General features: G+C 35.9%; 5 protein-coding genes across 9 annotated transcripts; 3 read left to right on the plus strand and 2 right to left on the minus strand.

Annotated features, from left to right (window-relative positions):
* Window positions 1-922: 922 nt before the first annotated feature.
* Window positions 923-4870, minus strand: LOC133863507 (probable inactive receptor kinase At5g67200). Its single transcript, XM_062299468.1, has 2 exons — window positions 3322-4870; window positions 923-1724 (listed from the first exon to the last, which is right to left on the minus strand). Exons 1-2 carry the CDS (start codon window positions 4697-4699, stop codon window positions 1165-1167), a joined length of 1938 nt encoding a protein of 645 aa, XP_062155452.1. The 5' UTR covers window positions 4700-4870; the 3' UTR covers window positions 923-1164.
* A 6221-nt stretch (window positions 4871-11091) lies between these two features.
* On the plus strand, window positions 11092-12500 carry LOC133864869 (protein IRX15-LIKE). The gene has a single exon (XM_062301299.1). It carries the CDS (start codon window positions 11360-11362, stop codon window positions 12278-12280), a length of 921 nt encoding a protein of 306 aa, XP_062157283.1. The 5' UTR covers window positions 11092-11359; the 3' UTR covers window positions 12281-12500.
* An 8913-nt stretch (window positions 12501-21413) lies between these two features.
* Window positions 21414-27484, plus strand: LOC133862922 (polyadenylate-binding protein 4). The gene is made up of 9 exons (XM_062298841.1): window positions 21414-21920; window positions 22501-22619; window positions 22740-23396; window positions 23509-23586; window positions 23726-23815; window positions 25378-25515; window positions 26266-26427; window positions 26549-26752; window positions 26987-27484. Exons 1-9 carry the CDS (start codon window positions 21680-21682, stop codon window positions 27248-27250), a joined length of 1953 nt encoding a protein of 650 aa, XP_062154825.1. The 5' UTR covers window positions 21414-21679; the 3' UTR covers window positions 27251-27484.
* An 11740-nt stretch (window positions 27485-39224) lies between these two features.
* LOC133863819 (floral homeotic protein APETALA 2) lies at window positions 39225-42545 on the plus strand. The gene is made up of 10 exons (XM_062299927.1): window positions 39225-40281; window positions 40412-40437; window positions 40580-40610; window positions 40735-40822; window positions 40993-41138; window positions 41227-41271; window positions 41367-41458; window positions 41547-41716; window positions 41809-42009; window positions 42110-42545. The coding sequence occupies exons 1-10, from the start codon at window positions 39737-39739 to the stop codon at window positions 42308-42310; spliced, it is 1545 nt and encodes a 514-aa protein (XP_062155911.1). The 5' UTR covers window positions 39225-39736; the 3' UTR covers window positions 42311-42545.
* Window positions 42546-51796: 9251 nt separating this feature from the next.
* On the minus strand, window positions 51797-59789 carry LOC133862492 (OVARIAN TUMOR DOMAIN-containing deubiquitinating enzyme 7). Of its 5 annotated transcripts, none has more exons than XM_062298331.1 (12): window positions 59641-59789; window positions 58644-58750; window positions 58336-58411; window positions 57589-57738; window positions 56986-57047; window positions 55896-55980; window positions 55633-55782; window positions 55363-55483; window positions 54161-54288; window positions 53970-54067; window positions 53415-53617; window positions 51797-52002 (listed from the first exon to the last, which is right to left on the minus strand). In XM_062298331.1, exons 1-11 carry the CDS (start codon window positions 59686-59688, stop codon window positions 53491-53493), a joined length of 1152 nt encoding a protein of 383 aa, XP_062154315.1. In that variant the 5' UTR covers window positions 59689-59789; the 3' UTR covers window positions 51797-52002; window positions 53415-53490. The 5 variants fall into 5 exon arrangements, with proteins under 5 accessions (XP_062154315.1, XP_062154316.1, XP_062154314.1 ...); XM_062298332.1 differs by lacking the exon at window positions 51797-52002 and adding an exon at window positions 52049-52375 and having other exon boundaries at window positions 58644-58702; XM_062298330.1 differs by lacking the exon at window positions 51797-52002 and adding an exon at window positions 52049-52328.
* Window positions 59790-60619: the final 830 nt, after the last annotated feature.

Raw genomic sequence — 60619 nt, forward strand, 5'->3', positions numbered from 1 at the left:
GGGTTTTTGGCTCACCGGCCAAGTATAAGACCGCCTAAAAAGGCGATTTGTAGAGGCAGTCCAGAGATAAAACTGCCTAAAACAACACCTAATACGATAAAAAGCAAACGTGAGAACCACAACAAAGAGGAGCATTGTTGGTGGCTGGACAAAAACTGTCAAAGGAGAGCACCACCGCGGTGTCAAGAGGGTTATCTTGATCCTTCTGTTCTGCGTTATCTTGATCTACCTTATTTGCTGTCGCTCTTGCAGCCGCACATTATACACATCAAGAGGGTGAGATCTGAACAATACGACAAGCTAATGGAGTATGTTATAGGAGCCGGTAGCCTGGAAAGTGGAAAGGGTCTACGTCTCGTTCGCACCAGCCTGCCTCCTACTGCAACGTATCAATTTGGCTTTGGACAAAAACCCTTAAACCTATCAGGTCCGTACTCATTCCCTACCCTGTAGAAAAGCGTCCACGAGAAGAAGTTAGCTCATCTCCTCCAGCAGCAGATTGACACAGGCAATTTCTCTGCTGATGGAACTAGCATGTCTAGGCCTAATAAGCCCAGTAGCAGGAATTTGCTGATATTCGCCTTGCCCCACCATCCCCACCCACATCGGCTCCAGCATCGATCCAACCATTAGCATTTAGGACCACAAATGCTGGCCGCCACCCCCGTCACCTCTTCAGCCCCACCATCACCACCACTACTAAACTAATGCTGTTGTCAACATCCTGCTAGCAACCATGCTCAGACATCATGTGAGAGCCTGTTTTCTGGTTTCTAGCTTGTGGATCAAACACCATTCAACTTCATGCAGCAATTTTTCTAGCAGGGGGTTGTAGCCAAAAAACTGTCCAAGAGTAAACATATGCAAATATAATTACCTTCCCTATTATAAGAGGTGCATTTTGACCAGCATAATCAAACGGTGCCAAAAACAAAAATAGCTTCTATAAAATCATGATTTATCCACCATATAGAATTACAGCAGGGGGTTGTATAAAGGCCAAGTAAAATTCCTCAAGCTTAGCCCCATAGATAAGTTGATCAAACTAATTCCCTTTTATGATTCGTTTGGGGCTCTTAGCTACCCTTCCGAAATATACAGTTGGTTTTGCCTACTACCTTGATTATCTTCTTTGCACCCCAATCGTGTAAACCCAGAGAAAAACTACGAAAATCCGAGAGATGCATTGTCTTCTACCACCACGCTCTCCTTGATCTCCTGTATCATCTTCAAAACTTGCCACATTGCTGGTCTTTGTTCTGGGGATGTCAAACTACAAATACAAGCAACCTCAGTAAGCATTCCGAGTCTGTTGTCCTCACAACCATCATCTTCCCTCATTGCTCTGACCCAATTAGGCACATCCATGGGCACGAGGAATGGGTGTTTTGATGGATGTTTACCAGTCAAAAGCTCCAAAAGGAGGATGCCAAAGGCATAGACATCAGACTTGGGAGTGGCTTGGCTGCTGGACCTGCGGGTCTCAGGGGCTTTGTAGCCTGCAGAATCGGGATCTTCATTAGAAGAAGAGTCTGCAAGAACTGCAAGGCAATAGTCTGTGACACAGGCCTCAAACTCAGCTCCAAGGAGAACATTTGAGGACTTCAGGTTGCCGTGAATCAACCTTGACGCTTGGTGGATGTAAGCAATTCCCTGGGCCACATCTTCAGCTATCTTTAAGCATGATGTCCAGTGGAGAGGCTTTGCTCTGGCTGATTTCGAACCTATACAAAATTTGCAACTGTTAGTCCCAAACAATTGGTCAACAATACGATAAATTACCAGTTATCCCAAAACCTTAAGTTTTTTAGATAAGTGGATACAAGACAAAGGTGTTAATTTTTCGCCATCATTTACCTACCATTTCAATTAAATATTCCACGTGTTGGACCTTACCTATTTAAGAGGAGTTTGAACCCACACATGAAGAAAAGTGTTAGAATATTAATTAAAGAGTAATGTTATATACCACATTTTTATTCCACAACTATCCCATAATACTCTCTTTTTTTTATAAGTACAACTATCCCATAATACTGACGTATCGGTTCCACCCAACCCTTAAAATTTTATTTTTCTATAGAAAAATGCTAGAAACTACACTAATATCCCAAAACCATCCCGCTATTCTAACGTGGCAGTGCCAATTCAGCCTTAAATTTTCTTCTTTTTTTTTTCAAAAAGGATCGATCCAAAGGTAGATTCACACTATCATGTCAGAATAGTGAGATAATTGTGAAATAAAAGTGTGGTTCCTAGTATTACTCTTCTTTTTTTAATGAGGACTAATCCAATGGTGGTTGGGATTGCCACGTCAGCATTGTGGAATAAAAATATAGTTTCTAGAATTACTCTTAATTAAAAGATTAAATTCACCGTTTACTATAAATTTAAGCTTTTGGAACAAGTGTTGATCTAATAGACTAACACAATCTAGCTTAAAAACATGGAATCAATAAAATGATATTCTACTGTTTATTTCAATAAAACATGAATTCATCAAGCACCGGAACAAAAGGGCCAAAAATATGTATTCCAAAGGAGAAATATTCTATTCAATTATGAAATCCATATGGGAGACTCGGGGAGAGTTTGCACGAAAATTTATAGATCTCTCTGGCCTCGTATCTCTTGAAAGGCATCCCAGAAAGATGTAAAAGAAGCCAACTTTTATAACTTCAGAGAAGATTAAAATTGTGAAGAATGAAAGTGATGGGTTTTCATCAAAACAAAATCCCAAGATCAACACTGTGCAAACTGTAATCATGATTGGGGACAATTCACACAGAGCCACAAAAGAGAGCAAGATAGGATTGGGGTGGGGGAAAACTTAAGCAACTAAAGGTTGCCTTAATGCAAAGAGTTCTTTTTTCTTTCTTTTTTCTATGAAAAAAGAAAATCCTCTCCGTTCCTTTTCCAAGAAAAAAGGTGATTATACAAAAATGGATTCACATAGCAACATTATGTTGTAAAGATAAACACCTGAGGAAATCTCTCAAGTAAAGACTCATACGCTCAAATTCACACGCGTAGTCGCATGCAAAACATCCCTTATGCTGCCGGAACCTCATGGAGATCACAAAGGGTCCATTTATTTCTTCGCATTAATTAAGGAAATCTAACCTACGCCTAAGTTCTCTGATCCTCTTCCGTGATTGTCGGTAGTGGAACTGGAACATAACAAGGTTACGACTTAATGTTTGCCAGTAGGCCCCAGTCCACTGGGTGGTCCGAACAAACGAAACACTAACAAAAACATCCGAGTCAAACTATCGAGTGAACTCAGTGACTGAGAAACAAATGACACAGCTTTTTACTCACCGTGAATGAGATTCAAGAGACTGCCATTGGGTTGGTAGTCGTAGATCACTAGCCTCTCGCCCTTGGCCTGGAAGTAAGCTCTGATGGGGACCAAGTTCGGGTGGCGGAGCCCACTCACGGCGTCCATGTGGCGCTCGAAGACGTGACCGCTCGTGATCGCGGTCTTGTTCGCGTCCAGCCTCTTCACCGTTAAGATCAGACGGTTGTCCAGCACCGCCTTGTACGTGGTCCCCACCGTGCCCCTCCCGAGCAGTTCCGCCGAGGCTCTCATCAGTTGCTCCAACGTGTACAGCTCCGCCTCACCTCCACAGAACATCAAGTCCCTACTCTTCCGCACGCTTCGAACGACGTCGCTTTTGTATGTTAACTCGTGGCTGTTTGATTCCACTCGAGCTGGTTGAGTTTCTTCGGTTGTGGGGTTAAATGACGGCGTTGCGGGGGTTTTAGGGCTTTTTTCATGGCTGCTCTGTTTCTTGACCAGGCCGAGAACGCAGAGAAGAGAGGCGATGAGCACGGAGACTCCGATTGAAAACCCTAGAACGAGTCCGATGCTCTTGTGCTTCCTCGGAGACGGCGGAGGAAGAACCACAACCACGCCTTGGGACTCCACGCTTTGGCCGAGTGGCGAAGTGGCATTTCCAGGAGATCCGAAAAATGGAGAGCGCGAGTCATTGCAGGCTTTGTTGATGATCTCGCCGCAGAGGCTAGGGTTCCACTGGAACGACGATGTATCAAAGCGCGAAAGAGTGGGGGTCAATGGTATTGGCCCGGTAAGGTTGTTCCCCGACACGTTTAAGACTCGTAGGTAGGACTGGTTCAGCGGAGGGACCGTTCCGTTGAACCCGTTTGACTCGAGCCGCAGCGAGCTGAGCCGGTCCAAGTTCGTTAACCCGGCTGGAATCGGCCCGGTGACATTGTTGTGAGAGAGATCGATGATCAGAAGCCGGTGGAGGAGAAGAATCGACGTAGGGAAAGAGCCAGAGAAGGAGTTACGGTCTAAGAGAAGGGACTTGAGGTTAACGAGTCCGGAGAGGTCGGGAATCGGACCGAAGAGTGAGTTGTTGCGGAGGCTCAGGACTCGGAGCTGGTCGAGCCGTGTCAGAGTGTCGGGCGCGAGGGTGCCACGCAGGCCGAACCCTTGGACAGCGAACCGGACAACCCGGCCCTGCGCGCACTTCACGCCCTGCCACTGGCAGTAGTCGAAGCGCTCGTTGAGCAAGTAGAGGAGGCGGTTGTCGAGATCGGCTTTGGACTTGAAAGAGAGCAGCGAAACGGCGTCGGACGGCAGCAGGAGGGAATTCGCTGCCGAAGGTGGAGACTGCGCGGCCCAGCCGTGGACGGCCACGACGAGGATAGAGAGGTAAGCGAGCAGCTTCATTATGTTGTCAGCATTTTTTTTGAGCTGCGGGGCTTGTCAGTGTAGGAGTGAGAGAGAGTGGAGGAAAGAGTGAAGAGCCGAGTCTGCCGGGAGAGAGACAATCAGTGGTGCTGAGCAGCTGGCTTTCTCTACTGAGAGTGGAGAGTCACGTGATAAATGGGGAAGCCCTTGGCTATGTTTTTTAGGTGGGACTGACGGTATATATTTTATGGTCTATATTTAACTGGACATACAATTTTATATTATTTAATTTTTTTAAAAGACGTATTGATATTAATTTTATATACTCATAGGTACGAGCTTCGTTTAAAATGAAAAGGATATTTTTTTAAAAGAATTTACTTTTTATGTGTTTTTTTAATAACATTAATAATAAAAATTGTAACTATCGCATGCTCGAAAAAAACACAAGACACTTTTAAATGCTAGGTTGAATGAATTCTTAAAACTTAATTTATAGAAAAAGTAAAAGAAATTTAAATAATAGTAAAGAAATTATTAATATAATGTAAAAAATAAAAATAAGGAAAGGGTGTGTTAGTTACCGAACACACCCGTCATAAATTAATGATTTTTTTATTTAAAAAAAAAGAAGGTTGCATAGGGGGAATGTTGTTTTTGGTTGGTGGATCTAATTTTGGAGGCTGCTTTTGGAATTTTTTTAAATGGCACTGTTATATAGCACACTTCATTCAACTCTTGTTTTATTTGTTGTTGGGTAGGATATAAATAATACTAACGATTTCATCAATGTCTCCCGAAAAATATATATATATGGTGACCCACATGCTACAGCCATCGTGAGTTTTTTTTTTTATATTAATTTTTAAGTCTTTTTGAGAACTTTTACGAATATTTTTATCTTTTTCAAGATAAAAGAGATATATTGCAAATTTTTAATAATTTGGAAGACATTAATATAGCCATGTTGATTTTATGCTGAACTAGGCGTAAAAGAGAATAATATATATATGTGTGTGTGTGAGAGAGAGAGAGAGTGAGAGATATATTTGATTATGGGTGTATCTATTCATTAATTTAATACTATAAAGGTCTTAAATTTGATGTTTTAACCAACATCATATTATTGTAATAGTATTAATTTCAAAAAAAAAAAAAAAAAGGATTAAGGTGCGTACCTCTTTTCGAAGTTTGGTGCACAAAACACCACGTCGAAACTCGAGTACTCTTTGACCTTTCAGCCTCCTCGATGTCGTCAACTGGTCAAAAGGCCGGTCACCATAACGCTTTTCCACTCTGCTAATAGTTTTTTTTTTTTTTTTAATGTTTTTCTAGCCAGATGAATACGTAAACTTAAAGAAATTGTTAATTACAAATAATTTGATTTCTTCGAATTGTTCCTTTGAAAATTTTTATAGAAAAATCATGGGTTTGTTTGTTAAGCTAAGAGACGATACACAATAGTGTCGGTCACTATTTATAATTTTTTTTTATTTTAATTTTATATTTTTCAATAACAATTAACATCAAAATATTTTCACTTTTTTTATTTTTTATATCACATCAATAATTTTTTATTACTATTCAAATAAAAAAATTCACTACAATACAAATTTTTTTCACTTTTTTATACAAATTCTTTTTATTTTATATCACATCATCACTTTTTACTAATTCCAAAACTAACAACCCACTACTCTGTTTTATTCTGTTATTTGCCAAACAAGCCCCATAATTCTTCTCTCTGTCGGGATAATAAGACCGTTTTTTGTCGTTATTAGAGTTATATGTTACTTTAAAATATAGAAGATGATACGTCTGGGTAACACTTATTTTTTATTATTTTTTAAAAATATGTTTGGGTTGTTTTTTCAATTTAAATTATAAAAAAGTTTTATACATCTTTTTTTCAATTTTGTATCAGTTTTCTAAATCATTCAAATATAATTTTAAAAAATATTGTACAGTAGTCATCTAGTATGGTCAGTAATTTTTTGGTAAACATACATTATAAAGTATGGGTATGAATGCAGTTATTTGCAATAGCTATAATCGCATTTGCCAAATATTGATATTACTTTTAAATATTCGCATTTACATTGACGACATGCTTTTATTAACCGCATCCGTGCAGTTATTGTGGTTATTATCCGCTATATGCGTGTCAAGTGATAATCCTTTTAGACCTTCTTTTGGGTCTTTATTCGGGTCTATTTTAAACAATTTTAAAAATAATTTATGGCCAATTTTTGTGTTTTGAGATTGTTTTAATTTTTTTCAAGCCTTAAAACTTTTGAAAATATATTGATTTTACATTACTTTTGCCTTTTAGCCTAAATGTTACACGAGAAAAGCAACATCAATGTAAACATAACCTATACATAATCTAAAACAACGTCATTTTTGCGAAATTATTAAATATAATATAATATACATATGAAACATGTATTATATATGAAGGGCTTGTGAATGCGGTTAATAACTGCAACCACGTTCGCAATTTTTAAAATTATTATCCATACATGTAGATAATTATTTTTTATAACCGCATCCACATGTACGAATAGTGGATAACGATACGGACGATTAATATCCATTTGCATGTACACCCTATAAAGTAGCATTGCTTTGAGCATTACGAAGCAACTCAGATTTGGATTGGTGTTTTGAATGAATTACAACAATAATGGTTGAAAAAAAAAAATATATATATATATATATATATATTAAATTAAATTAAATTAAGATTATTTTTTAAGGGCATTTAAACGAAATCCGAGCCACTCATTGTGTTATAGAGGCATAGTGGCACATTAAGTAATGTTTACTCTTAGTTTTTCCATGTATGTAATAATAAGACACTATTACATGAGGACTTTTAAGTGCACGTCAAGTATAAATTCAATCGAATAGTTGAGGGTAATTACTGCTTCAATTCCTTTGAACAATCATGACTTCCGCTCATTATTTTCTCCACAAAAAAAAAGTATAGCGGAAGTAAAGGGAAAGAGATAGAAGAGATTTATGGTTTAGCTTTAGAGGTATACATCCATCATTTAAGGGCTACATTTTTATTATATTCTCTCTTTATAAGAAAATTGTGATAGGAGACTAGATCAAGAGTTAACATGAACGGTAACTAGACAATCCCGTCGCCCAACTCCGGCGCCGGCATGTTCGACTTGTATTTGTGGTTGATAACTTGATATCGATGATTTGGCCCCCATTAGATAGACTTCTCGCAGGGAACAGTATGAGTTCGTCTATTTCCGGGGAAAAAAAAAATAAAATAAAAAAAAATTATTTAACATGTTTTAGAAAAGTCATTGTAAGAGCATTTTTAATAGATTTTTTATAGCCTATTTCATTCCTATACGTAGGGAAAATGTTAAAAAAAAAAAAAAAAAATCATAAAAAATCATCCACAATAGATACTTTATTAATTCTTTAAGCATTGGGAATGTTACAATTCTACCCAATGTGTAGGGAACCAAAAGAGCTTTCCTATCTATTATTTTAATACAAAATATTTTTATTTCATCTCTCATCTTTCATTTTTTTGCCTTTTATTGAGGATTGTGTTGCAATTTTGTGAAAAATTTGAGGATAGGTATAAATTTATATTTGTAAAAAAAGAATATTTAATTGATATAATGAAAGATAAGGGAAGTTATTGTGAAAATACGGATGCGGTTATTAGCAATATCCACATCCGTGTAATGCAGTTATCACTTTTATGTATTCGCATCTGTATCATCCAATTACCATTCGCATCTGTGTGGTTGTTGCGGTTATTATCTGCTATCCGCATATGAGGTTAATTACAAATAGTGAACATAGTGGATAGGTCATAGGTGGGAATAGCGGACGAAAGCAGTTAAGGTTCGTTTGGGAACCGAAGAGAATTAGATTCTCTTCAGGTATTTTCCTTCGAACCAGGTGGTTGAATCCAACCCGGAAAACAACTTGAAAATCAGCCGTTCTTAAAAAATTGCCTTATTTCTCATGGGTCTCACACGTTATGTCTGCACAGTACACCCACTACACACAAATAATAATTATTTAAATTAAATTAAATAATAGTTTTAAATTTTTTTATAATAAATAATTATTATTTCAATCATTATTACACACTACTTTTCATAACACAAATCATTATACACAACTTTTAATACTTCAAATTATTTCCAATTATTTCCTCCAATTAAAAACACTACTTTTTAATCTAAAAAATTCAACATTCAAATACAATTTCAAAAATAATTTAAATTCTGCTTATCACCTAAACACATTTTATTTGCATCGAAATTTGTAAATGAAATAAAAATTCAATTCTAATTTAAAAAATTAAACATTCAAACGGACCATTAATATCTATGTGTGTATATATATATATATATATATATGAAAAAAAGACTCTTGCACGGTCTTATTACATGGGTCTCACCTCATGTGTCTACAAAAGTACATAATTGTTGTGCACCAATCAGCCTCCATGTGTATATATATATATATGCAAGAATGACCCGTGGCTTTAGACACCATCTTGTTATCTTTTGACTGGCCCTGTCTTTGTAGTTCACACATTTAAATAACGTGCCTTCTTTTTCAAAAAGAGCCCCCCTCCTCTGATTAATTCGTTCTTTGATTGCACAAATTCAATGGGCAAAGTCGATGCTTTCTTGACCAGAAAGATCACATGTCAGTGTGGATTTGCTTGGCAAATGATCGTGCTGAGATTGGGCCATCAAGCCTAAAAGCACAGACAATTGCCTGGTCATGTCTGTCTCTGCCTTTTTCATAGTCGACGCTTTATACCAAAATTACCGTTAATCTTGTCCTTGTCTATTCGCCGTAAAAGAAAAGGGTGGAAATTGCTTTTCCTTTCCTTCCCTTCCCTTCCCTTTCTTCTGTATCGTTTTCTTTTCGAGTAGGACTCAGAGCTAGGGCCCAACCAAGGCTAATATTATAAACCAATTGAATGAACAAATTTTGGGGACTCGGTCCACGCTAAGTTTAGTTGGGCTTTCGTATGACAAAAGTTCGGTGAACTCTCGAGGATCATCGGTTTGGGCTTGGATTGAATGAGAAGTAGGTGCTTTGTCAAAGTCCAACCACGTCACAATTCAAGTATATGGGTCGGGTTTATGTCATTATTGAGTCACAAGACTATATATATTCCATCAATCTAAACCCGACATGTTTAATTAAACAAGTCAAATTTCTTAACTCTAACACGATGCAACTTGCATAACCCGTTTAGAGGGGTGCTACACATGCACCCCTCATCCACCTTTCATCCTCCATTTATTATAAAAAAATTGATTTTAAGCAAAAGAGGTGGACAAAGGGAGGATGAAGGGAGGATTTTTAGCATTTCCCACCCGTTTAATACACATATCATATTGAGTTGATCCAAACACGACTCATTTCAATCTGATTGACACAAATATTTAGTATAACATAATTAATACAATTTTATATCTGATAAGCATAAATTATATCAATTATACACATTCACAACTAAATTCATGATAATCAATCTTATAATCATGATTAACAAACATAACCCAACTTCGTAGCACGATATCCAATCAAAATTATATTACAGTACTTCAATATAGCTCATCTATGTAAACAATATTATATTGAAAGTAGATGGAGTTGAGGTGTAATTTAAATTATACAAGTTATTTAGGGTCGATTGTTGGTTAATTAAGTGGTTTGACCTGTTTATTAATCGTGTTTAACTTGATTTGTCCGATTTAACTCAAATTTTAAATTCTAACCTGCTTATTTTAATCCATGTTTGTGTCAAGTCTTCATGTCATTTAAAAGAATTAATTACCAACACTATGATTGAGGTGGAATGTATTATAAAAACCACGTCACCCCTGGGCCTCCACTCGTGGCATTATCCTTTTAGATTTTGCTTGAGCTTCTGTAACAAAATTTGGGCAGACAAAATAAACTACCACCTCTCCCTGATTCGATCACATACTTGATTAGAACATGGAAAAATACTTATCCTAGTGTAAAGTAAGGTACACCAAAAGGACAATTTGACTAGGTTGCAGGTTGCTAGCTAGCTTCATCATGTCACAAATATTATTTATTTATTTATAAACAACCCCTGCAAGTTGTGTCGATTTCCTTTGACATGTTGTCCACATGGAATCAATTGCAGGTAGTTTGTCTCTCTCAAAAGGAAACTACTTATTTAAGAAATTGCAAAATATTCAAAGAGCTTCCGTAGGAACTAAATCAGAATTGAAGAAGGAAAAGCGACCTCTGGCTTGTAATTAGTTATTGGGTCGCTACAGCTATTCCCTCTGCCCTACCCTTCACCAGCTCCAGTCCAACTACCCCTTGAATCCTCCTCCTCCTCCTCCCACCACCAATATCCCATAAAAAAGAAAAGTAGGAAGACAAATGAAATTGCCCAATCAAATTTCATAGAGACAACCTAACCGACATGAACAAGGAAAAAAGAACCATTAATCAGTAAATAAAATGCTACAACCTTAAAGGGGGTGATTGCAAGGTCACCCTCATATATCCTACACCTACACAATATTGCTTAGCTTTTTGTTTGCTTACACCAACATATCTTTAAATCAATCCCTCTTTCTCTACTCCTCTCTCAGGAAGATTCAGAGTCAGCTCATCAGATCTCTGTCTCTCTCTGTTTGTCCCAAGATGAAGAACAACAACAGTAGTAACACCAAGCTAATCCTCCTCCACCCCTACATCCAGAAACAAGGCAGCTCCAACCGCCTATGGCTCCTAGCCTTCGTTTCCTTCTTCACGCTTGCATTCCTCCTCACGCTCATCTACACTAGAGAGTCCACAAACACTGCTGCTGCCGCTGCCGTAGGCTCCTCCACCTTTGGCAGTGCGCCGCTGGCAACCACTGTCATCAACACCCTCATCCACTACGCCTCAATATCCAACCACTCATTCCACATGTCGTACGCGGAGCTAAAGCAAATCTCTGACGTGCTTCGGAAGTGCTCGTCCCCGTGCAACCTCCTGGTGTTCGGCCTCACCCACGAGACCCTTCTCTGGAAAGCCCTCAACCACAACGGCAGGACGGTGTTCATCGACGAGAACCGGTACTACGCCGCTTACGTGGAAGAGAAACACCCAGAAATCGACGCCTACGACGTGCAGTACACGACGAAGCTGAGCGACCTCCACGAGCTCGTAGCTTCGACAAAGAAACAGATACGGAACGAGTGCCGGCCGGTGCAAAACCTGCTGTTTTCGGAGTGTAAGCTCGGGCTTAACGACCTTCCCAACCATGTGTATGAGGTGGACTGGGATGTCATATTGGTGGACGGGCCGCGCGGGGAGTGGCCGGACGCTCCGGGTCGGATGTCACCCATATTCACCGCCGGCGTGCTTGCGAGGAGCAAGAAGAGCGGGAACGCTAAGACGCACGTGCTTGTGCATGACTTCTATGGGGAGGTGGAGAGGGTTTGTGCGGATGAGTTTTTGTGTAGAGAGAATTTGGTGGAGTCGAGTGACATGCTTGGGCATTATGTTTTGGAGAGAATGGATGCGAATAGCTTCGAGTTCTGTCGCAACAGCACAGCAACAAAAGCTTCATCTTCTTAGCTAGCTATGCTCTATTTTCATCGTTCGTCATCTCCATCTTCATAATCAGCGTAGTCCCAGTGGGTCAATCGCATAAAGTACTGGTGAAAGTGGCTATTTATGATCATTTTGATCTTTTTAAGAACAACTTGTTGCTCGGGTGGCCGGGGTATGTAAAAAATAATTCTTTTGCCATTGCAAACTGTAATTTCATTGAATTCAAGATTCTGCTTTTCCATTAGTCTTTTCTCTTTTTTTTTTTTTTGGTCGTGGGTGTGTGTATCATATCGGCCGCCATTGGTCATTTTATTACATGGAATTTTCAAGCACAACCGCTAAGAAACCAAGTCGGTGCTTAATTAAGAGATCCCCCCCACCCACACACACATATATCCAAATTGAATTTAAAAAATTCTCTTGATCTAATTTGTTTAATTAATATGTGTCTAATATATATATATATATTAAAAATGGAAGTGAGAATTTGTTTTGCAACAATATAATTAATCAAGTTTAATATCATACCATCGATTGCATGAGGATGACATGCATATATCAAAGAAGATGAAATCAAAACTATTTTGGTCTAGTGTCAATTTTTTAGGTCCAGGTGTTGTAAATTTCAACTACAAATTAACCTAAATTGGGATTAGGATATATTACAATTTTTTTTTTAATTCAAGTTGTTCATTATATTGAATGGCTTGAAAAATGCCATTAAAAATGTGACATGTTACAACAACAAAAGAAAAATCCTTCTAATTTTTTTTTTTTTTTTTTTTTTAACTTTTAAAGAGACGTTTCTTTTGTCGTAAATCAAAAGACAGTTTTTGACTCAAGGCTTTTCTATTAAATAAAGTGCAAGAACCTGATAAAAATATATTCAATTATCATTGGTAATATGTAACATTTTTAATAAGTGGCATTTTTCATATCGTTCGATACAAAAAAAAATGTATGAATTCACATAATTTGAAAATATACAATTTCAAAAAAATTGTAAAAAATCCTTATCCCTTAAATTTTATTATTCGGGGAAAAATCTTTACAAAATTTCAACACTGCAAAGCATAAATTGTATGGCCTGCACATTAACTTTAGAACATGTGGCTGATCGGCACCAATTGAAAGGTTTTTGTCAAGCAACTTTTTTCTGTTCTTTTATAAGTATGGATGTCAAGACAAGACAGGCTTAAGGTCTTCGGCTGAAGAGAGAGAAAGTTTGAAACTTTTCTAGAGAGCGAGGGGTAAGAGTGATCTTGTCTTCCGGGGGGGAGGCCTCTCGCCTCCTCCTCCCGGCCTTGTTTTTTGGTTTTTTGGTTCCCTTGGCCGTTAGGGCCAGGGTTTAGTTCACCCTGAGTCGTCTTTCCCAGTGGTGAATGTTTGTCTCCGAGCCTTTAGGGCTGTCGGAGTGTTTTCCTCCCAGTGTAGCACTGGTGGAGGTTGTTTGGTTTGCTTGTTCTTTCTTTTGTTTTGTTTTGTTTTATCTTTGTTGGTGCAAGCAGAGGCTTTTGGCTGCTGGTTCATAGAGATAGACGGGTGTTGGAGAATGGCCGGTGGAGATGTCGTTCAAAGCTAGATCTATTAACCTCGGTTGGCTCTTTTTCGACAAGAATCTTCCTGTGGCGGTCTTCGGCTTTCTCCGGTCTCGACGGTCACTTGGCGGGACCGCGTTGCGCTCTCCTGGTCGGCGCGTGATCAGCAAACGCCGAGGGTCTTCTTTCCGGCCCTCGCGCGTGCTGGTTACAGCCTCTTTTTCCGGCTTCGCTAGGTGCAGATTTGGACCTCTGAAGGTCGTCCGTTGATGGGGGGCTCTCGGAGAAGTCGAGTGCTCTGTACGAGCGGGTTTTTCCAGCTGTCTGTTTCATGGCTTGTCTTCCTGAGCTTCTTCTTGTTGTGGTTGTAAATTATTTTCCTGTTTCACAGTCTACCGGTTTCCGGTAGTTGCTTTAAGCTAGGGTTTCCCCTGGCTTTGTGGTTAGAGGTTCTTTACCTATAGCCGCATCTCTCGGCCTTCGGCCTTGGTTTATCTTCGCCTTTGGGCGGCTGTAATTGTCTTCTTTCTGTGTATTTGTTCTGTTATTGTAACCATTTGGATGTTTTCCGGGCGCTTGTTCCGGCAATGAAGAAGGCTTTTACGTTAAAAAAAAAAAAAAAAGCATGGATGTCAAGCATTTGGTTGACTGATTAATCATGTAAACAGTTCTTCTTGTCATTAATTAATTTTTTAATTATTCGTAATATACCAAATTGCAAAAGGCTCATCAATTAATTAATAAAAAAAAAAAAAAGAAATCCAGGTTGGCTCAAAAGTCAGGTACACCCACTCATGGAATTTGGGCCAACGAACATGGAAAACAAGTAGCAGGATGGATGAGTCAGGCCACCAGCCCACCACATAATAACAGTAATATATTCATCTACATATTACAATAAACTATTTGCTAAAAGAAAATTACTTTACGTTGAAACTGTAAAAATAACATAGAAGAGATAGAAGCGAATAAGAAGATAACACAAAAAGAGAGAAAATTATACATTGCTTATTATTTCATTTAGTGCTTTTGATTACAAAATATATAGGCTAATAGAGGGAAGCACATCCCACTAATCATGGCCCGCAATCAATAAATATTAAAGTGAAAAATATTGAGAAAATCATGTAGGAAAATAAGAAAATATATTGAAGAGGAAACCAATGAGATATTCTTGATATACTGCAACGGCTCTTTATTCTGTAAGACTCCCCCGCAAACTGATGGGATGAATTGAACTTCCTTCAGTTTGTCTTCTGCGTCGGATCATCATCATGAAACCTTTTTTTTTTTTGTGGGTGTGTTGGCCCGAGTTTGCAAACTGTACCTCAAAGGCCAAAAATAAAGCCAATTATGGGCCAAAATAAATTAAAGACAAGCTTGAGTTTTGAAACATTACCACAAACAAGAGATTGAGCCAACAATGGGCCAAAGAGAAGAGAGTCAACTATGAGCTTAAATGAGTTTGGGCCTTTGAACATTTGCCTCAAGCTTGAAATTTGGCCAACAATAGGCCAAAGAAAAGTAGAGCCAAATTTGGGCCGAAGAGAGATTTTCCTTTCTTTTCTTTTTTTTTTTTTCTCTTTTTTTGGTTCCTTCTTTTTTTTTTGTTTGCAACATCTTCTTCATAGTACAACACAAGACAAAAGAAATAAAAGAAAAATAGACCAAAAAAAAAAAAACATTGGTAGATTGGAAATAAAACCAAAAAGAAAGAAACTGCGACTTGTGAACAACCTTAGGAGGAGAGTTCACAATGGATGGAGAAGGCACGAAAACATGCCCCCTCACGTGTGGTAACTAATGGCCAAACACGTGAACAACAACGGGAGGGAAAGATCCATCATCGCAAGAAACCTGTGGCTTTAATATCATGTAAAAGTTCATAGACATTACTCACTCTCAAAAGACGCAATGAAAGAGGAGTGGATACCATGACTTATAAAGTACCTAGGTAAATGAAATCTTAGTGATGTTAGATACTTTAATAGAAACAACAACAACAATTCTAAGGATAGGGTTATATTCTGTTGATCATGATCACGGACCTCCTTTTATGTGCACAACTTTCTCTTTAATCATGTTGTTGATACTTGTAGGAACGATTTTTTAAAAAAAATTTAGAGAATTCGAATAGACAATGAGAGAAGAGACTCTAGGTTTCGAGGTGTTTGGGCGAACACATGTTATAAGCATTGTAACAAGTACTTTTAAAACCGTTGATTTGTGGTTGTGGATGGCATTGTCTCCATGATGTAAAGATTTCTTGTTGGAATTCTTTAAACGCAACATGCACATTGTTTAGGCACTCATTTTGAGTTTTTGGAACATTTTTTGCTATAATAATCCAATCTTCTTGTTCATGATTCATGGATTCTAGCACAAAGATTAATATCTATTAGCTGCATGTTATATATGCAATAAAGTTGTTAATACCTTTAATAAATTCAACAATTCAAAAGCATATTTTGCATTGCAATGGTATTATACAATTTTAATATTCTTCCTAGCTTCCATAATATTTATTTCATTTATTAGTTAACAAATCTTTAATAGCTTTATTAAACATCTGTTCTCAAAATAAAGTTTCCAGGGGCTAAAATAAAATATGAAAACTTTTTATTGCTAATTTGATTGCTAAAAGTTACTTTGTTGTGGTACTAAACTCGGGTTCGCCTACGAAACAAATCAAAACTCAGGTGCTAAATTTAAAAAAGTATAAAACTCAGATACCTGTAGGGTATTTAACCCTATTTTGAAATTTGAAACTTATAATTTTCCTCTTTCTTTATTTCTTGTTTCTTTTTAATTATGCAATCTGCTATTCAATTAAAATTATTTATTTTTCAATAACATCTTTTATTTTTAAATTTTCTATTTCATGTCAAACGATCGAGATTAATTCTTCTTTAATTAGAAGAATAACTTTCTTCTTCACTTGAAACTTCATATAAGATTTGTTCTATATCTGAAACTTTTTCTCTGTATAAAATTTCAAACTCTTGTTCTTCAAGAAAATTGATACTTTTCCCCTATTCATCTTTTCCTTTTACAAGGCATTGAGGAGCCTATATAAAGACGTTCTTCATTACAAAAATAATACTTACAATTTTTCTCTTCTTCGTGTAATTCTTCTTCTTTTCTTTTTTTTTTTTTTTACTTAATATACGTACTTTTTCTCTAGTAATTTTTTTTTTTTTTTTTGATTTTTTCAATGGTTCTCCATCTAAATGTTTTCTTTTTGTGTTTTTTAGCTTTAACCAGTATACATTCGTCTCTAATTAAGAACATAATTTATTATTTGACCAAGGTTATTTGTTTTATTGATATTAAATCCCATGGGCTTGGGAGTTTGTTGAAAATTCTAGCCTATTCTCATTTTTTAGTGGGTTTACAATAAAATAGTATTTTTTTTTTTTTAAAGTTTTAACAATGCTTAATATTTTATTCATAAAGCATACTTTTTTTTCTTTTTTTCTTTTTTTTTTTATTAACGTTCTTTGATTTTTCCTATTTTTTTAACAACGCTGTAAGGCTTCTTCTTAAAGTGTAGTTGCAAGGTAATCAATCAATCTTTCTTTTGTTTCTTGATGTCTAAACCCAGGTTTCTTAATGCCACACCTAACTCCCGCTTAAACTGACTAATACGAGATATGGGCTTTGAAGCAAATACAATAATACATGTACGTTGCGACAATCTTTGGTACGGTGTAAACGACATGTTCTTCGATATGTTAGCATAATATAAAGTAATAAATGTGCACAAAAATACTGGAAATTAAGAGACCCTGGAAGGGTCTCTCATTCCGATGCATAAGTCAATTTATGAGATAAAAATATGTTTTATATATCAAAAATTAAGTCTGTAGTTTATACTTTGGGTATATGCCCATTTATAGATAAAGAGGTGAGTTGGATTGTTGATCAAATTTTTTAATGAGTCGTTATTAGACATGAATTGAGACTACTACCCCAATTCGACTTTGAGTATAATTATTCCCAACAATATATATGGGTTTTACTGCAAGTTTAAGTGAAATAATACACAATAATAATAATAATAATAATAATATAAAAGACCGAATAGTACAAGAAAGAGTGATATCAATATAATTGCCTGAAATATACAAATGTTACGTACGTGCCTTAGAGCATTAGTAACAGATGCCCTATAAGTAGTTCTATTCCCTAAAATAAGGAAAATTTGAAAAAAGTTACAAAAAATAAGCCACAGCAGTTGCCCTATTTTAAGGCTCCATCCTTGAAAAGCTACAGTGCTACCCAATACATTGGGTAGCACTGTAGCTACCAAATACATTATTATAATAGAAAAAACCCGAAGCTCTCTCCCACTTTATTCTTCTTCTTCTTCTTTCTTTTGCTACCGAGCCATGAAACTCCAATAGTCCAAGCTGAAAATCGATGACCCCCAGTCGACGCTCACCACGTGCGACTCCTCCTACAGCCACATGACGGCCCTGGACCTCTCCGGGTTCAATATTCGGCGCCCTCTCGCCGGACCTCGGCCATTCCTCTCAAACCTTTTGTCGCCTCCAACCAGCTCTTTGGGCCCATCCCCGGCGAGCTCTCATCTCTCTCCGGGTTCAATCTCTCCGGCACGCTCTCGCCATACCTCGGCCATCTGCGCTTCCTTTCCAACCTTTCATCGCCGCCAACCAGCTCTCCGGGCCCATTCCCATCCTCCACGACAAGCTGAGCAATGCCATCCTTAGTTAGGAAATTTCCGAGAAAGTCACATTTCCCAGTCAAGTCTTTCTCGAGAAAATCCTCTAGTCTTTGATTTTCTTCCGATTGTTTCTAGTAATTTTGAGGTTCTCTTTTTACGTTATTGTTTTGATTGCAATTGAGGGTCAAGGAGCTTGACAAATTCAAAAATGGCGCCTTCTGGAATAAAGTGTTAAAAAAAATAATATTATTTTAATATATAGGGAAAGATAAAGGGAAGCTGCTGTGGGGTGTATTTGTATAGGGAAAAAAAAAAGGTTGTTTGGTTCTCTAAATTTTCCCTAAAGTGGAGAAAAGGATTGTGAATTTACTGCTAGTGCTCTTACAAATATTGAAAACAGGAAGCAGTAATAGGCTTATTGGAGGCTATGATTTAGAAAAAAACTCAAGACTCTACACTCAAGCTATTTTACATTTGATGATTACAAAAGAGTAATTAGTTTATAGAAGAGTGAAAAACAAAAACAAAAAAAAATAATTAAAAAAAAATCTATACTTTTTGTAGATTCTAACGACTCTATTCAAGCCACTCTAATTTGCGTATTTTTTATAGTGATAAGTTACTGTACAATATATTATTTTAAAGAGAAATGCTAAAAACTATATTTTTAATGTTGACGTGATAATGGTAACCAATCATTTGATTAGTTATTGTTAAAAAAATAATTAAAGGGTTGGTTGAGACTGAGATTTAAGATAATGCGAAATATAAAGCAGAATAATAAAATAGAGACACAAAAAATTACGTAAAGCTATATTTTGCTCTTATTTCTTTGAATTATGTTTATAATATTGTAGATCTCTATTTATAGGATAATTAAATAATACAAATAGACTTAAACTACAACTAAGTAATAGTCTTCAACGGTGGCTACGTGATAGATTTCAATTGTAGCTAAGATTTTTGAACTACTGACATACTCTAACATCTCCTCAAACTTAAGGTGAAAATTTGTGGAATCTTAAGTTTGATTTTATTTAATTATTATTGTTTATTATAGTTGAATATCGCCACAAAACATCGAGGGATGGTCAAATTTCACCATAAAAATGCAAAAGCCAGCAAAAGAAAACTGAAATCTACAGGATCCATAACTGGTGTTACCATGAAAAATAATATAATGTGGAATAATAAAGGGAAAAGTACACATAACCCCCTCAAACTACCACTCAATTGTCAATGTACCCCATAAACTATCAATTTTGTCAATGTCCTCCCCCCTAAACTACCAAAAAATGTCAATGTCCCCCTAAGACCAATAAAAAGACAAAAATGACCCTAATTTTTTTAAAATAAGACAAAACTGTCCTCATAAATTCAAAAAAATAAAAACTAAAACTAAAAAACTTTAAAAAAATAATAATAAAAAAAATTAAATAAAAAACGAAAAAAAAATTAAAAAAAGAACTAATTTTTTAATTTTTTTTTTTATAAAAAAAGTAAACAAAAAATAACTTTTTTTTTTTAAAAAAAAAAAAACAAATGAAAAAAAGAAAAACCAGTTTTTATTAAATTAAAAAACGAAAAAGAACAATTTTTTTTAAAGAAAAAAAACGAAATAACAAAAAATAACTGAAATTTATTTATTTATTTTAAAAAATAAAACAAATGAAAAAAAAACAGTTTTTATTAAATTAAAAAATGAAAAAGAACATTTTTTTTAAAAGAAAAAAAAAAGAAAAAACAAAAAATAACTGAAATTTATTTATTTATTTTTTAAAAAAATAAAGCAAATGAAAAAAAACCAGTTTTTATTAAATTAAAAAAAAAACAGTTTTAATTTTTAATTTTTTTTGGAATAATTTTTTGTTATTTTATATTTTATTAATATTTTTTTTTTTTGTTTTTATTTTATTTTAATAATTTTATGAAGGACATTTTTGTCATTAGGGGGACATTGACATTTTCTGGTAGTTTAAGGGGGGAGATTGACACAATTGGTAGTTTGGGGGGTACATTGACAATGATGTGGTAGTTTGAAGGTGTTATGTGTACTTTTCTCAATAATAAAATAGAGACACAAATAATTATGTGGTTTGATCTATAACTTACATCTACAGGATAAAGTCCAAATGATTATATTTTGCTCTTTTTTTTTTTAGTGATGTTTACAATATAACAGACTTCTATTTACAGGAGAATTAAATAATACAAATAGACTTCAACTGTACTACATAATAGACTTCAACTGTAGCTAGGATTCTTGAACTCTTGATTTACTCTAATAGAGACGGCCACATCAACATTATATGGATGAGACAAGTCATGTTCACGTGTCCGGTTTCGATCGTGCCGACTGCTGAAGCATGTGTATTATATGGATCAACCATAATCCGACCGATTTAATTAAATGAGTCAGATCTCTCAACTTGACCCTGTAAATTTAATGCGAGTTCACCAGTCGCATAAAAAATTATCAATATAAAAACGTTTGGTATATAAAATGATCATTCATTTAGAAAAATAAATGATGGTAATACAACTATACAAGGAGTTGAAACTGAGTAATCATTCACATTATTTAGTTTAGTGACAATACATGATTTTCTCACTATAATTGAATAAAAATTATTAAAATACACAATATTTATAAAAAGAATATATATATATATATATATATATATATATATATATATAAAATCCCATAGATTTGAATATATATTATTTGTTTTTTTTTTTTTAAAAAAAAAAAAAAAAAAAAAACCCAAGCTGCCATAGATAAAAAAAAAAAGGTGAAAAATACTAGGAGAATCACGAGCGGTTAAAACGTCAGGTGGGGGCCACATAAAGATCCAAAGGTAGGGATTTCAGCATAGGATTTTGCTAGGGTTTGGTGGCACATCTGGTGCGAGTGTATAAAACGAAAACCCCATTGTTACATAGAGCGGTGCGGTGCCGCTAGTGCAGCCCTGCCCTCTCTTACTCTCCTCTGTCACTTTCTTTTTCATCTATCACTGTGTGCGGTCGTATCTCCGACCACTTTATCCTCTTTATCCACAAAAATCACAAAAACACACAAATCTTTCAAAAACAAAAACACAAACACAAGGTTTCCTACGTTTTGTTCGCTAGTTTTAGAAAAAATTTACAGAAAAAAAAAAGGTGTGGAGGGCAGAGATATATAGGTGAATTAACGAGATGGCCCAGGTGCAAGTGCAGTCTCAGCCTCCGGTTTCAAACGGCGCCGTCACCAACGGAGTGGGCCAGTTCGTGTCCACGTCTTTGTACGTCGGAGATCTTGACCAGAACGTGACCGACTCGCAGCTCTACGACTTTTTCAGCCAAATGGGCCAGGTGATCTCGGTCCGGGTCTGCAGGGACCTGAGCACCCGGCGGTCACTGGGCTACGGTTATGTCAATTACAGCAACACCCAAGAAGGTTAGTCTCTTTTTCTCTTTGGTTTATGTATCGTTTACTGTGAATGTGAAATGTTTGTAAAGTTTGTGTTTTTAACCTATCAAAAAAAAAGTTGTTCGTGTTTTTGGGTATCTTTTGGGTCAGGAATATTGGAGGTCTAGATTGTGAATTTTGAGTGTATGTGTGCATTTTGAAGTACGTATTGTGCCATAATTGAAGTACAACCACAAATTAGATGATGTGATCTTTTGTTTTATCATCTCCGGAGTTTGGTTCATGTATATCCAATGACACCAATCAACTTCATAATTTAAACTAGTTTATGGGTTAAAGGCCTCATGTTTGCCTGCCATTTGCATTGATTTGAAACTATGGTTCGCTGTTGTTAATACAGTTTGCATTGCCACTGTTAATCCAGTTCTGGACATGCGCATTTATATGTTGAACTTGAATAGGATACTCACCCCAACTAAATCGCCAAGTCACTTCAACTAATCAGGGTTGGCAACATGATATGGTGTAGCGGTTAATTTTTTGTGCTGATTAATGCATGTATTTATTTTATATAATTTGCTTTATACATTATCGTTGTTGTTAACAGCGGCACGGGCATTGGATGCTTTGAATTTTACTCCTCTCAATGGCAAGCCGATTAGAATTATGTATTCTTATCGAGACCCTAGCATTCGCAAAAGTGGGACAGGGAACATATTTATTAAGGTACTTCACTTTTAAGATTTTGGTGGTTATGTACTTAGCAACCTACTAGTTTTAATGGATATATATTTTTTTTTTAATATGAACGAATCTGATGTCTGGCTTTTGATTTTTGTTGTGAAGAATTTGGACAAGGCCATTGACAACAAAGCACTGCATGAGACATTTTCATCATTCGGGAATATCTTATCTTGCAAGATAGCTACTGATCAGTCGGCTCAGTCTAAAGGATATGGTTTTGTGCAATTTGATAATGAGGAGTCTGCTAAAAATGCGATCGAAAAGCTGAACGGCATGCTTTTGAATGACAAACAAGTTTTTGTTGGACCCTTTCTTCGTAAGCACGAGAGAGATTCTGCTACAGATAAAAGCAAATTCAACAATGTGTATGTAAAAAATTTGTCAGAATCAACCTCTGATGATGATCTGAAGAAATCTTTTGGTGAATATGGAACTATTACCAGCGCTGTAGTTATGAGAGATGCAGATGGAAAATCTAAATGTTTTGGATTTGTCAACTTCGAGAACTCAGATGATGCTGCTCGATCTGTTGAAGCTCTCAATGGGAAGAAGTTTGAAGATAAGGAGTGGTATGTTGGGAAAGCCCAGAAAAAATATGAAAGAGAGCTTGAATTGAAAGGGGGAGTAGAGCAAAATTTGAAGGAGAAGGTTGACAAATATGAAGGACTGAATTTATATGTTAAAAACCTGGATGATAGCCTCACTGATGATAAGCTAAGGGAATTGTTCTCAGAATTTGGTACAATTACTTCATGCAAGGTTTGTTGAAAGTCCCTTGATAACAAATTCAATCTGTTCAAAGTGGTGTGAATCATCTTTTCTATTTGTAGCTAATCTCTCCCTCTCTCTCTCTCTCTCTCTCGTTGAATAGGTTATGTGTGATCCTAATGGTATGAGTAGAGGATCGGGATTTGTTGCCTTCTCAACTGCTGAAGAAGCATCTCGAGCTGTGAGTTGATTTTCCTGTTTGAATTGCGTGTATTCACTTGTAAAAATATTTTCCTGGTCTTATTTCTTTTCCACCATTGTGTTTCATTTTTAATTAGATTGTTGATTTTTTATTTGTTTATTTATTTTTGTTGTTGTAGCTCCTGGAGATGAATGGTAAAATGGTTGTTAGCAAACCATTGTATGTTGCCCTTGCCCAACGTAAAGAAGATAGAAAAGCAAAGTTGCAGGTATTACTCTTTTCTTTTCTTTTTTTCTTTTTTTAATTGGTAAGCAACTCAGGCACTCCACGGGTTTTGGACCCAACCATGCCATTCTTATGGCCATGGGGATGGGAAGTACAATTTGAGCCAAAGGCGTGTGGTTATTTTTTTCTTCTTTCAAGTATGTGTACTATATTAGTGGATTCCCAGGATCTCCAATGGTTAGTTTGATGAACTCATATAATGTTAATGGCTTTGGCTAGTAATGCTCTTCCTGCAACACTTGTACTCTTTTTTCTTTGTGGCACGTAAAAAGGGAAGGGGTGCAACAAACATTTGTATTTTTTTTTTATTTTTTTATTTTGAAGGGAAAAGAAGAAATCTCATTAATCACTCTAGAGGGTAAGAAATTACAATCAAACTGAGACAAAGCTCAGAAACCATCAAACTGAGACAAGCTCAGAACAACACAGGGACTCACATTATAGGTATCCCGTTACAGTTACAGTTACCCTAAAAATACAGATTATATCAACAATTGCTATGAAAAAGCCTAGCCAATAGAAAGGTGCCTCTACGATAACATAGAAACTGCTACTTGCGCTGTTGAGTCGGTCAAAACAATCTGTGCACAAAGCAATGACTAGGAAAGATTGACACAGAGCAAAAGTTAAGTACAATCTGAAAAAACAACAAAACCACCCAAACAGAAGCACCCATCAGAGGAGCTGCCGTCGGCGTCGGCGCGTGAGGCACACGCGCCACCGTCGAGCCTCACCCTCCCAAGTCCCGTAACACCCCAGCACATCGGAACCGCCAAACACGCCAAACGGGACGAAGCGTAGCTCTCACGCGAATCCGAGGAGAGAAAGCACCCGGGCACGTGAGAACCACGCGCCGGGCTCCGGCGATCATTTCGGCCGTTACGACGCGGCGGCAAGACCAGAAGGCGGCGGCGAGCGAGGCTGGAGGGCGCGTGTCGACCTGAGAGCGGCAGAACTTTGTAGATTTGGAACCAAAACCTTGCCGCCGAAGACACGAGCGGCGGAAGCATCCCCTGGGGCCTTCTTTCAAATGATTTCCTGTCATCCAACAAATAAGAAACGGAAAAACCACTGCACAAACCTCCCAAGTCCGCTAGGACTTGGAGGACCAAAACAGCCACCGCCAGATCTGAGATCGGGGGGACGAAAACCCATCGCCGGAACTAATCCGGGTGGAACAAAAACTCCCCAGTCATAGAGACTAGGAACCTCAAACCTCCATTGAGAAAACCCAAGGAGGACCAAAAGATCCCTTAGTCCAGGAAGACCAAGGGTACCAAAAAAAACTATGCCGGGGGGAGAGAGAGGTTCTCTCCCCCCGGCAACACTGACTTCGAAGGGGGAAGGTTTCTGCAGGATGGGGGAAGGTTTTGGTTGGTGAGCACATTTGTATTTTTATTCTGGCGGATACTGGGTTTTTCTGTATGGTTTTTGGATAAGAAGTGATACTTGGTTCATAATTCATATGACATTTCTTTCGTTTCAAAGGCTGGGCTTGTAGCAATAGGGTGCTTGCTAAGATACTGTTTTATTTTCTCTGTGCAGGCACAGTTTTCACAAATTCGTCCTGCTGCAGTGACACTTCCTGTTGCCCCTCGTATGCCCTTGTATCAGCCAGGTGCTCCTGGTCTTGGACAGCAACTATTCTATGGTCAAGGCCCTCCAGCTATTATACCTCCCCAAGTAATTGCTATTTTCCTCTTTCAATGCCTCCTTTCTATTTTCACACACGGGAAAGTTGTTTTAAACTTACTTTCCCTTATTTGTTCTTCCAAGTACTGTTTGCTTTCTTATTATATGGTTGATTATTTTATATTCCGTGCTTTTGTCTGTATATTTATTACATGGGTGCCTTTATTTTGACCCTCTTTTCATTGCGTTGCTGAAGTTATTTTAGTTATACTTGCTCCTTGATTTGTAACAATGTATTTTATGCTAAACATTTTTATATTATTGTGTGTACACACACATCTATATACAAATATACTCCCGCGGACACACAAATATATGCACACAAAGACAGACGTATTATAGGGTTATTTTTTGGTGTTGGATGCTTGTATGGTCCTTTCTTTCACCTCATTTTTATGTTGGTTTTTTGTCCTTTCAGAAATTTTAGCAAATAAATTATTGTATTTATTGGTTAGTGTATTGGCTCATTCGAGTAGATGAGATCAATGGTAGTTTTCTTTTCTGTTCACCCCTTCCCTGCTGCCATGTGGCACTCCCATAAGTTGTCCTCAGTGGTTATTATATTGTTTTCGTGGTCTAAATAAGCCCTAATCTCCTTATTTTGAAACTATTGTTCCTTGACCATCGTGTTGCTTTTCCCCTCTTTGTATTGTTCTGCAAGTTTGAGAAACCTCCTCCTAGTCGCTTTATCATTATGCATCTAAATGTCAGCAAGTGATCCTCTTACTATAAATATGTCAGCCTGGATTTGGGTATCAGCAGCAATTAGTCCCTGGGATGAGGCCAAACTTTTTTGTCCCGATGGTCCAACCAGGTCAGCAGAACCAGCGTCCAGGCGGCAGGCGATCAGGAGGAGGGATGGGACAACAGAACCAGCAAGCACTCCCGCTAATGCAGCCACAGGTGGGTGTTAACCTGTCATTTAATTGTTAGTTCTAGCTCTAATATATCTTTAAAAGCATATATTAAAATTACTTATTAAGATCGTAACTTTGTTCTTTTTCATACTGATGTTTGGTAACAGATGCTTCCTAGGGGACGTGCCTATCGTTACCCTCCTGGTCGTAACATGCCTGATGTTTCCATGACTGGTGTTCCTGGGGGTATGCTCTCTATTCCGTATGACATGGGTGGAATGGCATTTAGAGACGGTACATTTTCACAATCCATGGGAACTGGTGCTTTGGCTACTGCACTTGCTAATTCACTACCTGATCAGCAGAGGACAGTAAGTTTTGTTTGTTTGTTTGTTTGATTTTTTTTTTCTTCATTTTTTTTAGTTCAATGCATCTTTAGAAATGCATAGTTGGCTGGGTAGATTGTTACTTGATTATTTTGTTTTTGTGGTGATGATGCTTCAATGTTATGTATCTATTATGTTTAAACCAGGTATTTAAACATTATTATGGTAAAAGTCACCTATCATTTTAACCAAAATATGTTGTATCATTTTTGTGTGCAGTTGCTGGGTGAAAATTTATACCCACTTGTGGACCAGTTGGAGCATGAAAATGCAGCAAAGGTGACAGGCATGCTCCTGGAGATGGACCAGACTGAGGTTTTGCATTTACTGGAATCACCAGAGGCCTTAAAAGTGAAGGTTTCAGAGGCCATGGAGGTTTTAAGGAATGTCAATCAGCAGCAGCAGCAGCAGCAGCAGCAGCAAGGCAATACTCCGAATGATCAGATGGCCGCACTGTCTCTTAGTGACAGCCTTGTTTCTTGAGTTTTGTAGGTGGGGTCTGGCCATGAGTTAGCACTATACTTTTTAAGCACTTGATTTAAAATTAAGCTGTTTTTTCTGTCTTTGATTCTGTTAAATACCGAGTTTTTTTTTTTTTTTTTTTTTTTTTAAAGAATAAGACAGTTTGTTTTTAACTGATGTTGAACCTACTGGTATCGTGGCATTAAATGGTTTCCCGGGCACCTATTATATTATGAGTTTTGTAATCATTTTGCATGCCTTTTGAATACCTTTATGCATGCCTTTGCTGCATTATCATATTTAGATGCATGTTATGAATGGCAATTATTATTTTGAGCGGAAAAAGCAGTGAATGCACAACTATTGTGGCAGTCAGCATGGGAGGCTCTGCCAAACAACTCCCGGTTCTCATGGCTGATTAGAAACGGTGGGAGGAAGCTTGTTTAGTTGAGGTTCCTAGAAGTTATTACTAAGCCAATCTATGTTTTCCTTTTGATCCTCAGTGGGGTTGGAATGCCTGGTTTTTGTGGAGCAATACCCCAATCATGGGCTTGTTTGCCGAAGGAAGATGAGCCCATATATGTCTCTTCCAATCCTAACCAGGTCTAAAATCTTTGTGAAAGGGTGTCTGATCATGTAAAGAGGAAGGGGTTGGGGGAGTAATACTATAGAGATCCATTCGATTTCAATGTTGGTTTTAAAAGCCATATGAAAAAAAAAAGGGTCTTGTTGAAGACCAATTTGAGGATAAATTATTCAATGCAGAAGGGGTTGGGGGAGTAATACTATAGAGACCCATCTAAATTCAATGTTGGTTTTAAAAGTCACGTAAAAAAGAAGGGTCTTATTGAAGACCAATTTGAAGATAAATTATTCAATGCACCTAGGCAAGAAGAGTAATCCTTTATATTGCTCTCATGACTAATCTCACTCCCTCTTTTCTACTCTTGACAAATTTTCTTTCTTTCCTATCTTGGTCGGTGTCACTCCTAATCATTAAGGATTGTCAGACCACTTGATCGCCGAATTGGACAGATTTGTTGGGCAAATTGTTTTTGGATTGATGTGGCGGCGTCACATTACCTTGTCACGTCAATACATTTTTTGAGGAGTATAGATAGTGAGAGTAAAATGCAAGTGCACTTTTAGGGCAAAAAAATACATTTTTAGGGCAAGAAATACTCTCTTCCATGATTGAGGGATACGATTTTATAGATTCTACCTTTTTTACAGTACAAATTCAAGAAACATGATTGCACTTCCTTTTGACCACTTTTTGCTTGATCTTAATAAACCTCTTCCTTTAGGACATTTGGGGTGAGGGAAGGGCTATTATCCCATTATATTGCTATTATACTTTTTATGTTTCGTTTCATAAGAAAGTGCAATTTACTCGAGTAATCATGAGATTCCTAAAAAATATGAGAATGGCTAAAATCTTCTTGTTTTAGTAGATGATCCTATATTAATTTTGAAGATCTTTAGTAGAACAAAAAGATTTTGTTTAGAAAAACTTAAGTTTTTTAAAGCAATTTTTTTTTTTTTTTTTTTTTGGATGAATGAATTATTTTCATTGATCATAACAAAGACTACAACCTCACTTCTAACAGTAGAGCTAGAACACCAACAAAACCAACAGGAAACCCCCACAAAACCTAACAACTTTCCAATTACAAGCAGAAACAAAGCAAAAAGATTAACTAGTATCAATATAGTAGAGAACTCAACTGACTTCTGAATACAGAATATCAAGATCAAGCCCCCTACTTCCACAAAGAGCAATATTTACATCAAACTTTCTGAATTTCCCTTTCCAATCGATTCCATGTCTAAAATTCTTCATAAGAAATTATAAGGAAATCTTCAACCTCCATATCGTGGCATCAGTAAGTGGTGATGTAACCCAATTACATCATTTAAAATATCATCCCTCTTGAAGCATATTCTTTCAGGTAATATTATACTTTTAACTTCAGAAAATTCATCACTGCTCAAAAAAGAAATCAAGAGACTTAAGAGAGAGAGAGATAGATCATTGGCTTTCTTGGCTTCCTTTCGACCTTATAAAAAATTGTATTATTTTATTTGATTTGATATGGATGGTTGAGGTGATTTTTTTTCAAGAGAAAATGGATTTTAAAAGTGTGACTCGAATTATTGGTTAGTCCGTATAAATATATTCAAGAGCAGAGCCAGCCCCCCAAGTCCCTTAGTGGCTCCGCCATTGGATATATTATTTATCATCACATTGTTAGAAAGTCATTTTGTCACCCACAGATTCTCCTACTTTGTGTCAGACTGAATCAACAAATTTTAAACAAAAGGAAGTGAGTTCTTGCAATATTTGGCTCGAGAGTCTTGGGTATGTTTGGTAAAGAGTTTTGTTGTGAGTTTTTTATTTGGATAGTAATAAGAAGTAATTGATGTGATATAATGTGAAAATAATATTTGAATTTTTTGTGAGCGAAAAATAAAGAAAGTTTGATTATAGTTTTAAAAAGATATTGATTTTTTTTTTTTTTGGGAAAAGTAAAAACAAAAATGGAAGCTGTTGCCAAACATAACCTTATCCTTTTGCTCTATTTTGCTAGAGAGTATTGGAGTGAAGGCCGAAGGAGAAGGCGACAGCACACCACATGCATACAAGGCCATACGACACACAGGCATCATGAATTCCCAATATTTTGTTATTCCTCGTTATTTATTTTTTGGCGCTTTTTTTTTTTTTTTTTTTTGGGGTTATGGCTCATGTTAAATTACTATTTATTTCAAAAATTTAAAGATTTTAATAAGTGAATTTCAATATGTATAATATTTAATTAAAATAAAGGATGAACCGAAGAGTAAAAAGGGTTTGGACTCAATACCTTTACTCCGATACCATGTTAAATAACTATATATCCTAAAAATTTATTATTTATTTTTTAACTTCGGGGAAAATAAAATTAGCTCTAAGACTACTCACAGCAGCTTATCTAAAATTTTATCTAAAATAGCTAACCAAAATCAACTTTATCTAGTTTAGCTAATCACTTTTCAACCCCTTCTCCATCAGCTTATTTAAACTTCTTCTTTATTTTATAAAATAATCAATTTTAATATTTTTATTCATTTTAATTAAAAATACATCTCCACCAAAAACACATCACTCCGTTCAACGCCTTCATCTTCGGACCAAAGTATGCCGATAGCCCATGAAATTCGACGGCAAGTCGTACGGCTCGCAGGCCAGGAGGAGCACTAGCCCAAGTTCGCGGTGTTCTAACAGCTCGGGACCGTACCGGAGAGCGCGTTGGACGAGAGGTTGAGCTCCACGAGATTGTCGGAACTACATGCACCGGCGAGCCACGCGGCGATCTTCGCTCTGGAAATTCGAAGCACATCCCTTCTCGTCTCTTCAACGCCGCCGGACTCCTCTCTCTCGATCTCTCTCACAACTCTCTCTTCGGCCCCATCCCGCCCCAAATTGCTGCCCTCAGAACCCTGAGGATCAGGGGCTCCATCACGGTGAGGTAGGGAGGAGTTGCATCGTTTGAGGTTTGATAGGGAAAGGGAGAAGGCATGAGAAGAGTTGGAGAGGAAGGTAGAAGTTTTGAGAGACTCAAAGGGAGAGAGAGAGAGAGAGAGAGCTGGGAGAGAGAATGAAAAAAAATAATAAAATAATTATAGGTTTGTGAACAGTATCACTCCACATGTGGAGTGATACTGTTCACAAATGCAGCATTCCTCTATTCTGGCGTGTGGAGTGATACTGTTCACAAATGCAGCATTCCTCTATTCTGGCGTTAGGCTACATAATATGATGGAGTTGGCTTTTTGTTGTTTTGCTTGGCTACTTTAACTAAAAGAAGGAAATAGCTACTCTGTTGGGAGTGCTCTAACACTCCTACAAAGTTAGCCTACATTGAGAAGATGGGCCTTTTATATTAAGAGGTAGAGTATAAAGATACTTATAAGTATGAGGTCTCGTATTTATTCATTACTATGTGAAGGCACTTGCAATGGTTTTCTTAATCCAAATGATGTTTCCTAAATCTAGATAATCCCCAGAAAATGACCTACAATGGCTTTCCTTCAGTTTTCCTAAACTAATGTTGAGCTCAATTATGCTTAGGTGCCGTAAAAAAAAAAACTCTAGCACTTCTTAAGTAATTTTTTTAACGGTTCAGATTTAATTTTAATTTTTTAAAGAGAGAGAAAAATTAAAATTAAATTTAAACCGTTGAAAAAAAACAAGAGGAGTGCACTTAAGCCAAATCCCGCCATCGTGTAGCCTAACCGAAACATTGTTTAATATAATAAATTCTCTCTCCCTATGTTGTATTTCTTTTATAGGAAAATTTCATGTAACCTTATAAACGATTTTTCACTTTTGTAATCGCATTTTCAAAATTAAAAAGCTCTCAATTTAGTATATTCAACTTTTAATTTTTTATAATCTCACTCATCAGTTAGGATTTTCAGTTAAATCTAATTTAGAATGTAAAAATTACCAAAATACCTTTTTTTTTTTTTTTAAATAACGGGAATGGTCTAAACATTTTGTAATTTTTTGAAGTTTATAGGAGTATAAGAGTTATTTTATCATTTGATCATTTAATTTAACCCCAAACTCTAACGGGCAAGATGAGATTAGAAATTTTTTGATTCACTAAATTAAGATTTTTCAAACTTAATAAAAATAAAATAAAATAAAAAATTGCAAAAGTGATGGTTAAAGTGAAGTTTGGCGTTCTTTTATTTACATACTCGTCACTTTCTTCTTCTTTTTCGCTCTCAATTCTCATTCTCATTCTACGTTTTTGCGTTGGAAATCGCTGCGAGAAAGAATGGATTCTTTTACGTTTCTTCTTCTTCGCTCTCAATTCTTAAGGCTCAGGCCGGGACCGTCGTCGTCCTCGACCGTTAATTTGCGCCATCTGCTTAATTGGATGCTCGTGAAACTTCTATGCTTGATCCTATATGTGATTTTCTCGGTAAAGTTAACTGGAGACATTAATGTGCAGATAAATCTTGGAATTGAGAGCTGTAAATTAAGCGAAGCAGAGGAGAATCCCGTGGCTTTTGGTACAGAAAGCGAATGTGAATGAACAATAATCACATGGATTTTGATTGATTGGATGGACACATATCCTCTGCAACTCTTCTGTGGATTTTGATTTTTGGCTGGACACAAAAAACTATTTTCTTTTGGAATTTTTTATGCGCGTTTTCATGATTCTATGCCTTTTAAGTTGTTTGACGAATTGTTCCAAACCTAAAGTGAACAAAGAAAGAATATTAAAATGGTGTAGAGATAGAATCATAGAATATGGAAGTCAATGTGAAATACAGGAAAGTAAAAAGTAATTTAAAAATTTAGGAAAATCTTAGTGAGTTGCGACGTCTCAAATAATGCGTTTTAAAGTCGTAATAGTCATAAATTTATCAGAACTTCGCAGTTAAGCGTGTTTCTATGAGAGTAGTGCCTGGATAAATAACTTTCTGAGAAAGATGGTTCTGGAGAGCTAAAAAACGGACAATATTGTGTCGTTAAAGATGGGCCATTACAAATTGTATTAGAGTGGGAGGAGTGTGCACTCGTTGGGACTCCAAGAATGAGATGATCCCATAAGGGTCGCGACGGTTTCCAATGGAAACGTTGGGTTCTAAGAGGGAGTGATTATGACGTTCTACATCGCTTGAGTTTTGGAATGGGTATGTGCTTGTATATATATTCACACCATTATTAACACAGCGCGTTTTAAAGCTGTGATGACCATGAACCTATCAGAACTCCACAGTTAAGCATGCTTCTACGAAAGTGGTACCAGGTTGGGTGACATTTTGAGAAGTCTAGTTGGGATGAGCCAAAAGCGAACAATATTGTATCGTTGTGGTGAGTTGTTACATGAGTACTCTAAGTTTGTGGTTTAAATGTGATTTTAGAGAGTTTTAATTGTAATTTGATTAATTTTTTTGAAGTGGTAGCACAAATGTAACTAATTACTTTAGTAATCTAGAATATAAACAGAAGAATGTCATTCATATGCAAAAGGGTTGATTAGCACCACAAATTTGTTGCCTTTTCCACCACAAAAGCCTTTTGTTTTGATGCCCACTTGTTCATGGTCCCCTCTCATTCCCCTACTTTTTGTGTGAGTTGACAAATCAATAACTCATTGCCTCAAATGACCACATATAAAACAGGCAACATCTAGCTTATAACTTTGGCTTTTCCCCGTGGAGAGTGGCGAGTCGTTGCTCCCATGTCTATGAGCTTTGTCCTAGGAAAATCACTGCATTTGATTTCTGCAGTATTTACTTTAATTAAGAGGAAATGTCCAATATAGGCAATTTTGGAGCTAGCTATGTGCATGGTTAGAGATTCCTCGAGGTAGCCTGTCTGTTTCTAGGCATTGGGACCATGGGGTTGGCACCATATCAAGAATGACTAATGTCAATTCATTGATGGATCTAGAAGTTCCCTTTTGTGGGGCAAATCGGTCCAATTAATCTAGTTCTCAATTGCGGTGTGGTTGGAGGTAGCTAGCAATGTGCGGGGGATTAGCTATGGCTAATTAGACACTATCACATTAACTCAATGAAATACTAGTAAGATACTAGTTTTGCATATAAAATAAATGTATTGTGGCTCACTTTGTGTCAACAATAATGCCTTTTAAGGAGTTAAAGCCATCACTCCCCACTCTAGTGTGTGAAGTTAGCATAGCAGTAGTAAGTTTATAAATAATGAAAAGTAAAAGCAATAACAATCAACGTTTTCAAACAAAAAACACTAATAAAAACATTTATAACTATTTTCACTTTATGTCAAATCACAATAAAAAAGCAAAATGTACATTCTAAGCATTATCAAATGAGCCCTATGTTAGAATATATAAGTGAAAGGAAAAGCTCTTTTTCTGGTTTGTTGAGTGTGTGGAGCACTTAGACCGAATATTGTGGGTATCGCTCTAGTAACGTGCTCTACCACCGAAAGGAGAAGACACCGCCACACCGGAGATTCAAGAAATAAGAAATTATCCCAACGTCAAATGTGACAATTTAAGAGACAATAAATAATTAACTTGTTTTATGCAACTTATGAATTAATTAACTAGCTCTAATTGAGGAATACACAATGAACTGATTATATAATATCATTATTTACGTGGTCACATCATCTGAGGTTTTATTTCAAAATTTGGTCTCAATCAATGAATCAAAAGGGGTTTGTTATTTGCACTTTAAGTGCACAACATGGCACAACACCCTTTCACATGGAATGGGTCCCAATGTGTGGGGCCCACCCCCATGTTAGAGGGTGTTGTACTCCTGTTGTGTACCTGAAGTGCAAATAACATTTTTCGAATCCAAAATAGTTTGCAAATTGAACTTAACAATTGATAACTATTCATAAGAAAATGATTTATCACTTGTTTCAACCTGCAAATCTTTTCATATATATATGAAAATCATCGGACAAGGTGGGAGCTCAGATATCATATCTTCACCCATCGACTAGGCCAGTACTGTAGGACTGTAGGTTAAGTGCTAAGGAAACTTGTCTTTTAGAAAAATTATTTTATAATTTAGATTAAATTTTATATAACTCATAATAAATATATTGTCACGTAATATAAAATTTTGAAATAACGTGATATAATATATATACAGTTAAATATAATAAAATAAATTTTAAATCCTAAAACAGATATTTTCAAATCCCTTAAAATGAAGATGGTCTAATTCCCTACTAGGTACGGCAGTGTGATTATCACTAGGCAGGCGTTGAATAATGGTTTTATTTAGTGCTTTAAGTTACCCGTCATAATTAGAATACTTTTTGGGATGCATGGTTTGAAGTTTATACCTAACGAATCTCATTAATTTTTCAATTACTTAACAAATAAATATATATAAATAGATCCACATCAACCATTTTGGTATAAAACTGACAATTTTTTACACGACTTACGAATACGATATGAATTAGCTAGTTATGGTTGAGAAATTTGACATGTTTAATTAAATAGGTTGGATTAGGGTTGACCTATATAGTCTTATATCTATATCTCGACATGACCTGAACCTGACACACGACATAAGGGCTGATAATTTTTTACACTACGTACCCATGAACCGAACTCGAAATTAACGGGTTAAGATTAAGGAGGCCGACTCATTTAATTAAATAAGTCAACTTAGGATTGATCTATATATATAATCTTATACCAATGCATCAACAAAACTCAAACCCGACACGTAAATACAAATCGCTTTCTCTACTTTAGGATATGATCCTCAGTGATCTTGTCAAAGTGTAGGGAAAAGCAAGTGAAAGATAACCATCGGCACTGTTGTTGAGTGTTTCCACCATGTTTTTAGCATTGATGAATCTGTGATGATCATGGCACAGCTCGATCGATAGTGCGTAGTATAAGGTCCAAAGATTAATTATTCTATATGATAACGATGGAGGTGAGATGCAGGAAAGGGACATCGTTCACAAATTGCAACGGCCAACGAGGATGGAAATACTTGGCTAACCCTGAAATGGATATTTGGAGGGTCCATCAAGGAATTTGGATCCTCTCAATATATAAAACTATCATATGAAAGATATGAAAAATACGTACTATTTTAATAGAATTTTTTTTCCGAGTCGTTTAGTGCTTGTAACGTAATTAAAGAATAGGTGACAGTAAGTTTACTAAGTGCAATGAACCATAGTTATTTTAAGGTTTTTGTTAGTCGCAATACCTTGAACCAAAAAGAAAAAGTTAAAATCTTAATATAATAAGAGGAGAGGGATATTTCTCATCCACACAATAAATAAAATGAAATAGTTTAAACGGACCAACCAGCCGGCCCAATCATGCAGCCAGCCCACCCTCTCTCTCTCTCTCTCATGTTGATTTGTTGGGTGTTTGGGATCTTAAGAAGATATTCAGACAACTTTGTAATATGCCAAAGATTATAAAATTCCAAGAAACCCCATGTTGAAAATGTAGAGATCATGAAATCCGATATATTATCTCATAGGATTCCTTGGAGGCTTCGTTGGCTTTCTAAATATACAGGGGATATATTCGGTGTTGGAATGTGGTATATATCATGCATGAGTCTTACCGATGTTTCTTGATTGCGTAAAAAATTGTGCACTTTTGATTGTGCAACTAACACATCCCTATATAGGAACTCTCTTCTTCTTAATCATTCACTTTAGATTTTTTTTTTTACTTTAAAACATCTATTGAAGAGTCAAGCTCGTATTAGCGAAATATAACTCATACGAGCCCTTTAAATCAGGATTAGCAAAACGAGTTACCGTGTCCGCCGATCTAGTTGATCCACCAACCCCAACCCAATATTATTAGCTAAATGAATTGAGATACGAAACTCGAATACGACACGTTTATAAACTGGGTTATATAACACGATACGATTAACTTGTTTTGTTAATGATTCATGTCGGGTTGACACGGCCCAATTGTTTTTTACATTAATTTTCAACTATAAAATGTACAAAATAAATGTGTTGTAAATGGGTTATAAATGGGTTGTCCCGTTTAACCCGTTTATAAACATGTTGACTCGAACCCGTTTTGCTTAAGCCCAAACCATATAATTTCGTATCGTGCTTGTATTGAATTTGTAGGTCGTGTAAAAAATTGCGAAACCTACTTTAAAGCATTTTCTGCAATTTGATCAAAATGTAGTTACTATACTACTTCCACATGTGTTTATCAACTCAAACACGCATGAGATTGATGGCCTTGTTTGTTAAGTTACAGAACAATACATAGTAATGAGTGTACTGTTCATGTACTTTTTCTTATACTTTTTCATATTTCCTACTACCAATTAATATAAAAACATTCTCACTTTTTTCACTTTTTATATTACACCAATGATTTTTTATTACTATTCAAATAAAAAAATTCACTACAAAACAAAATTTGTTCATCTTTTTATATCACATCATCACTTTTTACTAATTTCAAAATTAACAACTCACTACTCTGTTATGTTCTGTACATGTCTTTGTCAAACAAGTCCGATCATACGGTAGACGGTCCGTAAAAGTGGTAAGTGTGAGTCGTGCGGCATAGATTGTCGCATCAACTTGCAAAAAAATTATTGCAAAAACTGTAATATCAAGACAATACTTGTCCATCGTATTTGTACAATTTATTTAATGCATATACTGTTGAGAAAATGGGTAAACGGTTAGGGATAATAATGCAAGTGGGCCTAGGGGACCAGTGGGAAAACACAGGTAGCTTGAGAGAGAGAGAGAGAGAGAGAGACATGGGGAGAGGTGGGCCTGGGCTTTGTATAGTATTGGTGGAGAAGAAGAGAGAGAAAGAGAAAGAGAGAGACACAAGGAGGTACAGTGTTTCCAGTTGAGGAAAAGTACCCTATTGAAGCATAGCCTCGTCCCACTTCCATTATTGGAAGGTTTTGGTTTTTAGATTTTTTTTAGAATTTGCAATGCACCCTCCACTCGACTCCGCTCTATGGAGAGAAAAGAGTGTTGTAACTTGTGTTGTTGTGGGATGGGATGCGATTTTTTATTTTTTATTTTTGCTGTGGGATTAGACGGAATAGACGCACTTTGGGTTGGGCCTGTTGGGGAATTTGCCTGGTGCGCCTTGACGTGGCCACCTTTTGTTGACCCGCCTTCTGTGGGCTCCACTTCCGGACGATATTTCTTTTTATTTTTATTATTTTTGCTTTTTGTGTTTTTTAGTGGTTAATAAAATATATGATGATGATGTCAAGCATGATGTTATCTGTTAATCTACGAATCTATCTATCAATCAATCTAACCCTTTGTTTTTTAAGCTCCAGGAATTAATTAAGTCAGATGTTACACCCACGCTCACCCCTATGAATCAGGATCCATACATACCATGCTGGCACGCTTTTTTTTTTTTTTTTTTTAATACAAATATGCTGCTATCTTTTTTGAGATTTATTTATTTTTATTTAAAAAAAGTAAGAAATCGTTTTGCTTTAAAATCAAATTTATTATCTACGAAATTATAATTTCAAATACACCCTTGCTCATTTTTTTTTTATAAGTATACCCTTACTCATTTTTAAATAATTTATTATTGTTACAAGTAGTATTTTATCGATATATATAATTAGAATGAAATAATGAAATAGCGGTATCAAATGTTTTGAAGTCAAATGATGACATTAAAAAGCAGGTAGACAATACGCGCCAAAAAGTGGGAGTGGTAAGGGAGCAAAGGCTCATAAATACGAGGTACAGCATAGGAAGGCCATTGGTCGCCAGAAGAACGAAAGAGGTAAAGGTGGCCCTCTTCCCGTACTCTTGGATTGGACTTTTCTGGAAAGAGTTTCCTTTTCCTACTATTATTCCATTTTCCCTTTTCTAATTCGAAACCCTTCTCTCTCTCTCTCTCTCTCTCTCTCTCGCTGCCCTGGCCTTTGAGTCACAATAATTCGACACACATCTTCTGCCCATATTACCCCTCTCTCTTGCTTTTTTTTTTTTACTGCTCTCTCCCATGGTGAAAGTGAAACCCGGGTGAGAGTGGGAAGAAATTTTTTAATAAAAATGAAAAAAGCAAGCACAAAAAGAATTGTTGGAGATGGAGACGGAGGTGACTTGTGACATGAATGATTCATAATTACTTCCCTAGCTAATAAAGGTAATTGAGTAATTAAACGATCTACGTTAGTCCTTGTGCTGTCCATTTCCATTAGTGGGTAATTTAGAGAGAGAGAGCATGCTTTTCGATTTGGTTAACGTGGGAAAGTTGTATAAGGAAAGAGACGGTTCTTTTCTTTATTTCTTTCCCATTTTCTCATTAATGTTGAACCCACCAATAAGAAAAAAGAAAAAACGAAAAAAGATCAGAACAGTAAAGGTAAAGGTAGTACATAAGTTTATAAATAAAGAAGGGTTAAGCAATGTAAAAGAAGCCCGAGATATGGACACAAATGAATTTATGAAAATGATTGAAAAAGAAAATAGATGAAATGGTAGTACAACTAGTAGAGAGAGAGAGAGTGAATAATGAGTCATTGAAAAGAAGAGGAAGAGAAGCAAGTGGTTAGAGAGAGAGAGAGAGAGGGTGGGATGCTTTCGGCTGAGCTTGCTCAATCTGGCCTCGTCTATGCTGTATTGGGGAGTTAGAGATACAAGGAAGGCTCTTGGAACATCTCTCTTTCTTTCTTTCTCTCTCTCTCTCTGTCTTTCTACTTTGTCCTAGGTTGTTTCATTTCTTTCCCTCATAACTCTCTTCTTTACCTTCTTCACTTCTCTTCCCCACACATCTTCTTACCTCCGTCTTAGCTGAGGAAGAAAAGAGAGAGCTTTTTTCTTTTTTCTTTTATTTTTTTTCATTTTTGTACGAAACACACCCGTATATTTATAATCTGGGTTTTTATGGGAGAATAAAAGGTCATTAGCTCAAAGAGAAGAATAGAAATCTTGTCGTTGCCGGAGATCACAGCGAAGACAAAGAGAAAAGGAAAAAAAAAATGTGGGATCTCAATGACTCGCCTGATCAGAGACGGGACGACGAATCGGAAGGCTGCTCTTCCCAGAAGGCCTCGTTTGATGGAGACGATGACAAGGGAAAACGGGTCGGATCCGTGTCCAATTCGAGCTCCTCCGCGGTGGTCATCGAGGACGGATCCGACGACGATCAGGACGGTGACCGAGGGAGAGTGATCAAGCGGCCCAGCAACAGCAACATCGGCAACAGCAAGTTGTTCGGGTTCTCGTTCACCGAGAACGGCTCGCCACCGGTGGTGACCCGGCAGTTCTTCCCAGTGGACGAGTCGGAAACGGGGGCCACGTCCGGTGCCGGAGGCGGTGGCGGCCCCACTGCCTCTGCTGGTGCGTTCCCTCGGGCTCACTGGGTCGGCGTCAAGTTTTGCCAATCGGATTCGCTTAGCCCCGGAAAATCGGTGGAGGTCTCGCAGCCCCTCAAGAAGAGCCGGCGTGGACCGAGGTCGAGGAGCTCCCAGTATCGCGGTGTTACGTTTTACCGGAGAACTGGTCGGTGGGAGTCTCACATATGGTTAGTCTTCTTGTATATGTGATCAATGAATTTCCTTTTTGGGGTGTGTGGTTTATATTTTTGGAAATCGATTAGCAAGTCATAATTTGTGTTTTACATTTTATTATTTTTTTTTGGGTGCTTAATGCAGGGATTGTGGGAAGCAAGTTTATCTGGGTAAGTCTATTTTTATGATTATGGTATTTTCTTCTTTTGTAGAAAAATTGATTGTGTGTTTGATTGTTGAGATGATATGTATGGGAAATTTTTCTAGTTCTGATGAGATGGTTGGGTTGCTTTGGAATAAATGTGTATTCAGGTGGATTTGACACCGCTCATGCAGCTGCTCGGTGAGTTCTTGCTTCTTCTCCCCCCTCTTGTTTACCAAAACTTGTAATATTGAAGCGAGTGAACGAGTAAAATTTTCTCTGATAAAAAATGTGAGATTGAAAAGGAAAGAAAATATCTGTGCAGTGCATATGATAGGGCAGCCATCAAGTTCCGGGGAGTGGAGGCAGACATCAATTTCAGTATCGAAGACTATGAGGAAGACTTGAAACAGGTGTGTCTGAGGGAGAGAGATTTGTAATGGTTATTAAATTATGGTATCTTGAACAGTGATACCTTATCTCCTACAGTCCAATCTCTGATCTGCAGAATTGCTTTTTCTTTCTTTATTTATTTGGATATTGAAATATATATCTCATTTACGAATGGAAGTGTCTGTAATAGATGAGCAATCTAACCAAGGAAGAGTTTGTCCACGTACTTCGCCGACAAAGCACCGGATTTCCTAGAGGAAGCTCCAAGTATCGTGGGGTAACCTTGCACAAGTGTGGAAGGTGGGAGGCACGAATGGGCCAATTTTTAGGCAAAAAGTAAACCTTATCTTCCTATATATCTCATGATCAGTTCATTTGCTTTTCATTAATTGCCATTTTCTTAATCTTAATCTTGTTTACACAGATACGTTTATTTGGGTTTGTTCGACACCGAGATTGAAGCGGCAAGGTGTGCAATTGCATCCTTAATAATTTTGGCTTTCGTCCTAGATTTCAGTACTTATGTTTGGTCGGATTTTTAAAGTTTCTGGTACATATATGTAGGGCTTACGATAAAGCTGCAATTAAGTGTAACGGAAAAGAAGCTGTCACCAACTTTGATCCAAGCATTTACGAGAACGAGCTTAACTCTTCTGGTAAGTATTAATTTCCAACTTAATTTGATGACTGGTGTCTTCCTTTTGGCACTGGCAGCTGTTTCATATATATAGAAATGTTGCGCAGAATCTTCAGGTAATGCGGCAGGCCACAACCTTGATTTGAGCTTGGGCAATTCAAACCCAAAGCAAAACAGTTTGGCGGTGGGGAATGATTCTTCCAATGCTGCAACGGGTCAGCATTTGGCTCCGATGCCATTCGAACCTGATTGGCAAAATCGAGGATTTAGGCCTAAGGTTCTTCATTTATCTAGCTAACTTGATTTTCGTTTGACCCTCAATTGCGGCAGATATGTAAATTAACCTTTTCATGTTATAATTATAACCAGGAACTATGTAGAGTTGACGGTGAGGCACCCAGAAGAGATGGGTACACCGAGTCTGAAACCATGCAGCTTCTGAGCCGATCCCACCTTCAATCTCCACCCTCTAACGAAATGCAAAGATGTGGACAAGGGCAATTCAGAAGGCCTGGAGACACCCAGACGCTTCCCGGTTTTCCCCCGCACATTAACGCACCCAATTTTCACGTGGGCATAGCTTAAATTAAGATTTTTGTTTTTACTGTTACTTCATTCCAATTGTACGACACTTTTAAGTTCATCAATATAATGCTGTTGTTTTTTACAGGTTCAGTATCAAAGCGGCAGCAATGGAGGCCGAATTGGAGGAGATCTTTCATTGTCAATAAATGAGCAACAATGGCAGTCCGGTCCTCCCCAATTGTTTGCAGCTGCTGCAGCATCATCAGGATTCCCAGCGCAGATTAGAGCCCCCCAGTATTGGCCGCACAACAATGGGTTCCATTCTCTCATGAGACCCTCCTCCTGACCGACCCAATTTGGTTGAATATTGCCTACTAATCTTCCAATCTTTCCCAACATTTTTGTAAGCTTGTAGTTGTAAAGATAAAATGCTCTCTCATATTTTCAGTTGGTTTCCAACCCTCTATTGAAAGATAACCATAATTGTTGTAAAGAGAAAAGGAACGAGAATTCCATCTCTCTGGTCTCTGGGAAATGTTGGTCTTGGGTCAAACGAAGAAAGCAACACAATTTCAACTAGATATTCTGCTGTCTCACTGAAATTCGCTTATCTCTCCAAGTAACACCTGGATATATATGCATTTTATGCAATTTTCTTACAAAAAACATGAAATAATTAACAGTGTATCGTTATTATTAATTATAATTTTATAAACAAATTTTGTAGTAAAAGATGGACACTACTATAGGTTTTATTACTGCACGTGTATTTTTCTTACGTGTATAGTTGCTATAGTTAGCTATTCAAGGTAATTTATTACCTGATAGAATAATAATTGAAGAGGGTTTTCTGAAGTTTGTTTGCCGGCCTATCCTCTTTACTAGGAGGTTTGGATAGAATTCTCGTAGGGCAGCATCTTTTCCGTTTGGGTTACCGCGGCCGGTGGACATGCTTGGGGAACTGGTTCTTTGCTTCCCTAATGGAGTAAGGCCACACGCCTATAATTGAGAGAGTGATATACAAGATTGGGAAAAATGGTGGTTAAATTTTTCTATTAAAAGGGGAAGAAGAGAAAGAGTGAAACACGAGTCTACGAAAGGTGTATTTTGTGGTATTGGAAATATCACCGGATTGTGATGAATTGTCACTATCGTCTGTGTCCTTTGAATCAGTTCTCTCCGCCAAAAGCAGTCAGACATGGGTATTATTACGAGAGGGACCTATCATCATAGCCCCGAGGCTTCAAAGGACGCTGTCTGGAGACACGGAGAGAGAGAGAGAGAGAGAGAGAGAGCAAAGGGATCTGAGGGTTAGGGTTAGAGTTAAGCTGTCATATCAGAGGAAAAGAACCTCAAAAAGTTTGTGCCTTGGTGGGTTTTACCCAGAGAGAGAAATATTAAAATAAGGGGCTTCCAAAACAGAAGTCGGGTTTAATCTGGGATTTACCCAGATCGAGTTAATAGAATTAAGAAAAACTACTTTTTCGTTGTTTTTTTGTTGATGATTTAAATCCAACCAATATTCATGCAGATGTGTTGTACAGAGAATTAAGGATTTCATACAAAGAAGGATGCATGTCTAAGATGTCTTGTCCATGGAATTATACATTTGTTTCTTCATCTTGTTTTTTTTATTAATTTGTGAATGGCATTGTTAATTAACAAGCTATAGAGCAAGGGAATCGTGTACAAATTTTTCTGTTTTGACCATGGTAATTAAGGAGATATATGAATAAGTATAGGTAGTTCCATTAAGTAGCAACCAAAAGGGGTACAAAGGGACCACACAATAATGGCACGCTCCTTCATTCTATAGAGGAGATAAAACCAATATATATCTAAAAGAGAACAAAGAGAGTCTGTCCTGTAGTAGGTTAAAGGCTTAAAGCCCTCCCCCCCCATTAGATCCTTTTCCTTGGCATCGGATCTACGAAGCACTGCAAAAGCAAAACCTCAGACTCTCAATTTATGCTTCTCTTTTTACCATCAATCTTGTGGCGTAGAAAAAGAGAAAAGACGACGGACGTAGCGCATATATAATTATACGTAGAAGCTGTGACAACACTCAACACCCCCTTGATGAGAAAGAAAAAAAATAAAGTGTGGGTGGGGGAGTGGGGACAAGTGGAGAAACGAAAGAGGGGGAATCTAGTGGAGTAAAGTAGACTTGTGGGTTGGGTCGACACCACTTTTTTTTGCCTTTATAGTTTTAGGGTTTCCAAATATGGGATTTCTTCTACGCTTGGAAATTGTTTGGTGTTTTTTTTTCTCTCTTCTATCTCTTCTTGCCTTTATATAATTCCACCACATCTCTCATATATGTAAAAAAAAAAAAAATTAACTGATGCCTGACTGCGACTTGGACTTGTCTGCGGGGGCATTGGTCCGCCATATATACATCATGCCGTGAAGTGTTAGATCGCTTTCATCATTCATTCAGACAAACTCCTCATTCAGTTCTCTTTTTCAAACGCGCTTCTTCTATTTTTTTTTAATTATTATTATTATTATTATTATTTTTTTTTTAGATAGACGCGCTTCTTCTAATTTAACGAATATAATCACCTACGCGACACCACATGACGATGACACGTATTGTTATTAAGTTTACCCCTCTAAAGTCTAAACTAAAGAAAATAGTTTTGTCTTTGTTGTTGATAAATATTGGGGAATGAATTTTTGTTTTTTTTTTGTTTTTAAATTATTTTTATCATATTATTAATCGGTCCTTTCTCCATTTTATAAATTTAGGCAATTTTTTACCCACAAATTCAAATTCTTCATGTTTGTTAAAGACTTTGTTTTCTGCCTTTAATTTTATGTTTTTAAGTTAAAAATTAATACAAACACTCTAAAATGTAAAACATTCTTGTTTTCACAATTTACGTGTAATATCATAACACTTTTCGAAACAAAAAAAAATAAAAATAAAGCCCTATATTTGCGTATTATTAATTTATCTTAAAAATCATGATAATTATGATTATAAAGTAGATTTACTTTTGATGAGCTTACCCTCTCTACTCCGGCACTCCCTCCCTAAAATACTGACGAGTAGTTGCCTTATCTAAGTTATCTTAATTACCCAAAAGAAGCGATTGCCTCATCTCTCTCTCTCCTTGTTTGCTTTCATAACTTTCCTTTTCTGGAATGCTCTTTGGGTGGTGATTGTGTCCACAAGTTTACACTCATTTGGACCTGTCCTTTTGCCTCTCGCATTGAACGTGTTTAATTATGAGTAAAGTTGAGATTAGCTACACGGGCTGTTGAATGCGCGTGTGGAACACGCCGCTCCTTTTAGCTTAATATTTACGGTTCAGAAACTTGTACATGATTCAATGATTCATGAATTTGAGCCTTTACTAATACGTGGGTGTGACTGTCACGTGCGGCGAAAGCGGGTAAGGGTGACATGCTCCTTAAATATGTTGTGCTACTGGTTATTTTTTAAATTTGGATTAGGAATCAGGCCTCCTTCGTATCGAGTTTTAGGGTGCGTTTAGAATTGCGATTTCGTAGACAATAAATATGATTTTAAATCAAATCGTAGAATATAAATCGTTTGAGAATTGAGTTTTTAAAAACGCAGGTAAGATGATGTTTTTTTTGAAAATACAGAATTTTAAAGGCTAATTTACGATTTTCAATGCTAAACTACGATTTTGCCAAACGCTTAACTGCGTTTTTAAAAATTACTTTTTTCAAATTGCACTTTTTGAAATCGCAAACTCAAAAGGACCCTTAAGCTAGAAGCTTGCTTTTAATATTTCATTTGAATTTGTTAAATAATTACTTTTTTCAATAATTTAAATTAAAAAAAAATGTTAAAATATTAATCAAATAATAAAATTTAATTATTTTTTTTATCAGATTAAAAATTTAAAATAAGTGATAATTTAACAAAATTTTAATTTAAACTCGTCAACACAATGCACAATGGAACCACAAGCTAGCTCTTGTATTTTACAAGTCACTTTTGTTTTGTTTTTTTTTTTTTTTTTTACGTTTTTGAAAAATGATGTGACTTTTAAAATCACTATTTAATCAAAATTCAATAATAATTTTAAATAGTAATTTTAAAAATTATATTATTTTTTAAAAAGATACAATAGTGACTTTTAACATTACTCTAATAATGGCTTAGTAGGTGGAGAACAGTTAAACAAACAACTTAAAAAAACAAAATTAAAAAAAAAAAAAAAAAAAAAAAAAAAAACTATTTTCATTTTAAAGTAATATTGTAAAAGGACATATTAACAAGAAAAGTGATATTTACACGAATATTTATACAACCACTCACGTTAGTAAAATCCATACGCGTGGAAGGGGGGGCCAAAAGGATGCAAATCCTCGCGAAGCATTTACGTACTCATTATTATAATTATTTGTTCCACTTGGGAACACGGAAGTTCCACGATAGAGACGTACTTGCATTAAAACATCATTAATTGTCTTGTTTGTTTGTTTGTTTAATATTTATATATTTCCAGGAAATTATCATCTCATTTTTTTTTGCCTCTCAAGAGTTGTTTGACTGAAATTTTAATAAAGTGAAATATTTAATTAGAATATTTAATTTTGGTTTTTGACTCGAATTTTGACGACCATAGAATGTGTATAAAGGCTCGTAATTAAGCATTTTTTGATTGGTTAAAATGAGCACAACACGTTGTTATATACTTTAATGGAACTCATAATTAAGTACGCGTGATCCCCGTCCTTGGTGATCATAACATGATGACCTGTATACCTAAAACCATTTACAATAATACAAAGTCAAATCGTTCATAAAGAACCAATTAACCATTGATGCCAACCACCTTTTTCCTTTTTTTTTTTTTTTTTTTTTTTTTTTTTTTTTTTATACAAATTCTTTGCATTCATTATATTTACTAAGACTACAAACAGAGTTCTTTATTGTTATTTGCCTCCCCAACTACTAACTATGAATAAATATGTTTTGACGTAAAATATGTTTTATTTTATTTTATAGTGTTTGGTGTGATAAAAAATGATGATCAAATCAAAAATATTTTTGGTTATACTGAAAAATGATAAAAATGATAAAAAATGATAAAAACGTCAATGCAGTTTGATGAAAAATGCTCGTCGGTTTTTTGCCATCACCTAGCTATTTTTCTTATGCGCCAAATTTCGAAAAATAAAACAAACACAAATTTAATATAATATAAAAAAATAAAAAATAAAAAAAGGTCTCGTTCCTTGCAAAAGAAAAAGGAAAAATAAAATAAAATTGTTCTCTCTTTAGTTGAATAAGAGGTTGAATTGTTATGAAAAGTTAAACCATGATTTAACTTAAAATCTTAAAATAGTATTAAAACATAAAATTTTAATTCGAGTCTTAACTCCACAATTTATATTTCCGTTCCACTAAAAAATTTCACATATTAATGTCTAATTTCATAAATGAAAAGAATATTAAGGTTCTAATTAAATAATTAAATTTATAATTTTTTATGGACTTAAACTTTAAGATAATTGATAACTGAACCAGAGCTAATTCTAATTCAAATGATACCGTGAATTCAAAACTAAACAAATATAACCAATATATACGTACGTGACTTATAGAAATAGAAATAGAAATAGAAATAAAAAAAAAAAAGAAGAAAAGAAACAAAGTTGGGTTTATTGATTGATCTCTTTTAGCAGTAGGACAGTAGGCAGTAGGCAGTAGGCAGTAGGAGGCCCGGGTGTTGGGTTCTTGGTTGTCTGCTTTAACTAGATTCTACGGACTGACCGACCCAAATTTAAAACTCGCGAATGAAACGAATGTCACAGGTCGTACGCACGTGGTATTATACTGTTTCACAGTTTAATTGACCCATCGTAGCACGCCTTCTGTACAACCTCACGCGCTTTCCCCTGCCGTGGAACTAACTTCTATGATTGTGAGTGAGAGAGATAAAAGGAACGCTACTACATATATATATATATATATATATATATATATATTCTCTTTTGTTTTTTTTTTTTTTTTTATTAAAAAATAATAATAATAATTTCAAAGTTGTTTGTGGATACTAGGAGTACTTTCCTAGTATGGAAAGTTGTGGATATCGATTAGGGTGAGGATTTAAAAATGGTCACCCATGAGCCAATCATCTCTAGCCACTCGTTCCCCTTTAGGTGGTATTCATGTGGAAAAGGACCAAGTTGGGTTTCATTAAAGTAATTATATGCCTTCCATGTTAAGCACGATGATATCCCTAATCTCGATTTTTTTCAAGGCCAAAATCACCTCAACCAAACACCCCATAAAGGAAAAAAAAGAAAAAGAAGAAGAAGAAGAAGAAATAATTAGCAATAGCAAGCTATATTTTTTTTTTCTTTTTTTTTTTTTGTTGATCATAGGAGTATGTCGTGGGGAAAGTGGTCAATGAAAATGGGTAGTAAGGGCCCAAAGAGAAATATCGCGAGCATTGTTGTCTGCATTTCTATCCATCTTGATTGCTGACCATCTACTAATGGCGACAAGAGATCGAAAATATCATAAATAATGTGAGAAATTCTTCAATTTGAGATAAGGTTACGATTTTGGAGACTGAGAATGATCGTTATGGAATTTTCTTCAAAAATAAGACTAGCGGTTCATGTAGTCAAGAAGGACAATTTTAAAAGCAAAGAGGGATGCAATAGTCTCACTTTCATTGGGGTCAGAAGAGGGGGGGGGAGGGGGGGGACCTAATGTGACTTTAGTAAAGAAGATGGACCCATATGAGGTAGAACCAATGGTTGCTAATGCGAAAAGGGTGTCTCTAATGGCCACATCAAAATGTCATCTTGGTGACTTGGTTTTGATAGAGTCGTGAACCAAAATTATTACGATCCTAAGGGTTAAGGGTTTAACCTAATTAATATCAAATAATTTTATTTTATTTTTTTGGTATCAACAGTTAGACTGTCATCAATTAATATCATAGTAGCCACCACAACATGAGTTCAAATTACGAAGTTGGCACCCAGTATGATGAATTGAAATATCTTAATATTATGTATCCGCATTAGTGTTTAGTCAATAAATATTGATAAGTGAGTGGAGCAGCAAAAAAATAAAAAATTATTATTGGATCAATTTCAATATAAAAAACCACCATAAACATCAGATTTTAAAATGTAACGAAATGTTACGACTTTGAGGTTAAGATTTAACCAAATTAATATCCGAAACTTAGGCCCTTAACAAAATCTGACAAGGTTATTTAAGTCAATGAGCCTAGGGCATGATTATGTAATATTTTTCAATTGTCCTTGCCATGGGGAAGGAATTTAAAATGTATCGAAATGCTTTTATCTTATTTATGTTGATGGTCACGAAATGAAACTCTTGTAATTATAAATGCTTTAATCTTAATTTATGCATAAGAAACTTGTGGTTGTGGATGCATAGATTGAAGAGAGAACCTTTGCTCACCAATCTAAGCACTAAAACAAAGACAAGCGTCGAACTTGGGAAGCTCAAAAGCTTGCAAGCAGGAAGAGATTTCTGGATATTTCTGTAGACCATACCCCATTTCCTTCCCATAATTCCATTCAAATTACAGATTATTATTCCCGGCATATTATTATATCAATATATTTTCATCTGTATCAAATGAACAAGTCCTAGCACTACAATTCTCTTCACCTACGATTATAAATATTATCAATGCTTCATGAAATATGAATAGACAGCTATCCATCTTATCTGAAATTCAATTTTGATGTGATGGCACTATGGCAGCAGTTAGTTTGCAAGGATTTATCCCTTCATTTCAGAATTATTTTTTTTTTGCTACTATCCCTTTTTCTACTCGTTGTTTAGTTGGAAAGTTCATCTTAGTGCAAACTTTTCAACCCATAATATTAATAGGAAAGAACCCCCTATAACCCCTTCTCCTCTGTTCTGTTCTTACTCACAAAAAGAAAAAGAAAAAAATCTATCATAAATAACATAAGAGTCATTTGTACCCATACGAGATTTCGATTTTTTAGATTTTTTTTGGATAAGAAATGAGGGAGGAGAGTGTGGAGTTCAAAGTGTTAGACAAGTAAGGTCTACAGTCTGTATCCGCTCTCTTATTTCTTAGAATTAGGTAAGAAATCTGAAAAATGTGAGTGAGGGCAAAACATCATTATGTGAAAAGCATGCATGTTTGTTTGTTAAAATGGATGAGAAAATGGAAATTCCCATTTGTGTAAGAGTGAGGGAGGGTTAGGAGTTTCCAAATTGGGAAGAAAGACTTTTTTTTTTTTTTTTTTTTTTTTTTGCATTATTTTGCAATCAAAAAAATTATAACAAGAAAAGGTGAGGGTCTTGTCATTCGTTCACACAGCACCCATAAAAGTAGAGAGCAAGAGGAGACTACACAAGTCCACAGCCATCTTTCCTAAACAAGCAAAATGGGAGGCTTGGCTTGGTTTAAACGTTTCTTTCTTTTTTTGGGGTTTCTTGATTGACTATGTTTTTTTTTACTGAAACGCCGTGTTTAACGCAAGCTCCTCTTTTTCCAATTTCAGTTTTTTATCTCTTGCTAAGACAAGCATAGAGTCGTGTTTGTAGCCTTTTTTTTCTTGCAATTCTGAAAGCCCCAAAAAAGGGGTTTGATTGTTTGAACTTTGAAGAGTGAGAAACAGAGAGATTTTTTTTAGCATTTTTTTCTATAGCTTCTTCTTCTTCTTCTGTATGCCAAAATTAGAATGCGTGTTGGACTCTTGTAGGCTCTAATAATAGGCGGACGGCAGCGTTTCAACTACTCTATATAACCTGCCTACCCAAATTGCTAAAAGGTTCTCTTTTTTATTTTTTTATTTTTATTTTTTAACCCGGAAATTGCGAGGAAGTTTTGCTCTGGGAATTGGAATGTTCAGCGTAGAAGCCCCATAAAGAGTGGGGGTCTTTCTGTAATTCTCTCGAGTTAATAGTAGTTTCCTGTACCAAAAAAACTAAAATAATTAATCTTTCACCCTAAAAAGGAAAGGAAGGAAAAAGAAGAAGGTTGTATTACTTTGGAGCAAGAAACTAAAAATTAAGAAGGTTTGGTCCAGCTCCAGGCTGTGATTGATTGATTTGTATTTGTCTGAAAAATACTTCACCACATATTTCAATGGTTCTACATCAAATGCTGTCTTTATTGTGTAAGGTCACAATCAGATGGTGGATTGAGTTGTGTTTTTACCCAAAAAAAAAAAAAAAAATTGCTAATATTAATTGTCTCGGACTCGATCTTCAAAACAACTTGCGAAAATTGAATTACTGAATTAATCAAATTAAAAAAATGCACGAGTTTAATAGATTGAATTGAAAAAAATTTATTTGACGTAGTTTGGAGAAACAATCTGTCCATTAATCAACTCACTTGAGCATCTTTTGGAAACTGAATTACCCCCTCATTAGGGGGGTTTGATTTGGAAATAGAAGTTTTGTGCTTTGTGTCATTTCTTTAATCTCTTGAGCATTAAAAAGGCAAAAATCAACTAGCATCTTAAACAAGAAATCTCTTCCTGTTCGGCCTAAAATCAAATGGGTTTGGGTTGAATGGCCTCCAACCTAGAACTCCCATTAAGCCCATTCCCACAAAGCCCATAGTGCTTCACTCAAAAACTCTAGCCTCTACAGACAATAGGAAGCATTATCACCATTCTTTCTAATCAGAAGTTGTATATCTATTTCTTTAATTTTTATTTGAGTTTAAACTTCCCCTTAATAGATGATGCATATTTAATTGAAATATGAGATGAATTACAGAGACACAATTTGAACTCAAAACCTCTACACTAATACCAGGTTAAATTATTACTTATCTAAAAAACTTAAGCGAATAAGAAACTGTTAATTTAGAAGTTTAATTAATATTCTAACACATACATCTGCTACAAAGCGGTGATAAAACACGCTGAGCACTCTACCTAACACAAGGGCCCTAAAAAGAAGTCACAGCAATGCCAAGTCTGACCTATTTTATCCCATTTTGATTTAAATCAAGTTCAGTGAGATGTCTTGCATGGGATCAGTTCCTCGCACTTTGAACTTTGAAGCTGCAAGGAGATAAACATAGTATTCCACAAGCATGACAAACAGATAGATATACACAACTCCATCAACCAACTTCAAAGAAGGCCACAGGATGTTCAAAGAATATTTCATCAAATCTTCCATAATTCCATAATCCCATTTCAATAGTGAACATTTCTTTTCCACAATTTAATGTAACTCTAATCTATGAGTACATGTAACAACATTGTAATCTGGCATTCCTTGTATGGAGCACATCTATGCTGACAAGCCAGTTTCATGTGTGCAGAAGCTTCACAGCGAAGTAATTATGTAACTCCATTAATCTTGGGAGCGCATTTTTTTAGGTCTGGTACGCATGCAAATGTTTAAATGGATTTCCATTAGCGACATTAACTGTCATAAATAAATAACAAGACATCATCAATATCCATTAGTCAGATTGATGAAAAGACTTAATTGCAGCTTATTATTTATTTGGAGACTCAATTATCCAACTTCAGGTTTCACATATTTTTCAAGTACCAAATGAGGCGTTTTTCCAAGAATATATTTTTTTAGGAATAACTTCACAAAAGGGTATCGAACGATACGCCATTTTGAGATAAGGGTACACTGAACTAGCAAACGTCTCAAACTGGGGTATCCAAGTTTCCAAACGTCTCACTTAAGGGTACTCCGTTAGGATTTGCTGTTAAATCCTGCAAAAATTCCCAAAATACCCCTATGTTTATTTTTTTTAAAAAAAAAATTATAAAAATTTTCAAAGATTCAAACATGAGTATTTTTGCAAATTTCGTAAAATTCTGAACAACACCTAGATCCTAGCATATTTTTTTTCTTTTTTTTTTTTCCTAAAAAAAATAGGGGTATTTTGGATACTTCGTTAGGATTTAACAGCAAATCCTAACGGAATACACTTAAATGAGACGTCTGGAAATTTGGATACCCCAATTTGAGACGTTTGCTAGTTCAGTGCCCATATCTCAAAACGACATATAATTCGATACCTTTTTGTGAAGTTATCCCATTTTTTTATAAGTAATCAATATATCATTAAAAGCGTAAGGCGCCTTAGGTACACAAGTATATAAGAGAATCACCTAGTTAATAAGAGCAAAAAGAACAAGAAAATCATGATAACTAAGCACCAAGGAAAACAAAAGCAGCTGTCCAAAGATATAGGGTGTTGAAAAATAAAGACTTAATCTCTTCTAAAGTTTTCTCACGGTCCTCAAAACTTCTATCATTCCGTTCCTTTCATAAGACACCACAAAAGGGTTTGTCCAAGAATATATTAACCAAATAGAACAAGCTTCATATATGCAAATCAAATAGATATGTGTGGAAAAGGATAAAGCATGACAGAAATCAGTGGCTAGTAGGCCAACACAGAGAATGAAGAGCAAACCATATTACTAGACTTAGTACTGACCTGTGCTGCCAGTAATTCCTCTCTTTTTGAGCGAGCAGAGCATCCCAATAAGCGGTATTATACTCTCAGATCAAGATCAAATACAAAGCGCACCCATGTCGGGTGGCTCTCCATCAGATCCACAAGTTGGTGCAGCTTTATCAGGTCCACCTTTCTTGCCTTGCTTCCATTCCCTTTTCTTTCTGGAATCAACTGATTGGTTACTGATACAACAACAACACATTAAAAAAAACTGATGAGATTTTGAAGGAGCGTGGTCATTTTTGTTTTTTTTTTTTTTGGGGGGGGGGTGTTCATGTGAACAACATTTGTGATAAAACACCATTATCCAAGCTCTACATAACATCATAGTTGACAGAACCACTTAAAGAACCTCTTCCATTTTCTCTTCATATGCTACATAAGATGTGCCCTTCTCCCCAATGGTAATAAAGTAATCCTCACCAGTCAAGCCAGTATTCCTCATGCGTGCACACACATACAACACAAGCACATACATACATATATTTATGTTTGTGTGTAAACAGACCTACACATAGGATTCACGAAGCATACATTACAAACTTAGCAGAGGATCTCCCAGTGACTGCTCCACAACAAGCTTTGTATTTCTTCTTTGAACCACATGGACAGGCCTTATTTCTTGAGATCTTCTGCAGTGGGGGAGACAAAGAAACAGGTGTCATTTGGAACAGGCTCCATACAAAGGGAAGCAATTCCTAATTTGCATTATATATATAAAAAACCTTGTCATCTGGTTGGGAACTACTATCACCATGACTTCTTTTAACACTATTACTGGAGGCATCTTTCAAATAGGTCTTCTCTATGGGTTCTTCATCATGTTGCTCACAGTTTCCATCTACACCAACACCTGGACATCCTCAGGAATTTTAAAATCAGAATAGTAAAAAGAAAGAGCAAAGAAATATTTAACAGTCAACCAACAAAGGAGTATAATGAATCGTGTAATAGAAGACAAGCGAGGTAAGTAATAATTATTTATTAACTTAGTATGAATTTCATACCTTAAAAAGAAATGCTAAACCTGTACCAGTTTCTATGTATTCTTTTTCAAGTAAAAGATACGGAGTTCTCCACTCTTTAGGTTCAATCCACCCTTTTTAAGCTAGGACGAGAGCGGATAAGAAAATAAAATAATCCCAGGTCAAATGTCCTAATAAACCAACTAATAGAGCAAAAGAAGCAAGAAATTTTAACAAAACAAAAACCAAGAACACTTGCCGAGTCATCAATGAGGCACCATTAAAACCAATTGCTAGAAACAAGTAGATACAACAGCTGAAAAATATACCAATAAATGAAGGTAAATTTTTCTTTCAGATCGTCACATCACATGAAACCTTAAACAACCACGCATTATTACCTATCAAGAGAAATATAATAAAATAAATAAAAAACCCAGTTTTCCTCTTTTGATCCTTTTAGACAGCCACATGCTTAACTGGCACTAAAATTGACTGGTAAAATCACCACTTATCCCAAAAATTTAAGCTGATAGGAAATAATAAAATTAATCATTTAATTAATAATCTAACACTTCTCCTCATGTGTGAGCTCAAATTTTCCTTTTAATAAGTGGGAGTGAGACCCGACACGTTATTTAACTGAAATGTGAGTGAATTGACAGAGACAATATTCGAACTAAGGATATTTGTTATGATATGATGTTAAACCACCAATTGTCTCATAAGCTTAAGCTTATAGGAAGTGATGAATTTAATCTTTTAATTAATATTCTAACAATGAATAATACTATTAAGCAAACATACCACCTACAAATAAAAAAAGTGGCAAGGAAACACAATACAAAGTTTTATGTAGAATATAAGAAAATTGTTTATTACAGAAAACAAAACAGCATCATTTCTAGCCACAACCTCATTAATTTATCTAGAGTGTGCAAAAAGTACTGACCGGCCATTACCATAGGAAGTATCCGACTGACCATGAAGTGAATCAGTTTGCACGAAGTACTCTTCTGCTACTTGTTCTGCTATCAGAAACTCTATTGCGAGGTCAACATCACCATGTACTTCTTCTAAAACCTGACATGAGAACAACAAGAATATCTCAAAAGCTCCATCAGTCCAAGCATACCAGTAAATAAAAGGTCAATATATCAGCATCAACAGAAACTGCTGTTGTACAGGAGGAAAAAAAAAACACAGAAAAAAATAAGGCAGGTCAATATCACCTGTTTAACTTTTTCAGCATCTTGACATCCAGTTCCTGCCATTACCATTTTGATGGATCCAGCATGGATAATATCCGCACCAGTTCCTCCTCTAGACCGTGCAACTGCAGCTTTTGGTTGATGAGCTGTTGCTGAAAGATCAGCATCCACCTTTCACAAACTACAACTTATCAGGAAATTACCAACCAGTAAATGCACGCACCCATTGCCGTTGTAGCAATAATGAGTAGTTTGAAAAAGAAGAAAAAAAATCAAACATAAACCTTGATGATGATTGGCCTAGCTGGCCCATCAGAAGGGTCTTCCTTTAACCGCACACTATTATAGTGTTCTTCATCATGATAAGATCTGAAAACCATTTGCATATCATATTTCAGTATCAAAACACCAACCATCTGTTGTAAGAGGAAGCGTTCATTAAATTGAACTACTAATAATATACCACAACTACAGAAAACTGCAGAAGTGGATCCAAATCGAACTACTGATATATATCTTGTAGCATTCAAATCCATATAAATATTTATCTGTAAGACTTGTGGCACCACTAGAGGAAAAGTGGCTGCCATGCCCTATGAAACTAAATGATGTATCTTCTGTGGATAGAAAAGCATTAGTCGATACTACTAGTGTCAGCAGGCAAATGAGGTCTTTTAACTCAAATGGATATTATAACCTACAGTAGGAACAGATTAAGGCTGGCCGCTTAGTACAAGCGATTCTCATCCTTATTCTTTATTACTGTCCTTTTCCCTCAACATAATCAGGTAAGAGGCATCTGTAAGCTGTTTATTCGTTTCAAATGTTACAATTCGTCCTATTCACTATATCTAAAATCTCTAACCAATATCACTCAAGTGATCCACGTCCAATCCTGGTAATATTACAAGTCAGAACTCAATCAAGGACAAAACCTTGATAAACAAAAATAAGATAGCAACTTAGTCTATCGAGTACTTGACACAACCGTATTACTTACACCTCTCTAGTCTAAAATTTGCTTAGTAACATGAACCTATATAAGCTCTAGATAGCATCTTAATTACTAAACTCTGATTATCATATGACAAAATTGCACTTCCAAATCTGTCACAGTTGTTTCTACAACATACAATATGTCAAAAGTAACTGTTATTGCTCAAGTCAACAAAGCATGACCCAGAAATTCTAGGCTGGTTACAAAATCCTTTCTCATCTATCAGCTCTACCAAGGGCCATTTTAGAAGATTTTTTAAAAATAAAAAATAAAAATAAATAAGAATACACAATTTCAAGGGGAGTTTTACACCCATCCATAATCAAAAGGCGAGCACAGCATACTATAATCATGATAAAAGATTCTAGGTTACTTACAAATGGACCATGCAAGCTCCATGCTCATCAAAATTACGGATGTACCACCGAGGCGACATGTTCTGTATCAAGTAATGCAACAACACAGAAGATCCATCTTACACAGGCAAAGAGAATTGGCATGTCACATATATGATGTGTGTGTGGGAAAGTGTACAGGTTCAATTGTATTAAAGCATGCATGCATGCAAACATATAGCAAATTTGAATGGGTAAAAAATGTGCTAGTAATTAATCACTCCACCTGGCATTGCCATGATTCAAATTCTTCCAGGCAAAAAAGTCATTTAAAAAAAAAATTTGACAGGAGAAATTATGCTGCAAATACAGACACTTACATAAGGTCAAAAATCAAACGTTATTGACCTAGAATCCCTTGAACTAAGTCTTTATGCTAACAATAATGAAAAGCAGACTCAGTATGGTATGACAGAGAGTTTCAAATTAAGTTTAACTACAGCACTTGAAGACTGGCTTTAAAAGTGCATAACCAACTGAAATGCCCAAAAAAAAGGGGAGAAAAATAAAAGGATACTATTCCAATCATGATAAGCATATAGATGAGTGCTGATAATAAATGCAGAGGGAAGAATAAGGTCTCACCCTGTGAATGCATATATTACTGTGTGTGACAAGGGAAGCTGCTTGCAATTCCATATGTCCAGCCCATGTGCCCTCCTCTTCCATGGATTGGCAATATTCATTAAATGGGATATCATCCTCAATAAATGGTTCAAACATTTCACGACTCTTCTGTTAATCACAAGGTTGAAAGTCAGAACATTTGGAAGTTGGTTATCCAATAAAAAAAAAATGTGAGATTGGGTTCATACTTCATCCAACCAGTTTGCAAATATACAGATTGCGATTTGTTGCAAATAACAATAAACAGAATGACAAACGTCATCAAAATACAGAGAGATTTCACATTGAAAGGCCGGAAATTGAGTGGGATAAACTTCAAAAGCATATTCAGAAAAAAAAAACTATGTAACAGCTTAACTGGCATGGTTTCAAATGATATGAAACGAGCATTTCGTAACAATCACCTCATTATTTCTTTCACATTGACAACAATTTATTTCATATAGCCCCTCTATGCTTATTAAAGCTACATATCCTTTAATTATTGCAGGACATATATTTAAAAGACCAGAAATAACATATAAAATGGAGAACTAGTTTACTTCTAAATCCCAAAGAGTGTTTACAGAAAAGAATAAATACTGAATATCATAGGAAAACCCCATAAAATGGAAGAAAAAAAAAGGTGTGAGAACAATTTTCTCAGGAAAAAAAATAGAGGAAAAGTCAAGGAAAAAAGTTTAATTTATTTCAAAAGCCATGTACCAAAATATATTCTACCACCATGCTGCGGTACTTCTTATGTTCCTCTTCATTGCCTTCCAACTGATCTGCAAGGGCCCTGCAAATTCATCAGTGCATAACTTAAACTACATTATATATGGGGGGAAAGAACTATTTCATACACTTGTTTTGTTGGTGATACTATGAAATCCAGATCAAATACAACAAATATGTTATACATACTATGCAACCTTAATATATCAAGTTAACAATTGCAGAAGTAGAATGATAATGCATATCATATACTGTAAGTAGCAAATGTAAGCTGAGGCCATTGAATAAACGCTGACCTGAAGAAACAATTACCATCTGCAGTCACTTGGAGGATTTTTAGGCCCAATGCATCAAGCTGAGCACAGAACTGAGGCATATCAGTCACGTTTCCCTGCTTTTTGACCTGTCCACCGCATAAATTTCCATTCACCAATTGTTGAGGAATTTTTAAAAGGAACCGCTTTTTCCCCTCATCATCAAAAAGACCACAAAACCTCATGTTGGCTAAAACAAGCTCAAATTGTCATTCACAACTTCAAGGGTCAAATTTGCAACCAATGCACATCTTCAACTCTATATGATTGGCCACAACAACATAAATCCCTTCTCGCCCTAACATAAACCACAAATGCTGCACACCATCTCAATGGTACACAACATGCTTCATCTAATCTCAAATTTCTCAAACAAAACCATTTTCAACCAAGGCTTGCCAGTTATCCTATCGAACAATATGCTAAACCACCAATTGTACCAAAAGCTTAAGCTTGGATAAATTTAATCATTTAATTAATATTTTAACAATCACCTTCACGTGTAAGTGCAAACTCTCCGCGGCCCAACAAGTGAAATATTTAACTATAACGGGGTAAAAAAATGTAGAAAAACGGTTCGAACTCATTCCTCTAATATTATATTAAATCACCACATATCTAAAAGCTTAAACCGAGAAGTTTAATTAATATTTTAACACAATATGATCCCTACAGTACGTGCAACATCCTGATCACTCTCCAAAAGCATAGTTAGGCTACCTCAATCACGTGACATACATATGCAATACATACAGACATACATATTTATTTCGATGAAAACTCAAAAATGAATTGCACCAATCAAAAGCATGGAATGGACAAATTAATAAACGCAAAAATAAAATTAGAAAACTTAATGAGATAGAGAGAGAATTTATAAGCGATTATTGCATAAGTTATTGCGAATATTGGCAATGAGACTAGAAAAAATAAGATTAACGAGGAGACGCAATGAGCGGAGAGGATGTGAAATGCTTACGTGAGGCTTTCTTTTAGGTTTCGAGTTTTGATGCTTTGTTTTTGCCATTCCTCCCAATCCCAAATCGTTTCCTTGTGATACTTCGCAGTTCGCGCAGACTTAGGTTGGGTTCCGACTACCGACACACAAAAAATACAAACCGCGACAGTATTGCTGATTTGGCCTCTTTTTCCCCCCTCCCCAGTCCCCCTTAACATTTGGTTTTGGGTCCAAAGCTTAGGCCCGTATTTAGGCCCACAGTCCAGCAGTTGTAGGGCCGACAATGCATTTGTTGGGTCGACTTTCCAAAGGCTCACAAAGTCTCAATGGAATTTTGAGTTGGGTTTTTTTTTTTTTTTACTTGTGTAACTTTTTTTCACGTTAAAATATAAGTTAATTTCAAATTAAGAAAAAATATAAACTGTAAGTAATATTTCTTGAAGATTTCCAAACCATTTTCTTAAAAACAGAGAGGTGCTTATTTATATGAATTCAGCTACGTTAAATCACTACTTTTTTTTAAAAGTTTTAACTATTAGGATAAATAATGATTTAACATAATATTATAACAGATGTCCTGAATTCGAACCATGTCTTTATCATTCACCTCCTATTTCAATGAAATATCACACGTGTTAAGCCCTACCTATTAAAGGAAAGTTTGAGCCCACACGTAAATGGAAATGTCAGTATATAAATGATTAAATTAATCTCTTTTTATAAATTTAAACTAAATAAGTGATGAATGATGATTTAACAAGGTCGTTTAATAAAGTAAAGTTTTCTTAATTTGAAATTAACTTATATTTTTTACTTGAAAAAAGTTACACGAGATAAAAAAAGAAAAACCCAAACCATTTTCTTAAAAACAAAGAGATTAATATTTATACGAATTCAGCTTATCTAATAAACGGGCCCAAACCCATTTGCAAGCGGCTCTACTCATTTACTGCCCTAGTTTAGATAACAAAAGTAGAATTATCAGGTAAATGACCAAACT

This window comes from Alnus glutinosa, chromosome 3 (genome assembly GCF_958979055.1).
Source record: "Alnus glutinosa chromosome 3, dhAlnGlut1.1, whole genome shotgun sequence".
In the NCBI taxonomy this organism is placed as follows: Eukaryota; Viridiplantae; Streptophyta; class Magnoliopsida; order Fagales; family Betulaceae; genus Alnus; species Alnus glutinosa.

Bases quoted from the DNA above. Each gene is read 5' to 3' on its own strand.
- LOC133863819 (XM_062299927.1), top strand. From the start codon at position 39,737: ATGTGGGATCTCAATGACTCGCCTGATCAGAGACGGGACGACGAATCG. The intron at 40,611-40,734 runs GTGAGTTCTTGC...ATATCTGTGCAG, and splicing joins ACCGCTCATGCAGCTGCTCG to TGCATATGATAGGGCAGCCA. The intron at 40,823-40,992 runs GTGTGTCTGAGG...TGTCTGTAATAG, and splicing joins ATGAGGAAGACTTGAAACAG to ATGAGCAATCTAACCAAGGA.
- LOC133864869 (XM_062301299.1), top strand. From the start codon at position 11,360: ATGAAGAACAACAACAGTAGTAACACCAAGCTAATCCTCCTCCACCCC.
- LOC133862492 (XM_062298331.1), bottom strand. From the start codon at position 59,688: ATGGCAAAAACAAAGCATCAAAACTCGAAACCTAAAAGAAAGCCTCAC. The intron at 54,289-55,362 runs GTAATGGCCGGT...GAGGATGTCCAG, and splicing joins TCAGTCGGATACTTCCTATG to GTGTTGGTGTAGATGGAAAC. The intron at 53,618-53,969 runs GTATGCTTCGTG...TTGTTGTATCAG, and splicing joins TCCTCTGCTAAGTTTGTAAT to TAACCAATCAGTTGATTCCA.
- LOC133862922 (XM_062298841.1), top strand. From the start codon at position 21,680: ATGGCCCAGGTGCAAGTGCAGTCTCAGCCTCCGGTTTCAAACGGCGCC. The intron at 22,620-22,739 runs GTACTTCACTTT...TTTGTTGTGAAG, and splicing joins CAGGGAACATATTTATTAAG to AATTTGGACAAGGCCATTGA. The intron at 23,816-25,377 runs GTATTACTCTTT...TTCTCTGTGCAG, and splicing joins ATAGAAAAGCAAAGTTGCAG to GCACAGTTTTCACAAATTCG.
- LOC133863507 (XM_062299468.1), bottom strand. From the start codon at position 4,699: ATGAAGCTGCTCGCTTACCTCTCTATCCTCGTCGTGGCCGTCCACGGC. The intron at 1,725-3,321 runs GTGAGTAAAAAG...AATTTTGTATAG, and splicing joins TCTCTTGAATCTCATTCACG to GTTCGAAATCAGCCAGAGCA.